The sequence below is a fragment of the Gadus morhua genome, chromosome 13 (genome assembly GCF_902167405.1).
Source record: "Gadus morhua chromosome 13, gadMor3.0, whole genome shotgun sequence".
Classification (NCBI taxonomy): Eukaryota; Metazoa; Chordata; class Actinopteri; order Gadiformes; family Gadidae; genus Gadus; species Gadus morhua.
This window is the reverse complement of record NC_044060.1, coordinates 16,909,968-16,982,056: the sequence shown is the minus strand read 5'-3', so window position 1 is coordinate 16,982,056 and position 72,089 is coordinate 16,909,968. Positions and strand designations below refer to the sequence as shown.

General features: G+C 44.2%; 2 protein-coding genes and 1 long non-coding RNA gene across 5 annotated transcripts; 2 read left to right on the top strand and 1 right to left on the bottom strand.

Annotated features, from left to right (window-relative positions):
* The first annotated feature begins 19,272 nt into the window (after positions 1-19,272).
* On the top strand, positions 19,273-29,847 carry hrh1 (histamine receptor H1). 2 transcript variants are annotated; one of them, XM_030375680.1, is made up of 3 exons: positions 19,281-19,413; positions 26,015-26,116; positions 26,989-29,847. In XM_030375680.1, the coding sequence occupies exon 3, from the start codon at positions 27,230-27,232 to the stop codon at positions 28,838-28,840; it is 1,611 nt and encodes a 536-aa protein (XP_030231540.1). In that variant the 5' UTR covers positions 19,281-19,413; positions 26,015-26,116; positions 26,989-27,229; the 3' UTR covers positions 28,841-29,847. The 2 variants fall into 2 exon arrangements, with proteins under 2 accessions (XP_030231539.1, XP_030231540.1); XM_030375679.1 differs by lacking the exon at positions 26,015-26,116 and having other exon boundaries at positions 19,273-19,413.
* Positions 29,848-30,450: 603 nt separating this feature from the next.
* Positions 30,451-31,109, bottom strand: LOC115557686 (uncharacterized). Its single transcript, XR_003979221.1, has 2 exons — positions 30,976-31,109; positions 30,451-30,571 (listed from the first exon to the last, which is right to left on the bottom strand). It is a non-coding gene; the product is annotated as an uncharacterized LOC115557686 (long non-coding RNA).
* atg7 (ATG7 autophagy related 7 homolog (S. cerevisiae)) lies at positions 31,077-71,262 on the top strand. Of its 2 annotated transcripts, none has more exons than XM_030375677.1 (19): positions 31,077-31,535; positions 32,169-32,372; positions 32,550-32,604; positions 33,074-33,191; positions 33,441-33,518; positions 33,657-33,773; positions 35,407-35,553; positions 35,804-35,892; positions 37,914-38,035; positions 39,056-39,146; positions 39,620-39,764; positions 40,481-40,639; positions 43,641-43,835; positions 46,180-46,425; positions 47,493-47,608; positions 48,753-48,828; positions 50,679-50,759; positions 55,178-55,300; positions 71,195-71,262. In XM_030375677.1, the coding sequence occupies exons 2-19, from the start codon at positions 32,201-32,203 to the stop codon at positions 71,225-71,227; spliced, it is 2,163 nt and encodes a 720-aa protein (XP_030231537.1). In that variant the 5' UTR covers positions 31,077-31,535; positions 32,169-32,200; the 3' UTR covers positions 71,228-71,262. The 2 variants fall into 2 exon arrangements, with proteins under 2 accessions (XP_030231537.1, XP_030231536.1); XM_030375676.1 differs by lacking the exon at positions 31,077-31,535 and adding an exon at positions 31,543-31,643.
* Positions 71,263-72,089: the final 827 nt, after the last annotated feature.

Here is a 72,089-nt window from a genome sequence, read left to right as displayed (position 1 = left end):
CGTCTCCCGGTTCCCCTCTGGGAAAAACAAACGGCTTTTTAAAGGGTGCCTCACCCTCTGTCGCAGGTGTCCTCCATTTCGTTGATTGGAGTTATGCAATGGATGCTCTTTGGCTCCGGCTGGTGGATATCGGCGGTATACGCCCTCCACCACCTCTCCCTCGGGCCGCCTGGCCTGAAGGTTTGGGGCCGGGTTGCCACAACACACACACACACACACACACACACACACACACACACACACACACACACACACACACACACACACACACACACACACACACACACACACACACACACACACACACACACACACACACACACACACACACACACACACACACACAAATAGTTTTTGTAGGTCATTGTTGCGGTTGTGTTAATATTGGAATTCACAGCACATCTGCTTCAGAAGAACTATACCCTTCAGTATGGAGATTCTCCAACAAAGTGGAGCACTACCACTTCCTGAGATGTGTTATGTCATGCTGTGGAAGATAACAGTATATCAGTCAGAATTAACTTCCAAAGACTGCAATGAGAGTAGACTGTTTGTACTCGACTACATCATTATTTTGCATTAACTTTAGCCATTTCATTTTTGTATATTTTCCTTTATATATATTTGTATGTATCTAGTATACCATTTCAAATTTCGTTGAGATAAACAAGTTGCATGTGATTATAACTATTATTTTAAGTGTCTGCTATCGTGGATAAATACGTTAGCTTAAGGCAGTGGCGTCCCTATGCTGTTTTATTCGGGGCTATAGCCTCGGATGTTATTTAATTAGCCCCGAATATGATCTTTGAAAAAATAAATAAAGAATATTCACCAACATTCATAAGTAGCCTAGTCTAGACATACATATTCCTTCTGGCAAGAGAATAAACAATAACCAGTTTACCACCCCAAGTGTATTAACCTATCCTATCCCCAGTCAGATCTGTGTGTGTGTGTGTGTGTGTGTGTGTGTGTGTGTGTGTGTGTGTGTGTGTGTGTGTGTGTGTGTGTGTGTGTGTGTGTGTGTGTGTGTGTGTGTGTGTGTGTGTGTGTGTGTGTGTGTGTATGTGTATATGTGTAAGGTCTGCCTCACTTGTATTCATTTGCAATAACTTGAATGGAACTTTAGTCATTTGGGGATAAGCAGCATAGCAGTCAGGTAGCTATTTAAAGCTATATTAAACTGCGTATTTCCTTTATTTAGATAAAGCATTATGAAAAAGTTTGCATGCGCAATAAAGCATACACATAAATTTGGCGCGCAGCATTTTCACATTCACTCTGGGCTAAGCCCCGGATGTTAATGAAACCTAGAAATCCCCACCCAAATCTATTCTCTTGAGTAGAGGCAATAAAAATGCGATATGCGTGGAAGAGAGACGGAAGGAGAGGCGAAAACGATTAGAGGGGAGAAGGAGAAGAGAGAAGGAGGAGTAGTATTTAGTGACCTGGGGCCTCATGTACTAAGGTTGCGTACGCACAAAAACGTGGCGTACGTCCTTTTCCACGCTCACGTTCAGATGTACAAAACGTGAAATGACCGTAAAAATGTGCGGTCCCCACGCCAGCTCCAGAGCTGTCGTACGCACGTTTCTACAGCTATTGTTCCTTTGGCGACACTTAGAGGTGACGCTGGGAAACTGGGAAAAAAGGTGAAAACAATGACTCAGAGTGATTTGCACATCAGAGACACACTAATGAACAATTAACACGCCTTGCAATTATATGGGTGGCTATAAAAGCATGCGCAATGGATGAAGAAAATTGTTTTAAAAATGGCTGCGTTAGCGTTGTTAGAGGACATCGCAAATGGTCAAATCCGAATCCGTGCCCTCTCCTTGCTTGTCTATTCAAAAATAAAAAATTTAAGTTAATAAACACGAGTCAAAGTCTTTAATATCCTGGCATCTTTACGCGCGACTTATGTGTATTGCAAGCAGCCAATTGTATGACCACGTATAATTACAGCATTTATGACTTCAGCATATTTACCTTGGGGATGATCGGCGTCCCCTTCATGGGCTCCCACCACTCCGGTGAGAGCTGTGTCACCGATCAAAGCGGCCACTCTCAAATCGAAGGGGGAGAGTTCCCCCACTCCCGTCCCCCCACCTGTTGCGGTCACGCTTCGGCTGTGGGCAGAAACCCTCCGCTTCACCTCCACCTTGAGGTCTGACCACTTTTTTTTAATTTCAGAGTGTGTGCGCTGCTGAGACCCCACTGCATTGATGGCCTCGCAAACACACTCCCACTCACTTCTCTTTTGTTTTGCATTTATCCCTGTTGACAGGGTTCCAATAGCATATGCTTGCGCATTTCTACCTCGTGGAGCAAAATCTCGAGCTCAGACTCCGTGAAGTTTCGTTTTTTGCCTCTGTTCATGGTGCCAGGTGATCGGATTAAGAGGTGAATCTCAGGTCCAGAGGCCTATTTAAATGAAATTGCATATTTAAATGAGGGCGTGGACAGGGAGGAGTTTGGCACCTCGGCATGTGCGCTCAATTCCACGTTGATCGAGATGTACGAAAGAAACGTGCTTGGATCCATGCGTTCGCACACTTTGATACATCTGAATTTATTTGTGCGTAAGACAGTTTCTGGGTTTTGGCGTACGCCAAGTTTCAGTATGAAATCCACGCAAGTCTTAGTACATGAGGCCCCTGGGGTCTCATTTATAACCGTTGCGTACGCACAAAACGGGGCTGAAAGTTGCGTACGTGACTTTTCACGCCAAGGTTGTGATCTATAAAAAACCAACTTGACGGGAAAATGTGCGCAGCCCTAAGCAAACTCTGACCCATGCGTACGCATGGTTTGGAGGAAAAGGAGAATTGGCGACACAGACGGTGTGGTGGTGAACTGAAGTCAGACCGAAGAATTGCAGAGTGAGAAGAACGATTATGTTTTATCATCGCCCTTCATCAATTTAATTTCAACCCGTATCATGCGTTAAATCCTAATCAGAATAATTTAAGTCCACTGCGTTATTTCTCAGTTATAACTCCAGAAATATCTCCTTAGAATAGAAATAAAAAGAAATTCTCTATATTTAATCCCGTCACTCCATACTGTCCACTGACGGCGCGACTGCATGGAATAAAGCATCTGTCCAACATGTGTCAATATCATAATATTTTTATGTGACACTGTAAACACATGATCAAATGTCAATTAAATCCCAAGTGTGAAAAACCAAGCCACACTCATCACAATCGTTGTCCGTTACTCTTGATGCTTTTCATGACAAATCAGGCATTAAAAAGGGGTTATGTTCAAGAACATTTTACGTGGGTAATTACAAACTGATTATCCAAGGCGTTCTCGTCAGTCTTATTACCGTAACCCTATAAATACAGAGGTGAGCGCTGTGGTAATGCTGCACCATATGGCACTTCTGGCGGACCATGCAGGGTTCGGAGGGAGAGGGTATTTAGGGACCATAACGATTTATTGGTAGGCTACATAAAAATATGTAACTCTATGTCAGACCACTTCTTTTTTAATTCTGGGACTGTGCGCTCCGTGCTACTGACAGAGTTCACTGCTGCAGCAACATGTTGCCACTCACTCTGCTTTTTGTTGTTGGCGATTCCAATCCCGTGACCGCCGAACAAAACTACCTTTCAGGCCTCCATCTCACCCACAAGTGTCTCCACTTCAACCTCCGTGAAATTTCGCTTTTTTGATTTTCTCAGTACTTCTGCCATTGTTTCCAACAAGACATAATACCGGCATCTGAGTCTGTTTTATATGCAGATCGCATTCAAGAGGTCATTTGCATTGACCATTTATGGTTAAAAAGGGGCGTGTAGAGGGCGGAACGTGAAGCTGATTCAGCTGCGCACAATTGTAGTCAGTATGTGATTTATAAAGCAAAGATTGCGTACAGGTGTGCGTACGCAGTGTTTTATAAATCTGAATATTTTTTGGCGCACGCAAAACTTGGCTTCTGGGCGTACGCACATTTTTAGTAACGATCCTACGCACAGTTTTATAAATGAGACCCCAGAACTGTATGGAGTGTATCTTTTGTGTGTGTGTGTGTGTGTGTGTGTGTGTGTGTGTGTGTGTGTGTGTGTGTGTGTGTGTGTGTGTGTGTGTGTGTGTGTGTATGTGTGTGGGGGGGGGGGGGGGGGGGGGGTATCTATATAGTGTTATCTATATTAAGTTAATCTTTGGTGTGTGTCTATTTGGTGTGTTTATCTTTACGGTGTGTATACATGGTGTGTATCTAGGGCAGGGATCGTGCCACACCTCCCGGTTCCGCTCCTGGGGTCTCATTTATAAAACTGTGCGTGGGATCGTTACTAAAAATGTGCGTACGCCCAGAAGCCAAGTTTTGCGTGCGCCAAAAAATATTCGGATTTATAAAACACTGCGTACGCACACCTGTACGCAATCTTTGCTTTATAAATCACATACTGACTACAATTGTGCGCAGCTGAATCAGCTTCACGTTCCGCCCTCTACACGCCCCTTTTTAACCATAAATGGTCAATGCAAATGACCTCATGAATGCGATCTGCATATAAAACAGACTCGGATGCCGGTATTATGTCTTGTTGGAAACAATGGCAGAAGTACTGAGAAAATCCAAAAAGCGAAATTTCACGGAGGTTGAAGTGGAGACACTTGTGGGTGAGATGGAGGCCCGAAAGGTAGTTTTGTTCGGCGGTCACGGGATTGGAATCGCCAACAACAAAAAGCAGAGTGAGTGGCAACATTGCTGCAGCAGTGAACTCTGTCAGTAGCACGGAGCGCACAGTCCCAGAATTAAAAAAGAAGTGGTCTGACATAGAGTTACATATTTTTATGTAGCCTACCAATAAATCCTTATGGTCCCTAAATACCCTCTCCCTCCGAATCCTGCATGGTCCGCCAGAAGTGCCATATGGTGCAGCATTACCACGGCGCTCACCTCTGTATTTATAGGGTTACGGTAATAAGACTGACGAGAACGCCTTGGATAATCAGTTTGTAATCACCCACGTAAAATGTTCTTGAACATAACCCCTTTTTAATGCCTGATTTGTCATGAAAAGCATCAAGAGTAACGGACAACGATTGTGATGAGTGTGGCTTGGTTTTTCACGCTTGGGATTTAATTGACATTCGATCATGTGTTTACAGTGTCACATAAAAATATTATGTTATTGACACATGTTGGACAGATGCTTTATTCCATGCAGTCGCGCCGTCAGTGGACAGTATGGAGTGACGGGATTAAATATAGAGAATTTCTTTTTATTTCTATTCTAAGGAGATATTTCTGGAGTTATAACTGAGAAATAACGCAGTGGACTTAAATTATTCTGATTAGGATTTAACGCATGATACGGGTTGAAATTAAATTGATGAAGGGCGATGATAAAACATAATCGTTCTTCTCACTCTGCAATTCTTCGGTCTGACTTCAGTTCACCACCACACCGTCTGTGTCGCCAATTCTCCTTTTCCTCCAAACCATGCGTACGCATGGGTCAGAGTTTGCTTAGGGCTGCGCACATTTTCCCGTCAAGTTGTTTTTTTATAGATCACAACCTTGGCGTGAAAAGTCACGTACGCCAATTTCAGCCCCGTTTTGTGCGTACGCAACGGTTATAAATGAGACCCCTGATCCGGAGGGGTTGTCCGATAGCCCACCAGAAGCAGATCAGGCCTCACAGGGAGGCCCACCAGAAGCAGGCCGACGCTGATGCCTGCCTGGGCGGGCTCCCCTACTACCAGGGGCCTGATCCAACGGTGGAGGAGTGTGGCGTCCCGCCCCTTAAACCTCGTACCGGACGGACCCGAGGTTTCATCCTGGACGGACTATACTACCGTCATCCACCAGCCGGCGACGGAGAGCACCCGTTGAACCCCAATCAGCGAGATGGGAGACACCTGGCTGGACAGCCAGGAAGACATTTTAAAAGGAGCACGAGGACTGGCATTTGGGAGGAACGGGAGCGAGAGAGAAGGAAGTGCGCTGGTCTGCGAGCGACTAGAGGCTCACGGAGGCCCTAGAGACCGTGAGTATAATGTGTACGTCTACACCAGGAGCGACCGCTCACAAAGTTTCGCTGCGAATATTTCTGTTCGCTTTGGTCGCTTAAGTCGCTCATGACGTACAATTCAATTATGCAGACGCATTTAAAGGAGCTGTCTGCTTATAGTACAGACAGCCATATCGAAGAGTGAACTCCCATACACTTTGGCCATATTGCCGGGACGGTTTTGCTTGTTGGATAAAGTGCTTCGACAACAAGTAGGACAGTGATTCCCCCCAATATAAAAAAACTCCTAAAATGTAGGCTAATTGCAACCGAGAACAAAAAACCCTGCGTGCTGTAGCCTAGTAGGCTAGTTAAAATATGTTTCACTGATCTGCATCTGCAAATCATGATCTGCACTCAAAACAAATAGACATTGGCGCACATGGCTAATTTGCATACGCACACAGGACTGGTTGGCTCCGCAAGGCAAATAATGGAACATATCTATCTGTCTATATATCAACGCGTGTCTAGTTTTAATGTGATGTATTGTTTGTATGTCCAGTCAGACTTGTTCTGTGTGGTCTTGTAGGCTACTGTCCTGTGTGGGCCGAACCACCTAAATGGATTCCCGACGATTTGTGTCGTTTGGTATTAATAAAGACTTGACTAGGCTATCTATCTAGACTATTTAATTAAGAATTATTCACCTCAGGCTCCGTGAATAGTGGGGAATAGAGGGATAAAAGACAAGAGATATATCCCTTGTCATTTATCCCTCGTCTTGTCGATTAGTTTATGTGACGATTTCAAAAACTTTTTGGGTTTTGTTTAAAGCATGCTACACGCGATTGGTTGGTTAGATTGGTGGCATGGAAAGTTAAAAAGTTTTCAACTTTTTTTTTTGACGCTCTGGTCGCTCAACTTTGGCCGCTGGTAGCGTTGGTCGCTTTGGTCGCTCTTGCCCATAGAAAGTGAATGACTTCCGGCGATTTGGTCGCTCAATTCGCTTCTGGTGTGGACGTTGTATGCAATAAATGCCGAGTGCGGCTTAAAGGGACTCTTACCTTTTTTGCATTTGAGAATTACAGCACATTCAAATCATCCCGCCTTCCTCCAATGCCCCACCCCCTAAGCGTTATTTACAAAACTAAGCGTTATTTTTTAGAGTACTGTAACGACCTCGCCGGTGACATAATGATGTCGAGTCATTAGTAGTTGAAGGTAGTTTTAATGAACCAAAACCAGGTCACTGAAGCCCGTAACATTGTAACCAACGGCAGAAAACCGACACAAAACAAACCCCGGTTACCCCGGCAACCCCCAACACGGTCTCACTCGCGTGCAGGCCCCCACCCTCCTGTTCTTCCAAGGCCCTCCCCAGCTGACCTAATGATTCGCCCCCACGCTGATTGACAAGAAGAACATTACAATACATGCACATAGAACAACTGGCATAGCGGACAACGAAATATAATGTAACACAACACACAAACTATTTAACTGTCTCAGGGTCGCTACAGTACAAAAGTTCTAGACTCCCATGGGTTATCGGTTATGTTTAGACTCCCAGGGGTCATAATATCTACCAGGGGTCTAGTAAACAAGAAATTTAGCAGGTGGCTCACTGTAATTTTATGGGCTTCGTGTGATACCGTTTTGAGGCCCCATGTTGAAGGACAGTGGTCCCACTGAGTATAAGAAAGGTGTATGAGCATTACAAACAGAGTAGCGGGACAACGTAGCGTCTGAGGCCGAAATGGGTCCCCTAATCGGACTGAATGGTGCGGTTGGGTGCCAACGGTCTGGAGGTCTTCCTGTAGCTCCAGAGTAGCGGGACAACGTCGCGTCTGAGTCCGAAATGGGTCCCGTAATCGGACTGAGTGGTGCGGTTGGGTGCCAACGGTCTGGAGGTCTTCCTGTAGCTCCAGAGTAGCGGGACAACGTCGCGTCTGAGTCCGAAATGGGTCCCGTAATCGGGCTGAGTGGTGCGGTTGGGTGCCAACGGTCTGGAGGTCTTCCTGTAGCTCCAGAGTAGCGGGACAACGTCGCGTCTGAGTCCGAAATGGGTCCCGTAATCGGACTGAGTGGTGCGGTTGGGTGCCAACGGTCTGGAGGTCTTCCCGGAGCTCCAGAGTAGCGGGACAACTTCGCGTCTGAGTCCGAAACGGGTCCCCTAATCGGACTAAGTGGTGCGGTTGGTTGCCAACGGTCTGGAGGTCCTGAGAATCATCCAGGGGAGCGGGACCACTTGGCTTCTGAGGCCGAATCGGGTCCCCTTGTCGGACTGAATGGTGCAGTTGGTGGCCAACAGTCTGGAGGTCTTCCTGAGGCTCCAGAGGAGGGTAACTCTGTGAGTCTGAGTCCGAGATGAGTCCCCTAATCGGACTGAATGGTGCAGTTTCAGTACGCCGTGGACCACTTTGGTCTGCCATCGTCAGTCGCTACGGTCGCTACTCGCTACTCTCTGCCGTGGAATCAAAATAAACCCTCTGGTTGAGGACGCGCCTTGATGACGCGGGCCCGAATGCGCCACAAGAAGCAGACGGAAAACCTTATATATCCATGCAGCAAACAGACAGGTCTGTCGGCCAATAAGGTCATTCGGTCCGAAGAATTTTATTGGTTGAAGTTTTCACTAAATATTATGAGAGTAAAATAATTGTTTGTTTTTACTCCTGGTGGGTCTGTCTTGCATATTGGAGTGTTATTACCTTATTAATACCAATTTAACCTTATCCAAAAAAAGTGTAAAAATGCAACAAAGGTAAGAGTCCCTTTTAACCCTCGCTTAACGTGTGATTTGATACCTGGAACCCGGCACATTGGGGGAGCGGGGTGCCACAGTGTATCTATCGTGTGTGTGTGCATATGGTTTGTGTCTATATGTTGTGTGTGAATCTATATGTGTGTATATGTGGTGTGTGAATCTATATGGTGTGTGTCTGTATGGTGTGTGTGTGTTATAAAGTGTGTGGTGGTGGTGGTAGGCGATGACTCCAGTTTAACCAGTGAATGAGTCTCTCGGGTCTCTTTGATGAAAGCTACACACACACTCACACTCACTCGTGCACATAGTAAGGTGAATTGAATGAAGACTTTCGTTTTGAAGTATAAATCTAAATCAGACTCATCCCTTTAATTAAAATGAGGGAGGTCATTTGAGATCAAACACAGCTGAAATAGCTTCTCACTGTTACCAAGGCGTTTTACTAATTAGCTCACCTGCCGCAGCTCGCCTGCCAAGTGGTTTTCTTAATTAGTTCATTGGTTGCATCTGGTGCGTTTTACTTAAGAGGGAACCGGACCGTACGTTGGTGTCCTCCACTGTTTGGCAGTGTGAAGGAAATGGGGATTGTGGTGGTTTGACTCATTTGAAATTTGGACCATGAGTAAACTGTTCCTTCCTTCAAAGGTCTATCATGGATATTTAACTGCAGTTCTGTGAGTATCCCAACTTGACCATGAAGATGAGCTGCAAGCTGTAAGTCAATAATTTCTCATTACTCTTGGGCATATTGATGTATTTTGGCTTCCTGGTGAGTGAACCTGTTACCTGAAGGTTGATCTGATTAGCAAGGATGTTTTATTGGTTCATGGGTTACTTAGGTGTTTGGTTTATGTTGGTTTTAATGATTGGTTAAAATGGTTACAGGTTCCAAGTTATTGTCGTAAGCTGGAGTAATGGGTTGGGTTCTGATATCTTCAGTCTTCTTACATTCTACTCTCCTGAGCTCTGCATCTTCATCACATGAGTGTTGCTTTACTGATGAGGGTGTGGTCTGAGTGAGCAGAGGTGCATACTGGGATACAGAGCTGTCTGAAGTCTACAGGTCTGCAAGACACGCCCCCTCAGGGGAAACCGAGTGTTTGAGAAACTGTCGTGACGTGAGTTACATGGACTGGAATGTTCTTAAAGATGGAGACAGGGATTCAGAAGGAGAAACACCAGGGGGAGATGAGGGGGCTCCTCATCTCAATGACTAAAACACAACTTCAGTCTGACACAGAGAACCATGGAACACATTCAACAGTCCCCTCCAGGCATCGTGACTCCCCAGGAACAGTTTCATTTCCAAGAAGGTCTTATTTGGGGCCATCCCCATATGGATCCTGCTCCTCAAGAGCCACCCCCAGCCACTGGGTGGTCTTCTGAACAGATGACCTCCTTCCTGTCCTCAGGCTGACTAAAGCTGCACCGTTTGCATCTGTGAAGGCCCCTCATTCAGAAACCACTGGACTACAAAGACATGACTTGATGTTGAATCGACCTGGGACACATTTTGGAGATGCCAAGCATAATCCATCACCAATGTGGGACGCCACTGAAGAATGTTGTACATAATTGACGTCTCTGGAGACATTGGTTGTTCTGTTATGGGTGCCCTGGCAGGAGAGCTGGGGGGGGGGGGGGGGGGGGGGATGATGGAATGTTATTTGGCATGAGGTTTTTACCCTGCATGATTGTTTGGCCTTTTATGGCTCAGTGGTGTGTGTTTTGGGTTTGACATGAGATGGACGATTTTTGAGCATCGCTAGCGTTCTTGTGTGTGTGTGTGTGTGTGTGTGTGTCTCCCACTCACACCTGGCATGGGGTTCTACGTGCCTGTCCTGGGTTCTGTGTGTGTGTGTGTGTCCGGCTTGCTTTGACAATGAGTGTTCATACGGGGGTCTGTGTGATTGGCATGGGATATTGGAATGGTCAACTAAATCATACCTGATGGACTGCCACACGTTTACTTAAGGGCCTCCAGTAGACATGAAGAGCCCTGAGCGACGCTCCGGAGCGATATTCAACACACTGGGCAGGAAGGAGAGTATCCAACTCAAGTGTAAAAGGATGCAAGCGGCGTGTTCAGATCAGTGACTTCAAACTAGGACTACACCAATCAGGATCAATGGAGGATGGACACCAATAGGAATTCCACAAGGAGAGGCTGACGTTGGAAAGGGACCTAAATGGATATTCAAGATGACCTTCAGACCTGTAATGAGACGGCTCTTCCTACCTGGCTGGATTGATGGAGATCCCTGTGGATCTTGTCTTGCTCTCAGTTGCACGTCTTCTCAGGCTGAACTGTATTTGTTTTGGACAGGACTAGCTGAAAGATTAGTTCCCTTAAATCAGAACCAATCCGGGAACTCCAGCTAGTGCGCTCTTCGAGCTGAAGTTGTGCGCTTCAGCTGAGGAGGTAAGGAAACCTTCACTGGGGCTTCATGGTGTAAAGAGGAGAATGTTTCAAAGTGTTCCATGGTACTCTGATGAAGACCGTTGTGGTGTTCCACTGGCTGAGAGGAAGAACCCACACATCTTCCTCTTGGCCTTTCTCCTCTGAGAATCCTGGCGCCATCTTGAAGGATATTCCAGCTCATGTAACTGATGTCACGACAGATTCTCAAACACTTGGTTTCTCCTGAGGGGCGTGTCTATGGAACTGAAGACATCAGACAGCACTGTATCCCAGCATGCATCTCTGCTCACTCAGACCACACCCCCATGAGTAGGATGCAACACTCTAGTGATGGAGATGTAGTTTTATAAGTAACGAGGGAGCAGACTAAGGTGATTAGAACTCAATGGAATGTCAAGTCTGTAAATCTTTAAACCATGAAGATGGTTGGATAGTTCAGGAATTGGGCTTCTTTTTACTATGGGCAGTCCTTTAACTCAGATTCCCACTTCTCACTGGAGCTGTACATGTGTTGGCTCGCTGGCATGATTTGCTGTTGGTGATGAGCTAAACGTTTAGATTTGCTCTGTATGGTTTGTACCCTGAATAATCTAGATAATTGTAAAATGTAGACACGGTTTTGTATTGAATGATTCCAGGATTTTAGGTTTAAAGTTGTTGTGGGACGTGCTTGGTAGTTTGGTTCTTCGTATGGTTTTGAGTGATATCACTTGTACACACTGGGTGCATAATAATGTAAAGGTACACTGAATAGTAGAAATGACCAACAGCAACAAACGGAACTCCTCAAGGTAAGTCTGTTGGCTGTGTTTTAATGTAGACCATCGCTGGACTTCATGATCTTCCTCCGTTCAGCTCAAGGTGAGGCGCTGGTTCTGTTTTTTCTTTGGTTGGTTCCGGCCGGAATGTTCGGATTCCAGTCGGACGGTTTGTGCTTCCCGCCGTGGAAAGTGCGGTCACTTGATTTAGTCCCAATGGTTAGCATAGAACATTGTAGTCTTGACAATCATTAGAAACCACCTGGCAGTTAGTTGGACGGGAGTCCCCTGAGGGAATCTGGCGGAACGTTCTGGATTCTATTTGCGTAACCTGGAGCCGTTGCCAACGGAAACTATTTTTCAGTCGGTTTCCATGGAGAATTGTTGCCCCCTATCTTAAACGACTTAAGTTTGATATTCAATACATACTGACACGTACGTCGTACAATATGTTGATAATTTCCGATGGTTGCGCCGTACTTTTAACCACGATGACGTTGCGGGACTCTCACTGCGTGCAAAACAGCGTTCTACTTGCGGGCCCATTTTTGACATCAGGGAAGGCTGAAAATCATTTCAAGGTGGAAGATAATTTGACATTTCTTCAACGGAACCCAGCACCTGAATATGGCTGAGTATATTTGATTTAATATCGATACTGCTTAGTGTTCTGTGTTACTTCAGCTTTTGTACGTTCTAAATATCTGCTGTCATTAATTGCCACAGAAGTTAAACCCTACCCAATAGAATGACGTTAAACAACGACCTTGGTGCAGAGTTACCAACTGGATAATATCAAAGCTAAAATAATGGCCGTCATTCCCACATGTTACAGTAGAAGATACTCTAGAACTGTACAAGGTTCAAAGTAACATGCAGTTTGTCCCAAGGTGTCTGCCTCCTCACCCAGAGCAAGACCTCCACCTCCTCACCCAGAGCCAGACCTCCACCTCCTGTCAGAAGTCCTCCAGAACAGGTCAGTGCTCTGTGTGAGTAGTCTTCTCGGGTCAGTTTCAATGCATGGCCTGTACAACTTCTTTAAACTTGTGGACTGCTCTGTCTTCATTCCCAAAACCGGGATGCTCATGTCTGGTCTCAAGTCTTTTCTAGCCTTGAGTTATAAAATAATAGTTCAATTAATTGTAACTCGGTTTCGGATCAGTCAATTAAGTTTATTGTTGGGCAGATGCTGATATAAACCTGCTGCTGTAGCTGAAATGCAAGGCTGAGAGGCTGGGGTCCGGAGGCTTGTGGTGCCATGGTGGACCGGAGACTGTGGCTGGAGACCAGGGGCCCACAGCACCGGACCAGAGGGTAACCATCACCAAGCTCATCTGAAACACTAAAATCCACGGTAGTTTAGGTCTGGTTTTGATCATCTTATGTTAAATCTGTGCCAAGCTGTGATTTAAGTTAATTCATACGGGGGTTATGTAGGAGTCATATGAGCCATTATTGTTACTAGTGCTGCTACGTCCGTAGTGGATGAATTGCTGAACACGACAATCTCCAGACGTTGTCTAATTTAAGTGTTTAAATTTGTCTTCCATTTTACAAGTGAACCTCAGATGCAGGAGGTGGGCTGTGTTGCGTCCCCAGGTGACTGAGAACAACTGGGTTTGTAACCAGACCAGGAATCCATGTCTGGAGGAGCAGTGCTGAAGGAGCTGATGGAGATGCCGTGCTGAAGGAGCTGATGGAGGAGCCGTGCTGATGGAGGAGCCGTGCTGAAGGAGCTGTTGGAGGAGTCGTGCTGAAGGCCCTGCCTGGTGAAGGACGTCTGTCGTGGGTTAGATGGAGCTTGACTCTGAAGTGATCATCACTCACTGCCACTTCTCGTAGAATACTGCTACCACAAACTACCGGCGTTTGTTACCATATGTACCAGACGACTACATCTGTTTTACCACATGTTGAAGCAAGACTTCTGCTTATTGTTCCAGACCAGGACTCTGTCTGAGGAGAGCTGCTGGAGGAGCTGAGACGCTGGAGGACGACTAGGAATCGACCAACTAGGATTCCTCGTAAGTTTGTATTTACTTAACATGGTTGACTTAAAGGGCAAAATACAGCTGTAACTTTGACATGCGTTAACCAACTACCGCTGTGTTTTCTTACTAGAACGTGTTTCTGGAGCGGAGGCGAGTTGGTAGGGGAGCCGTGAATCTGGAGGATGACCATCACTCTACCAACGAGGATTGTAAGTTTGTATTAACCAAACAAACTGGAAATAAAGTGCTTAAAAAAAAAGACAAACTACGTGTTTGTTGCCAGACTTTATGGCCAGACTCACGCTATTTGTTCCAGACCAGGAGTCTGGCTGTGGAGAGCTGATGGAGGAGCCAAGACTCTGGAGGACGACATCACTCCACCAACCAGGATCCTCGTAAGTTTGCCTAAAATAAACAGAGTGGACTTGTTATAACGGAGGATTAGTTTGTCCAGTCCAAGTTACGGCATACTACTGTGGTTGGTTACCAGACAAACTTCAGCTGCTACTTTGTTACCTGATATTAGAGACAAACTACTCCTGTGTTTGTTACCTTACATTAGAGACAAACTACTACTGTGTTTGTTACCTTACATTAGAGCCCAACTACTACGGTGTTTGTTACCTGAGATTAGAGACAAACTACTACTGTGTTTGTTACCTTTCATTAGAGACAAATTACTACTGTGTTTCTTACATTACATTAGAGACAAATTACGTTTGTAACCAGACCAGGAATCTGAAGGACTGATGGAGAAGCCGTACATCTGGAAGGCAAATCCTGAGGACCACCAGGACTCACTCTACCATCAAGGAATCCTCATATGGAATCCATTATCTGGACAGAGTGGACTAGGTAGGGGGTTGGGGGTTAAACTCTCAAACCAATGGTGACAGGTTCAAGTCCTCAGAATACAGTGATGCGTCCTTGAGCAAGGCGCCCTAAAGCCTGCCTGCTCCTTAAGGACTTATCTTTGGTTCAGATAATGTTGCATCTTTTGAATATTGAACCTAATCAATGTCCTTGTTTGGTCCGAGCAGACACACCTGAGCTGAACCTCACCTGATCCTGTTTGGTCGGGGTAGACACACCTGAGCTAAACCTGCCCTGATTCCGACATCCTGCTGGTCCCGTCTCCTCAGTTCATCTGAGCCTCGTCCTCCAGAAGACCTGCTGAGCTCAGCAGTCTGAGGCTGATGGTCCAATGACCTCCAGTGGGAGTGATCTTCTTGACCCCGCATGTAACCGTGTGCTTCCACACGCCTTTCCCTCACGTCTGTCACTAACCTCACTACTTCGCTACTCTCTACTGCTTCCTCTTTTCTTCCTTCTCTGTGGTTCAAACCTTTACACTGAAGACGCGTCTCCCTGCCCTCAGAGGGTTTAGCGTTAGGGTTGAGAGTCAGGGTTTAGAGTCAGGGACATAGCTGGTCAGGGAGGACTGCTTTTACACAAACCTCTTCACTTGCTTTCGGAATGGTGGTGACATTTTGAAAAGATTCATTTGGGAAAATGTTTTCCTCTGCTTTCCTTTACAAAATTGTATTAAACTTCTGTCAAGTGTTTTTGTTTACATATTAAAATTCCACATTGACTTCCACATGTTTGGTGCGGTTCACTTAATTGTCCTTTAACTTGGTTAATGTCAAGCTAAACTCCTGCAATACATTTAATATACATGATTGTTATTCAGCAATGTTCAAATAATCAATTTTGTAAAAATATGAAACCTCATTATTGCTACTTAATTCAAGCCTATTCATGTATTTAACAATGTACATACTGCCCCGCAGGCCATTCTCTGCTACAACACGTTCAATCCATGAACATTGCATTCGGGCGTATTCCACACGCGTAGATATTAACTGCGAGCGCGCAAATGATCTCTGCGCGCGCGCAAATGACCTCTGCGCGCGCCAAACAGCCTCTCGCGCGCGCAAATTACCACAGCCTCTCGCGCAAGATGTTTTTACGCTCGCTCGAATTTAATTTTGGCACTATGGGGGAGGGAACCAAGGCAGGGCGGGCTTTCCTATGATTGGCCGTTTCTGAAGCGCGATATTTGATTGACAGCCCTCCTCTCATTCAATTCTGAATTGTTCAGTAAATGGCTGAAACGATAGTTACGTATTGTAACTCCAGATTCTATGAGTATAGGCGCAGCCTTTTAAGTGTCGGCCTCATTGTCCTTTAAATAGCTGAAGAAAAGCTGTTTATTGGGAGCAGAACGTCCGCCGGCGCCCGACTATATCTGCGAAATGCGGACGTCGTTGAGGCACGCCGCACGCGGACGTAACTGAGGCCCATGCTGTTGGTGGTCGGGGATTACACATTTTTCAGTGCTACGGCTCACGCCTAGGGATAACCCAATAGCAATAGCCTTAAAAGGCTGTGCCTATATACTCATAGAATCTAGAGTTACAATACGTAACTATCGTTTCAGCCATTTACTGTACAATTCAGAATTGAATGAGAGGAAGGCTGAGGAGGGCTGTCAATCAAATATCGCGCTTCAGAAACGGCCAATCATAGGAAAGCCCGCCCTGCCTTGGTTCCCTCCCCCATAGTGCCAAAATTAAATTCGAGCGAGCGTAAAAACATCTTTCGCGAGAGGCTGTTTTGCGCGCGCTGAGGTAATTTGCGCGCGCGAGAGGCTGTTTTGCGCGCACAGAGGTCATTTGCGCGCGCGCAGAGATCATTTGCGCGCTCGCAGTTAATATCTACGCGTGTGGAATAATATAATACGCCCGAATGCATCTTTTATCACATTAGTGAATTATGGCACTAATGTGTCGCCATAATCCTATCCCCAGTCAGATGTGTGTGTGTGTGTGTGTGTCTGTCTCTCACTTGTATTAATTATACTCTGAAATAACTTCAATGGAACTTAAGACATTTGGGGATAAGCAGCACAGCAGTCAGGTAGCTATTTTAAGCTATAATAAACTGCGCATTTTGTTTATTTAGGTGAAGCATTATGAAAAATAATTCATGCAAAATAAAGCATAGAAATAATTGTCATTTTCCGTCTAGGCTAAGCCCCGGATGTTTATGAAAACTATAGAAACACCCCTGGCTTAAAGGGGACCTATTATGCTTTTTCGACTTTATGACCTATAAACGTTGTTATAATGATTGATAGTCATGTTTAACCATACACAAAAAACGATGTAGATTTTCGGGAAACTCTTCCTCTCATCTGGGCGCTTTCAGCATTCTCTGTCAATGCTTTTCCTCCTTCTCCGCCCTCTCCCCCCCCTCCTGCCAACCCAACTCCGTCATGATTGATTGGTTACCTTCCTTGGAGCGCGCGCGCGCAGATTTGACCAGGCATATCGGGGCGCGGCAGGAGTGCCTCTACGAAGATGATTTCCCGGAAATGTGAACAAGTGAATCGCAAACGTTGTCCAGAGTGTTAAGCGCTCAGCACAGCCACCCCAGACTGTCAGCAAGGAATACGTCGAAATGCATGTACGTCATTATTTGACACTTTAGTATGGTTAAACATGACTATCAATCATTATAACAACGTTTATAGGTCATAAAAGTTAAAGGTCCCCTTAAGGAGTGGACCCATCAAAGACTCATTTCACAAACGCATGTTTTTGCAATCACAATTAGGTTGTTTCAGACAGTCATTAGCCAGTGACGTCAGTGGGGGTGGCAAGTGGAATCACGTGACAGCACTTGGACGTTGGATGTCCATGTCCTACAAGCCGCAGCGAGACATAGGAGTATAGGGACTTGGAGGGGAATTTGCTTGGGAATACCAGGTGCTGTAAGGGACAACAGATGAAAAAAAAAATAACCTTCTGGCTAACTGGTGCATTTACAGGAATGTTAATTAATGAACACTCCCTGTTAAAATAAACCAAAAAAAGGGATAAGGGAACGTATTACGCTTAACAAAAAATGGACAGATCTCTTCTAATCGTCACTTTATACCAGGACATCGACGTTGCACTAACATTTATGTAGCACTGCTTTGCCTGTAATTCCCTGGTGTAGTATAACTTACTATTCAATATCTCCAATACACGAGAGTGCCTCCTAGTGGTGTGCACTCTCATAGGCAGGGGCGTAACACCAAATTCTGGGCCCTGTATACAAGAGGTACTGATGCCCCCCCCCCCCCCCCGAATTCCCCCTACCAGCCCCCTGCGCAGAATTCTTGGGGGGGGGGGGGGGTCAACGACGACACGACGAGACGTGACCTAGCGGCAAATGGCCACTGAGCGCAGTGTGGGGCTCCTACAACTAGGGGGAGGTAGAGAAATAAAAATATTTTTTCTTTTTCTTTTACATTCCCACGGCCCCCCTCTGCCTTTGACCCCCCCAAGCCTGTACAGTACCTTACACCCCCAGTCCAGCGGCCCCGCTCTCACTCACTCACTCACTCACTCACTCACTCACTCACTCACTCACACACACACACACTCACACTCACAAATGTACGGTTTTTTTTAAAAATAAAGGGGAAGTTGAAGAAATCCTAAAAGACTGATACGCAATTGTCACTCTACCAACTTATATGTCATTTAGAGCATCATGCTGCACAGGGAAGCACAACGCAATGAATTCAAAAAATATTAAATAATAGTATTATTTATATAAAATATTGATATATTTGATTTATTTGTAATTGTATATGAATTTATTGGAAGTTACATTCTGGCTTACTTATAGTGACAATATTTGCCTCAGTGCCATCTCAGATCTCAGTCACGACCACATTTTGTATTAAGACTATGATATTTTTAAAAATGTAATTGTTGGATGAGTCTATGTATAGCCGAACGATCATATATATATTCTCTTCACTGCTGACTCACAAACCACTCACCACATCAGTAAGAACGACCTTAGCAGCCTCTCAAACAATTATGGAAAGAAATCAGTTCAAAACATTGAATAGAAGAATATCATTACAAATGTCAGTTGATAAAAACACACAGACACACACACACACACACGCAATCACACAAAACACACACTAAAACACACACACACACACACACACACACTCAAAACATGCACACAAACTCGCACACAAACACACGCACACGTGCACACACACACACACACAAACACACACACACACACACACACACACACACACACACACACACACACACACACACACACACACACACACACACACACACACACACACAAACGTGTATGATATATGATATCATTGCATTTGCGAGGAACAGTACCTTGTGTTTAGTCTACTTTGTGTGTGTCATGGAATGCAGACTTTTCCCAGATGCCGCCAAAGCGCAGGAAAGGAGGATGAGTTAGGAACAGGGGGTGGGTGGGTGGGGGGGGGGGAGGGCATTAGAGATCGAGAGAGGAGGAGTGATGGTTGTTTCGTGTGTGGTGCAAAGATCGCGCCGAAGGATTTCAGATTTTCCAAATTGCCCAGAATCGATAGGCTATACTGCGGCAAAACGGTGTTCCTCTACTTATGGCATTATCGCGTCTTTCGTGGGTAAGTTTGCTTTGGCAACCTGTGTTTTTCTTAGATTATAGCTGCGATGTGATGAAACCAAAAGCTCCGTTGTCCGATGTCTTTTAAAGTTGTTTTATGAAATATGACATAGCCCTGCCTCTGTCTTTTATGAAGGTAAACTTACAGAGGGGACCAGCGACATGGATTTAGCATTTGAAAAAGCAGTTTTTAGACCAAAATAAGGGAAAGTTTGTAATCGGAGATTGTAGTGAACAGGTGGATTTTGTTCTGAAGGAAAGATCTACTATTTGACATGTTTCTTATAAGCTATAAATAGAGCCCACAACATAATTAACGCTGTGTATCCGCCCTTTCATAATCACACCAATGACATTAGCCCAATGGTAATTACAGTCATGTTGGTTAATTAGTTTATTGTATAGTTCTGGCAATAAAGAGCCAAATATGTACATGCATGATAACCGTTTCAGTTTTGGCTGACGACACGAGGTGAATCCATTCCAAGCAGAATGAGACAATGAGACTTTCAAGTCTTATCTAAAATAGCTATGAACAAAGGGTGAGATCGTAATTATGCACACCAGATACGCAACAGAGCGGGTTTGGGGCAGTTTAAGAATGGTTCTTTAGATTACGCTACCATCACATAATTTGAAATTTTGTACAGCTACAAATCTATCAAAACATGTCCTTGCCTTAAATGAATATTTAAGAATTATTCCATATTGACATGTATTCGATTCAATGGTATATATACCATTGAATCGAATGTAATACCATTAATGGTATTACAACTAACCCTAACCCTATAATATTGGGACATACAAGAGAACTCCGCAGAGCATTCTCGACAGTGTCATTAAATCAATTGCTAGGCAGCATTACAATTAGATCGATGGGGATCCGTGAAGTAGTGCAGGGCAGAGGGCATAACGATCCAATGAAGATAAGAAGTTGGATGACAGCCAGGGAAAATGTGTTATGTGTTAAATTATGTTGACAAGCAGTGCATGGCTTCTATGTGTACACAACCTTTGATCTGCCAGCTCTCTGTGAGTGTAGTTTGGAGGCTTTAAGTGTGTTCTATACCTTTCTCATTCCAAAGCTCAGGGTGAAGAGGAGGGAGCATAAATGAGTAGGAGGAGGAGGAGGATTGGGAGGAGGAGAAGGAGGGGGGGGGAAGCCAAATAGAGGATATGGGCTATATGGAAGGGGGCAGGATTGATTTGGAAATGTTTAACTGGACTCACAAATACAATTATGGTTGGCGCCCCCATGGTGGAAAAAGTGTTGCTAAAGGGATGTCTAGATAGGCAGAAATAAGAGCAGGTGTCCTATCGGCTGCCCTTAACACAGACCACAATTATTGAGTGCTCCCTAGGGTGGCCCTTCATGCAATAAATGATGACGATGCGACCACTAGAGCGGAGAAAATTGATAAATTGTCCTAATGAGGGCCATCCTAGAAGGGAACATGTGGTCCCTGTGGGTGCTCTTCCAATGGAGAAGGGGGCCCCCTCCATGCCACCCCTGCATGACGTCGTCGGCGTTGTAGTAGAGAACATGGGATGCAGGGTATTGCTACAGGGGACAAAACATGACGTGCCCAATCAGGTGCCTGAGTGTGTGGGGACGTCTCCTAATGGTGGCCCCTACAGTGGAGAACATTTGATATGGTGTCATACAGGTACCCCTACAATGTGATAAACATTAGGTTCCCCCCAGTTGCATCTCTGACGAAACATACTCATGAAGTGCCATCTTAGATGCCCCTCCAAGAATATATGATGAAGCCCTTGTATGTAATTGCAATGGAGTGAAAAACAAATTGACAAAGAAAAAAATCAAAGAGGAGTGTTAGTATTCTTTATCTGGATCTAGCCTAATAACATAATGTTAATCTTAATCATGCATGAATACCATTTCCTCAAACTTGATGCATCATAGCTTTCTGCGCCCTGATTGTGCCAAATGTCATGTAGTAGGCGCACTTCAAATTGTTTTGCTAAAACGCCAAATACACTCCCTATTTGTCTCTCGCTCGCTCTCTCTCTCGCTCTCTCTGGTAAATGGACTGCATTTATATGCTTTTACCTAAAGCGCTTTACAATATTGCCTAACATTCACCCATTCATGCACACATTCACACACCGATGGCGGTGTCACCTCGCTCTCCCTACTACTAATGGTTTGATTTGTTAACGATATGTTAACTAATTGATTAATCCATGCTTTTTTATTGTGGTTAATCATTCAATTGAATGCAGGTTTATTGTTTGAGTATAAGTTGTTTATAATGAGTTCATCCACATGGTCGCACATCTTTTGTTGATTCATATACTTTGTATTTTCCCATATTTTTTCCCTATCTTTTCTCGAGTTTGTTGTGTCACATGGCTAAACCGTGGGATAATAATTTAGTTTGCAGATCATTTTATATCATCAGTACATTTGTGTTATCATAACGCCTGATTTATGTAATTTAAATTTAATCTAAAAGATTAACGTGTCAATAGATTTTTTATCAAATATGCCAATTTCCTGATAATGTTTAATATCACAGACATAATAATACAGAAAATTCCCTATTATCTGGGGATAAATTCTCTACAGTATAGAGAGCTCTCTAAAAGTTTTTTCGGTTTGGGGTAATTTCCATTGAAGACCCCAAGTTACACCACTGGAGAGGCCGAACTGAAAGTGGATCGAAACCTTTCAGATAAAAGTTAAATGGGGAGAACTCAACTGTCAAAATAATTTGCAAAATTAATTGGTTGCCTGTAGTTTAAGATTAAGCTAAAGATAACTAGTCAGTGTGATAAAAATATATTATTGTAGTTAGGCGGCAAAACTTAAAGGTCCCAATGCATGCTAATTTATGGATGCTTATATGTAGATGTTAGTGGGCCCTTAATACAGTATTTGAAGACGTTCAAGAGATTCAGCCTTGGTGCAGAAATACAGCCAGTATGAGCCAGTCGCACATTGAGCTTTCTCCAAAAGCGCCGTTTTTTAGAGGCGGGTCAAGGTGGAGGGTGGGGGTGTGGTCCTGAGCAGCTTGCGACCACGGTACCATGCGCTCGTGTTTACAGTGGATGTATCGCAATGGCGAGGCGCAGACAGCTTTTGCCCATGTTCTGTTAATATTTTAGAACACTCTGGGTGCTCTGGCGGGAGTCCAGGAGCTCTAAATCTCAATAATATCATATTATACATAGATAACTATATAATTTAATATATATTATCACGGCGATATTAGACGATATTAGGAATTTCAAACGACCACGTCGGGTTCTTCGACGTCTCTGGTTTTTCCACTTCCACATCAATCTGAAGTAGACTGAACCACGACATGGAGGAGAAAGGGATTGTTGCCCGCGATTGTTGACCGTGATTGTCTCATGGGACGGTGGTGCCTCGGCAGCTGGCAGCGGGGCTGTGGCGGGAGAAAATCGCGGGCAATCCCTTCCTCCTCTATTCCGCGTTTCATGTATTTCAGTGAGTCAAAGCCAAAGTTCCTTTCCCCCAAATCCTTCTCAACCATGGCTGAGATAACCCCCACTACGAGTCTCGTTGTGGAACTACCAGAGACGTGTTGTGCGCCATAACACCAACAGGTGTTATGGCGCCTCCAGACGATATTATGAATCTCAACAGAGACTGAACAGAGCCATGGAGGAGAAAGGGATTGTTGCCCGTGATTGTTGATGGTCTCGGAAGCGGGCAGCGCCGAGGCACCACCGACCTTTGGCGGTAGTGCCTCGCGATGGTGGTGCCTCACGGCAGGGGGGCTCCAGCGGGAGACAATCGTGGGCAACAATCCCTTTCTCCTCCATGTCGCTGTTAATTTACTTCAGCGAGTCAAAGCCAAAGTTCCTTTCCCCAAATTCCTTCTCAACCATGGCTATGATAGCCCCTATTACGAGTCTCGTCAGAGAACCCGACGTGTTATGCGCCATAACACCAACAGCAGAACGGTAATCTAATTAATAAAGAAGTGTACAACAGTCGTAGCTCATTGTCTCATTGGCGGGCCAAATCTCTGGGCGGGCAAAGCAGAGAAGGGGAGGTAACATGGCATAGTTGCGGTAACATGGGGAGGTAACATGGGATAGTTGCGGCCAAAAATCCTTGATTATGCGGCATATTTTCTTAAAAAATGCGACGAAATATGCGGCATATTTATGCAATTTCATGCGATGAAATTGCGGGAACTTGCAGAAAAATGCGGGAACTTGCAGAAAAATGCGGGAACTTCGATTACGTTTACGTCGCGTAATTACATCACTTCATAACGGTCCCATGGCAACAGGGGGTAATGGCTGCTCGTGTGTGAAGTAAACGCAACATTTTTCAACTTTCTGCTAAGATATATGTGACTTTTTTGCAACGAATATGCAGGGATTATGAAATCATGCAAGCGCCGCATATTTTGCGTGGAAATCTGCAATTTATGCGGTGAAAGTGCGGCATATTTGAAAAAATGCAGCCCCCGCATGAATATGCAGACTTTGGCTGATTATGCGTTGAATTATGCGACTGACTAATTAGTTTACTTCAGCTTCATCTGAAGCTACAGGCAAACAATTTGTTTACAAAATGCCTCAATGCCAATACCAATGACTACTGAAAATGGGCCAGTTTTCTCGCCTTTGTTTTTTGGTCTAAAACAGGTCTTAATGGCCCTGTTTTATCATCCATAGTTTTTTTTTATATTGATGGGAAAACCGATTATACTTGAGACCCTGAGCAGAGATCCAACCTGACCATTGAACCATTGAACAACAGTCCAAAATCTCCAGAGCGCATGAACGAGCCAAAAGAGTGACCATGTAGGTCTAAACGCTATGCGTCTCTTATGCTGGTTGACTCTGAAGACTCTGAAAGTTACTCAATCAAGGTTTAATAGTTATATGGTTTGGGTTTATTGTGCTCAATAGAGTAAGGGTTTAATGCGTTCAAAAGTTAATGTTTAATGGAGTTGGCAGAAGTGGAATATAATATTCATTTGAATTAGAGCATAATTCCATCATGATTCCAGTTTTCCTTACCATAGAACGAGCCCTTTATATGGGGTGGGTGCTCTTCTGGGGCCGCCATGTTGCACTACCATCTTCATACATAGCCCAGATCACACTTTGGTATCCAAGTGTAGAATAGTGCAGCTAATGGCAGTTAATGGACGACGGGGATAATGAAAACTTTTTGTGCATTCTTTAATGCATCAATGTTTCGTAGACATACCTTATTGCAGTTTCCTCCCTGTTCAATAACTTAAAGTAGGCTATTCTTTTTTTGGGGAGACTTTTTATCCAAAACAAAACTGTTGCAATACAAGTGCACACAGGTTATCAAAAGCAACCTATATTGACGTACCGTAGTGCAGGTAAACATTGGCTTGTAGCGCCGATTGCTATCGAGATGAACGATCAATGCAAACGATGGCAATAATTATTAGTCTATGGATGTAGCTTATCATTATGGATTCAGTAAGAGGATTGTGTGTGGATAAATGTAAAGGCTGTTACTGCAGCAATGACCTATAATATGTGTACGGTGACCATGGTGTCTATACCAAAGATACCGTTTTGTTTTGGGTTAAACTGGTTTACCTACTGGCACCGTACCCAATCCAGGCTATTCCAGGCCACCATTGTCGGTGGAAAAGGATAGGGGGATCATTCAGGTGGTTGCAATCTGCAACCTCCTGAATAGTTGCAACTCGCAATAGTTCACAATCAATTATATTCATTAGGCCTAAAAAAAAAAAAGTTTGGTTCCTGTTGGTTGTCAGTTGAGGTCATGGGTAGGTAGGGAATTTTTTTTTTTTTTTTTTTTTCCAGCGGCAGCGAATGATAGGTAGGTTGTTTTCATTTAAAAACGAGAAAATTCGCTCATCCTTGTACAGAATGAAGAGGTGCTGTACCAAAACGTAATTATAGAGGTGCTGTACCAAAACGTAATTACATAAAATAATTTGGGTCGCACATAAATTGACAGGGTCGGTCGGAAAGCGGAACCAAACAAAATTTTTTTTTAGGCCTTATTATATTATTATTATATTAATAGTTGTGAATAGTTGGACCTTTCATAAGGTAAATTCTCCTGTCCAGATGTCCCATATGCTGTTAAATGTTTCTTTTTAGATTTAGGTTTTTGTTAGTGTTCTATGTTAGTTTACCTCACCATCATTTATCCAAGTGAAATGCATATCTGTAACTGTGTAAATAAATTGCATCATAATCTAAGGAGGAAGTACTGTCATAGAATGACAGTGTGAAGCAATGGTCATAGCATGACCATAAGCATTCACAGGAATCTCTGATTTGGGACAAGAACATCAACTTCAAATTTTTTTGTAACTTTACCAATTTACAAAAATTTTAAATTGGTAAAGTTAATTCATCTTCATAGAATAAAATAAAAGTATAAAAAAGGTAATTTATAATCTGATATTAGTCATACTCTTCCTAACAGATGTGGTGCACGATACAAAAGTAAAATAAGATATGTATGAGCCACTTTATGACATAAGCATAAATACTGTGATAAAAGTACTATAGCACGCTGACACATATTAGCGAAGATAATGAGCATATTCTCATTGTTGCATGTGAAGACTCCACTAGGCTGACTGTGCTGCTCAATGGGACGCACTTTGTTGCTGTTGGAGAAACAACACTCGACAGCATGGTGTCCCTTTCCACACTCCTACTTCTGCGTAAGGATCATCAGACATGTCGGCCAGTGTGGTCATGATGCATTGTGGAAGAGAGTGTGAGAGCGAGAGAGAGAGGGGGAGAGAGATAGATAAGGGGGGGAGGGAGAGATTGAGCTAGAGTGACAGAGAGATAGAAGAAGAAGGCAAGAGAGAGAGAAGGGGAAGATGGTAGATACATAGCAATATGGCAAGATAGAAAGAGGCAGACAGACAGACGGACAGAAACACAGACATCTTAACGGAGATAAGAGAATAATGCCATATGACCAAGCATAATCATTGTTCTAGGGGAATAACTATGTATAGCCATGTAGAAAGATGAATAAATTAATTTTCAATGAGTTAGAAAATAAAACCTTTTTAAATGTGAAGGGAATTAAACATATAATGGTATTGTAAAGGCGTCTGCTCTGGATAGATTTCACACAGCATCACTATAGTAACCTTTTTTAGCTTGCATTTTCTCTTTGTAACTAGTTAGCAGAACAGTGTATTATTAGTAAAAAGTGTATTATTATCAGGATGAAGAGTGTTGATGTGTCACATGATAACACTTGATTTGCGGTTAATCTGCAATCTGTTTGCGAGGCGAAAGTAAACACAAAGCACATTTATACTGCTACTATCGAGCTGTTATTCAAGCTGGTCGGTCTGCTTCCAAAATATGATGACAATAAAGATTACACCCACAGCAACTCTCCATTTCTACCCCCTGTTTTTTGAGCACTTCTTTCCTAGACACATAGTCATAGCTCTTTACACTACACAACCTATGGATATTTCACTCCAGTCTCCAGTGGTACAGTCATTGATATGTTACTTGTACTTACTGTGTGTTCCTGTCTGTTTTTTTTCCCCTTCTATTTTCCTAGGCTGTAACTGTTTGGAATGTGAAGACACATTTCCTCGATTAAGCATAAGGGAGTCATTTCCAATTGCAACACGGCTGTCTGATTCCAAACAAGCTGGATTCACAGGGCCTAATGTAAGCAGCGCTGCTCCTGACTATTACTCAGGCTGACTGAACCCTCTGGCGCAGAGGGATGCGTGAAGAGACTAACCCCAGGTGTTGATGTGACGTGAGGGGGCAGTCTCGCCCACCCCCGGACTACCATGATGGAACCTGGTTTTGCAGCTTCTCTGGATCGCCTCCACCTCAACAGTGGTATCTTCGACGCCGTCCACAACTGGAGCGTTCTCCACAATGACACCAGGAGCAATGAGACGTTGTCCCTGCAGGACTTTGTGTACAGCACAGCGCTTGGAGTGTTCTTGGGGCTAGTGTCTCTGTTGACGGTCCTCATGAACCTTCTGGTCCTCTACGCCGTCAGGAGGGAGAAGAGCCTGCACACTGTAGGGAACCTGTACATCGCCAGCCTCTCGGTGGCCGACCTGATAGTGGGCGCCACGGTGATGCCCCTGAACCTGGTGTACCTGCTGAGGGACGAGTGGTTGCTGGGCCGTGCAGTCTGCCAGTTTTGGCTCATCATGGATTATGTGGCCAGCACAGCCTCCATTTTCAACCTCTTCATATTATGTTTGGATCGCTATCGGTCGGTCAGGCAACCTTTGAAGTACCTAAAGTATAGAACGAGGGGACGGGCGTGTCTGATGATCTCTGGGGCCTGGCTGCTGTCAATGATGTGGATTGTTCCTATTTTAGGTTGGAGATGGTTCACCCCCGTGGACCTCAAACCAGAGGATGAGAATAAATGTGATACGGATTTTCGCTTCGTAACCTGGTTCAAAGTGATTACTGCTATATTCAACTTCTATGTGCCCTCTATTTTAATGCTGTGGTTCTACACGCACATCTACTTGGCAGTCAGGCAACATCTGAGAGAGAGAGAGAGGATTGTCCATCCAACCGATTCATTTGGCGATAATGAGATTGAACATAGCGCTCTTAACCCAGAGGTAAGTGCTTGCAAATCACCAGTGAGAAACAAAGACCCTTTGGGTAGATATACTAAGAATGACCACTTGATGGATCATAACACCCTCGATCAAAGATATTCTCTCGAAGAAATGGCAATTCTGAAATCTCAAAAGGAAAGTGCTCAGAGGTCAATGCTCATGATGACAACGGAACAAATATCAAGAAAGAACAACAGGAGTTCTCCGGAACTCCTGTTGCAGAAGCAGACCAACACGACGACTATTCCAAGTCTGCCGGGGGGGTCAGCTTGTATAGCATGTTTAGATGAGCATAATGACATCAAACACTACGTATCCATAAACGAGTGTCGTGTTACAGTGCCAAACTCAGTAAGTGGCGAATTTGACTTAGGCCATCTATCAAAGGTAAAGCAGTACACTACTGTCATGTACAACAAAGACGTTAGTCAGTCAACCCACTCGGTGGAGGAAACCAGTCAGGAGACCGCATCAAATCAAGCCAACGGTGTGACAATGAAACAGACCTGGCAACGTTTTGTTGACCAATCACGTCTCCGGATCCAGTCACTTAGAATCCGCAAAGAGCATAAGGCAGCTAAGCAGCTGGGCTTCATAATAGCGGCATTCTTGTTGTGTTGGATTCCTTATTTTATAGCTTTCATGGTCATGGCATTCTGTCAGAGGTGTGTGCACCATGATCTGCATATGTTCACCATATGGCTTGGGTACATTAACTCAACTCTTAACCCCTTTATATACCCTCTCTGTAACGGCAACTTTAAAAAAGTTTTTAAAAGTATTCTACATATACCTGAGCATTTATAAATGCTTATCGTGCCTGCAACAAAATGCTTACTTGTGCCTATACATAATGACTGGATGAAGTCTCGATACACAAAGTGGCTTTGAATTGTAAAAAGTGTAAATAGCAAAAATAATAATATATTGAATGTACTTTTTCCATTACAGCCTGAGAATAGTAAAATACAAATACAAACAAATGTCATATATATAGATATATATGTTTTTTTGCGCTATGGTGCCATATAATATTGCAGTGGAAGATGGAAGACAAAAGCAAGATAAATACAAAACCAAAATGATAGGCGTATTGAGTGATTCAGTCTGGCTTCAGTCTAAGAGACACTGTGATTGACACCTTTTTTTTGTTACTTTTGAGTCGTCAGTTCAATTATAAGCCTCCAGACAATGTATTGTACTTACTTGTAAAAGGCAAAGGGACTTAAATGTGCGAAACAAGTTTCACAGCGTCCTAACAGGGTATTGAAGTGAATGAAAAACATTTGTATAGTATTTTCCAAGGTTCACACGTTTTATTTGGTGTCAATAAATACTATTTATTCTCAATATTTTTGTATTAACGTATACATACTTTTCCTCAGTATGTCAACTAATGACATGTCATGGACCTGGTGTGCATCCTTCATTTGCTTTTACCTTTTCAATGAGGGAACGCCTCACAAAAGGTTGCTCAAATTGTAATTAGAACTCTGTGTTTAACAAAATGTTTAATAAACCTGGTGTTTCAAGGGTGAGGACGTTTTTGAAAGATGTCTCTAGGTGTTGTCCAAACTTTTTAAGACTATTGTTTATTTTTGATGTGTGGACTGCTCAATGCAAAGAACACTAAATGTTTGTTTGAAATGATCTGTGGACTTGGACTCTAGAAAGCACACCCTCACCACCTGGATAGGATACGGAGGGATTTACTATCCCAATCAATCATTCACAAGTAATACATATTAGGTATTTTATTACCATGCTGGAAAGAAAACATGATCATTTAAAATCAATAAACACCATTGTTTTAATGTTATTGTCAATTAGCGGTCCATTGATGCAAAATATAACATTTTGCTAGAAGAAAACAAAAAAATATATACGAATACTGTCGCCTCCTGTAAATCTGCAAGCCTGGCCCAATATTTCTATTGATACTGTAACTGGTATGACTTTACATTGAGGCAAAAAAACTGTGTGTATGTGTGTGTGAGCGTGCGTGAATATTTGTGTGTGAGTGAGTGTTTATGGGTGTCTGTTTGACTGCAATTTCTATGTGCTCATGTGTTAACACGTTTTGTTAGTATCATGATAGTCCTCTGGGGGAAAAAAGGGTTTGGGAAATAGACCTATGCAAATGACATACATGTACCTTTTAGTTAGTTTTGATACAAGTTGGAGGATGTAATTTCCTTGATAGTTTTCCAAGTTATCTCGGCATCATTCAATATATGTGGGAATTATCTATGGGAATTATGAGGGATCACATTCAATATAGCAGAAGGATTTGTTCTGAGAGATTCCAGGAGACTAAAATAAAGCCACAGCTTTTTGAAAAAAACAAAACAGTTTTCTAATGCATGGACGTGGCTGAGATGGAAAGTACATGAATATTTGAGTACTACAAACACATGTAGTAAGCACAGAGCATTTGCTCTTTATTTAAGCAACATCACGGTTCAGCAGTTTTCAACATGAACTCTTCGGATGAGGTCGGTAATCATTCTGTGTTATGCGGGTACCAGCAGAGGATGACTGGAAAACAAAATAGGAGCAGATAATCTGATGACTTTCCAAGACCTTCATATACGTCACCTATGCATACGACGATGTATTCTGTGTGCTCTGCATTCCGTAGAGGACAGACAAGCATGCAGCCAAATAAAAACAGCCGGTTAACTTAACCATCAAACCTGCCAATTCATTGAAATTCGACGGATAGAAGGATTGGCTTGGGACACATTATAGATTTGGCAGGATATTATTGAGGCTTCTATTTTCTTACCAGATTGATAAGTGCAATACATAATTATTATATACATTGGTTTGACATTATATTACATTATTATTACATAATATTATACATTAGTACAAAATATCGGCCAAATCTAAGCTCAACGGTTTAGACAGCAAAAAAAAAGAAGTTTCAAGTAAACCACCTCGTAGTCCACATTTCCGATCAGCCAATGACATCGCAGGAGAAACTGACCTAACTTGAATGGAAGAAATGTTGTCAGATATGCTGAAACTGCTCCGCGCCTGCACTTGCTAAACTGAAGCTATACGGTTTACTTCTATTGGGAATAGCACATTACTAAATGTTAATCCATTCGTAAGATTGAAACACTTCAATTAGTGGTTTCGCATTTTCTCATTCTTTTTGAGGTTGTGAGAGATCATGTCAAGGTAGAGGTAACGTTAGACTGCATTCCGTAGGTTGGTTAACACCAAGAGCACCCCCCCACTAGTCCAAATGAAAAGAAGCGGCGCGTACAGGTTCTTGTCGGTATTCTCTTGCTTTTTTGTTTTCGCCTTCTTGTTTTTGTTTTGGTATTTTGTGGTTTATTCAATGGTGCACGCTCCTTGAAATGCATACTACACGTCAGATAAGCTAATGTTGTTAGCCACAACTTGGCTGTCATCCAGACTTCCCAGACTGCACTGCTTTATTTATACGACGCTCCGGTCACATGTTCTCAACAAGGAAGTGATACTTTTGGTAAGTGTACATTTTATGGGATAGTTGCGTCTATAGGTCTCAAGATATGAACGGATACTTCGGGAAAACTGCTTTTCCTGCTGTTTTTGTTCATTACTGAGTTTTGATGTAGGAATCTTAATCCATTTAACTTGCTGTTGATGTGAAACAAACGTGACATTAGCTGTCAGCATGATACTGCTTTTTGTCACAACAATTTTCCCTCACCCATTAATCACTTACCACACGTATCCAGCAGCTAGTCAGTACCTAATCATTATGTTACTGAACCAGCCCACCACATTGCATGTTTTGTAGGACAGTTTAGTAGAAAGATATAGGCTACAAAAAGCCAGACTTATTACTTCATGAAAAATAATACAAAGCTAACTATTTTTAGGGGTATTTATTAATCACGTAGAACTTATGATAAGGTGCCATCTCGCTTTTGGTTGTGGTCTGTTGAGCTAAGGGGCATAACAATATATATCTTTGACATATTTTCATAATTTTGATTAAATCCCTTCAGCTGACTCGATAAGAGGAAGTAACAGTTCTGTGTGATACAACCACAACTTTTTTCCTTAAATTCATGATTAAGCTATGTCAAGTGTCAATATTGTATGGTAACCAGTAAAATGTTTTCCTTTCCAGTTTGGTTAAATTAGCCTATTAGTACATTTTCAATGGCGTCCAGCTCTGGTGAAGCCGGGTCTTCTCCAGTGGATGCAAAGTTGCAGTTTGCTCCCTTCTGCAGCGCTTTGGAGGCAGGCTTCTGGCACCAACTCACTCAGAAAAAACTAAATGACTACCGGCTGGATGAAAGCCCGAAATGTATCAAAGGCTACTACTATAATGGTGAGCTGAGGCGCAGCAGTTAAGCTAGTATGCATTGTATGAATTGGCTTTATTTTTAGAATATTTTGTCTTTCATAATTTGAGGATTGGAAACTAGAAATGATTCTATAGCTGGAATATGAGGAAATGTCCTGTCTTGTGAAATGTCCTTTTTTTTTAATTTTCTGCTTTTTACAGGTGACCCAATCAGCCTGCCTACACGTCTCACTTTAGAGTTCAGTGCATTTGATGTGTAAGTGTTATATTATTTTTCAATGTAACTTTCTTAAAATGTTGATATTTATTTCATGAAGAATGTAGAATGCACAGAGAAATTGTTTCACAATACAGTTTATTTTCCTTCATGATGACCAAGTATGTAACTAGGTACTGTGCCCAATTATGCAGTATATTATAGTGACCATTTATACAGTATTACAAATTTGAACACATCAACTACACTGCATGTGTCAACCAATTTGCGTAATATTTAATTTATTAACTTGATCAGATAGGTTTGATCATTGCAATTCATTGCTAAAAAATGGGCTATCGCTTTAATCTACAATCTGTGAATCTGAAACCATCCTTTAATATATTCTTGTTTCCCCCAAAAATCGCTGTAGTATAAATACATATAATAGTTTAAATTCCTGCTGTTATTCTGATGTTTGTACGTGATGTAGCGCGTCGTAAACATGAGTTATTGCCTCGTCACTCAGGGATGGAAAAACCCCAGCGCGCTGCTGTCCAGCTGTAGGAACTCTGTACAACACCAACACCCTGGATGCCTTCAAGACCACTGATAAGAAAGGTCTGCTGGAGAAACAGGCTCAAGAGGTAAGGAATCACCCCAGTGTATACACTGGTCACAAATGCACGCACACTCTGAAGTTCACTGAAATGAATGTCAATTGAACTCCTATCCACCGGGTTTAGGTTGTAATCTCAATTTCATGGGATCTATTTCCTTTATATTCATTTGATTAAATAAGAACACAAGAAAATGTTATGTCGCTTTATTGAAGCTAAATTATCATTTCGACGTTACATGTCTGCTAAGCTTGTTTTTCTTTGAATCTTTTCCAGATATGGGATGCGATTCAGTCTGGGGCTGCGATGAAGGACCCTTCAGTTCTCTGCAAATTCCTTCTGCTCACCTTTGCTGTGCGTATATCTTTTAGATATTGGTTTTGTTGATTAGTTTGGTCTTTCTTTCTCATTGTTTATTTTCCTGCCCATGCTCTTTCTTACTTTTTTTTAATATTATCTTTCTTTTTTTCTGTCTACCGTTCCCCTCCATAGGATTTGAAGAAATACCATTTCTACTATTGGTTCTGCTTCCCTGCACTCTGTTTCCCCGAGGGGATAAAGATTCTGCAGCAGCCCTCTCTTCTGCAAGACGTTTTCTCTGCTAAACAGGTGGGGCTGTCGTCAATGGATCCACTCATAAAGGATATTTTATCCTTATTTGTCATGAAGGCAGATTTATACCTGCCTTAATGACAAATAATTATCTACGTCCTCACTATTAAGTGTACTAAATCTATCTTAAGGGCTGGCATTGCCCAGTGGGTTGATAGCTAGGTTGTTCTATTTGTCTGTGCTTTCAGAGGTTGATCGGTTTCAAAGTAGCTGCTATGTAATTGTTGTTGGCTGTACTGATGGCGGTGTAAAGCCTAGACAGTTAACATGCAGTTTCTTTGCTTTGGCCTGTGATCCTATTTTTCAGTCTGAAAATTATTGCGACAATCCAACCTCTTTGGATCTGAAATTGCATTTTTGTGCCCTTTCCTCCCCACACAGTGTTTTCACTGTATACAATGCTGCTGTTAAAGGTCCAGTGTGTAAAATGTAGTAGCAACTAGTGGTGAGGAGCCATATGTTGTTAAATCAATACTCGGATGTATTTATTCAAATTAATATTTGAATCAAACATTATAGATAATTTTATTTATATCTCATGAAGCCAAGTTGACGGGATGAATGAATTAGGATCTGCCAGTTGATGTGGATGTCCGCATCTGAAACGGGTTAAGCTTCTAGAATACATAGTGTAACGCCATAGTGTGTGGCTTATTACATATAAATGATATTTTACTACTTTATTGGCATCTGTTATACTAGAGGCCACTAAATTCACCACTCTTCACCCTAATATGCACCCTAATATCGATAGACAACAGCCTAATGAATTGTGGCAGCGCAGACAGAACCTACCCAACTATGAATCATTAGGGCAGTCGCCTGATGTATTGGTCGTTAACACAGCCATTTCAAAATCGTATAAATCTCTATTTTTATCAAAGATTAAGCTTTTCAGAAATGTGATTCTTGAAATAAGGCATTCTGCACTAATACTGCTACTTAAGAAGACATTCAACCAAAAATATGCTTTTCAAAGCATTTTCTTTCCGGCTTAAGAGAATTGCTTGGAAAACAAAGTGGGCAATATTCTGGAAGGCTTCTGAACACAGCGCCCACCTTGCTGCTCATGCTTTATTCATCTCGGCAACTTTGCTTTTGGAGATATAAATAGATAGCGCATTGAAAGGATCAATAAAATATTCCTGTGACCAATCAAAAAGATGTTGAAGTCTGAATGAGAACTCGGGTCGAGGTCCTTGAGGCATTCGTTCCTCCCAGCGGGGCACTGAAGGGACATGGAGAGGACAGGGCTGGAGCCACTCCTCAATCGGTGTGAGGCCACCAGAGTATTTCCCTATGCCTCACCAGGGAACGCGGAAATAATTGATGAGGGTTTTATAACCTGGGCTGGCCAAGTGTGTCTCGAGAAAACCAAGGCAACATATTGCTAAATGTTTTTCCACTTTAATATATTAATGAGACCTTGGATGTATTGATTTAAATTATTATTTGAATCGAACATTAAAGATAATTGAACACTTATCTATTTATATCTCCTGAAGATATGAATAAAGCAGGACCTGCCAGGTCAACCCTGTGTTCAGAAGCATTCCGGAATATCGCCCTCCTTGTTTTCCAAGCTATTTTCTTATTGAATTGATGACAATGTATCTATTCACTTGTTTAGATCGAAGCCCTGCAGGGGGCCTACGACGGTCTGTGCAGTCAGAGTGGGACCACCGCGGTGCCCTACTTCCTGGTCAGGTACACAGACGAAGGCGTGCAGGTTGCTCCCCTGGCCGAGTGGGAAACCTTCCTGACCGATAAGAAGAAGGTACGTCCGTGTTCCTAGATCTTCCCAATCTTTTATTCTACTCTCACTCACAGGATATGGTAACCTTTGCTATAAATTGTTGTATTTTGCTTCGCAATCCAGGCACACCACCTACACACAGTTAAAACACACCGCTATTTGCATCTCCATGTCATGGGTTTTAAATCTCTCTTCAGATTTTAAACACAGGCGTTTTGGATGACAGTTTGCATCATTGCCTGTGTAAACAGAATATGTTTGGCTTTTCTAGGTTACAGTGGGCGTCTATGATCCATGCACTCTGTCCCAACATCCGGGGTGGCCTCTGAGGAACCTCTTGATCCTACTGGCTTACCAATGGTATAAAGCTGTGTGTGTGGCTTTAAATGTACTCATACGTGTATGTGTTTATATGCTGTGGGTTTTTTCAAAGTTCTTTGCAGCAGAGTGTGTTATTGCGGCGTTGCTAGTTCACAGGGATATATTTATATGACGGAGATAAGCCTGAAGCATGAGCCATTCATACCTCATACCTTTGCAAAGTGCAATTGAGGCTGTAAATTCTCAGATACAGTTGGCAGTAAACCTTCTAGATACTTTATCTTTGTCGTTGGCTGTTTAATCTGGGTCTATTGTTAGTGTAAAGAAAATGGATGGAGGCAGGTTACAGTTAACTGGACGAAGGGCCATAAAATATAGGCCTCGTTGTTCAGCAAACACGCACGCACACTCTTTCTGGATTTATTTTTGTATAGATGGGTGTGTTTCAGGAGTGATGTCAGAAACATGTGAGATCAGTAGATCTTCTGAAATATCTTGCGATTTTATAAAATCTCTGTGGTCGCCAGTTCAGAACACCCCACATACCTCCATCATCATCAATGCCTACTGTTTATCTTGGCTTGGCTGAAAAAGCTCTGCATGCAGTGTAGCCTCTTAGCGTCTTGTTGGTTCACTGCTTGTATGTTGACCTAAGTCACTTTGTACCATATGAGGCTAACTGTGTTTAGTGTTTGTCATCACATTCTCTAGCCACAAAAAGGAGGGTGAGAAAGAGACGAGTCATATAGCGGATACTTTTATTCTAAGCGACCAAATCAAACCATAGAGCCAATATTGGAACAAATACAAAAAAAAAATGCTGCAAAAGCAACATTATAAAAACACAACCGAGTGCTGTTGCTAAGATAATAATATGAATCGGGTTCAGTAGATTAAGAAATGCCTATTCAGGGTTTTTACATCGCAAAAAATAACGATCACTTTAAATGTTCAGTGCTATAGTAACAAAGTGCACAGGTCAGTTGATCTGACTGATCCTGATGTTCTCGGCTGACATTTATTCTGTGTAGATCATTGAGGGGTTGTTAAAACATTGCAGATCCTATAGAGATCAGTCGCTCCATCCACCAAGCAGGCACCACTCATGAGAGTAGTCCAGACACTCTTGAAGGTGTCTGAGCTGGAGATGAGTTGCAGTTTGATGTCATACACCAGACCTCATTCCTTGGTCACAGTGGACCTCACAGCGCGTGTAGGGACACGAGGAAACAGAGGAGAGATGTGATGTGCATGGATGCAGCTACAGTGTCCAAGGCTGATCTCCCCCTCACTGACTGCATGGGTTGTGGGCTGCTAGGGAGCCAGTGGAGTGATCTGTAGCACGACGTGCTAGGGAGTTGAGTCTTTTGGAACGAAGAGGGAAAAGGGACAACTGGGTCTGTCGTTTTCAAGCTATAAACTTGATCATATTCCGCCATAGAATTTGCAATGCAACAAAAAGGTTGATCAAGTTTAGACCACCATATTTAAATTGAAGCTGAATTGTAATTGAATAAATTACTTTTAATAAGTCAATGTATTAAGGAACGCCGCCATTTTAAGGGGACAAGAAGTTACTCAGTGATTTACTGGGTTACTAGGCTACTTCCTTGTCATGTGTTTTTTTGTTGCGTCATTTGTCCATGCCCAGTTGAGCTAAGACACATTCTGGATTGGATTCTGTGTGAGGTGCATTTGAAGGCGGCAGTTGTTCTCTTTTAGCACGAGACACTTAATACATGCCCATTATAATCCGGTCAAATCAAATGTATGTGGGTTCTGTCTATGTATGTAAAGATTCTTATTCTATTAATGGATTCATATTCGCATGAATTAATTACTTAATTGGACCTCAAATGTGCATTCCTCATTAAAAGCAGATTAATATTATGTATACATTTAATATAATGCACAATTGTCATAGTGAACTATGTCAATTTCATATAATATTAAACATCAAGTATGGAAACTAAAAGATGAAATGCTTCCCTGTTGACCCTCTCCGGTATGAATTAGGGTGAGTACCTATTTGTTGTGACTCATGCCTGTGTTTCCTGCAGGGCTTCTAAGGTGGACAAGGTGGAGGTGCTGTGCTTCAGGGACAGAACACTTCAGGGCAGCCGATCCATTCAGCATAGCATCATCTTCCAAGTCCAACTTCCTGAGGTGCCCCACAACTCAGGTGACCTTGGGTGTGCATGTGTGTGTGCGTGAGTGTCCACTTTTCTAACAGTGAACCGCTGCAATATATGCTAGCGCTATCCATATGGTGGTGCTGATGACATTATAGCAGCTCTCTCGATGACGGCAATAACGTTGTTAACCAGACTGTGTTTGGTTGCTGGTAATGAGCTCTGACCTCTTCGTCACCACAATGAGTGCTGTAGTTTTGTTTAGCAAAGATATATTGATTGCCTTTACTGCTACTGTCCTTATAGGAGGTTCCGTTACTCTATTTGACAGACACTTTTCGTTTGGCTATTTTGTAAGCAGTATCGATTGAATTCTGACCACTGCAGGTCAGGAAGAAAGGGCATCTTCTGAACGAACTGCTCGCTCATTTGCTCTGGCATCCTTCATTATCCTGTTAACATAATACTAATGACGGTAGTCTGCAAACCTGGTTCCATCATTTTGAATCGACATTCAAATGAATATGAACGGCACCAGAACACATACCAGTTGGGATGAAGGGGACAAAGCCAATTTTACAAAAACAAAAGGTTAATTTGTTTGGTAGAAAGGCAGCAGCTTTGGCTAGAGCCTCAGGGAAATGGATGGTTGCGTCAGAGAAGTTGTTCAAAACTGTTTTGCAGAACTGAATAATGTTTTTTTTATTATAGTGCAGTTTTAAATGCACTTACCCAGTGTTTGAATGGAATGAGATCAAACTCCAGCCATGAACGGAACAAGTGGCAGTTGAAAAGAAGATGAAAGGATTGTTGTTGGGATGGGTGGATGTTAGAAGCCACCTACTGGCCCTCATAGCCTGTAGATGCTCCCTTCAGATCAGGTCTGGTAAAAAGTTTCAGATTGATTTCCTGAAGTACACCGGATGCTGGCCAGGGTTTCTTCAGGTGGTCAGTAACGTTCAATCCCCATGAGTATGTTCTGGGTCTAGTGAGAGACCAGCTGGAATGTTGGTCTTGTATTGGCGTGTTATTTCCATTGTATAATTTGACCCAACATTTCGATATTGCAGTGTGTCCCAAGAGCGTGGGTTGGGAAAAGAACGCAAAGAACGCCATGAGTCCCAGGATGGTGAACCTCAGCGAATGTATGGACCCCAAAAGGTAAGCTTGATGAATACCATTGATTAACCCATCCATAACAAGGAAGGTGTGTGGAAAACCTTAGGACTTAAATATATAAATGACTGCAGTAATCTCCAGATTTGGGTCTCAACAAAATCACTTACTAGCTGAATACATTTCCTTGTAATAAATGACAGGTTATTAGTTACACATACATTTAAACAATGGTAATCGGAATGGAATTGATTGCTGCCACATATCTACACACATTAGATCACCTTAGAACTCATTTTGAGACTCAGGTTGCATATTCTTTCAAGCGAGATAACATGATACGACATATTATGGTAACGGTATCGACTACAGTATTAAGACTTGGATAGTTAGAAATTAGGTGATTGAGTCGATTATAGTCCCTGCACACTGTGACTCATATAATTACCACTCATCATCGTATTTCAACCGGGTCTGTGCGAGTGTTTCTCCATGCACGTCATACTGTCTACCTCCAGGCTTGCGGAGTCCTCGGTGGACCTCAACTTGAAGCTCATGCGATGGAGGCTGGTTCCTTCCCTGGATCTAGACAAGGTGGTCAGCACCAAGTGTCTGCTGCTCGGGGCTGGGACTCTGGGCTGCAACGTAGCCAGGACTCTCATGGTACAGATGGATGGATGGATGGATGACGAATGAATGAACACTTTTGGACATTTTACTTTTGACCCTCTGTTTATTTCCCTCTGAACATGGCGACGCGGGCGGACATAACGGTCTAAACAAGAGCATGTTTAGCTGTGGGGCGTTAAAGTGGCTCCGTCAAATCCTCAACCCTGTAGGATTAACACTGTCTCTCATCTCAGAGTCCCTGAGCACAGGATTAGTCATGTTTCTGTTGCTGTCCGAACTCTCATGCTGCCATGAAATATTTCAACAGCTGTTAATCCTTAAAGATTTCAAAGCTGTTTTTGAAAGACGCTTTTATCCTTATTTGGTATTTTGTCCCAATAATGAAAATGATCTGAAAAAGCTCAGTTTCATGTTATTCATCCCCAAGGAATTGTGTCCCCCAGATACTTTTCCCAAAGGGATTGTGTATTTTTGTTTGGTCCCCATTGTCCTCACACAGCCCATTATTTATTAAGTGCTGTTGAAAAATTACTGAAAAGGAAAACACAGGGGAAGAAAGAAAACAAAATAAGAATATCGCTCGTATGAAATGATCAGACCTATTATTACCATATAATGAAAACATTACCAAAGGGTTAAAAAAAAAGATTCTTTACATATACTACCAGTCTTTCAGTATTAAATCAAAAATAACCACAAAAACATATATTGTACTGTGTTGGCAATACCTGTTCATCCTTCCTCTCTAGGGATGGGGTGTACGTCACATCACATTTGTCGACAACGCAAAGATCTCCTACTCCAACCCGGTCAGGCAGCCTTTGTACGAGTTTGAGGACTGCCTTGGAGGGGGCAAATCCAAAGCAACGGCAGCGGCCGATCGACTCACCAAAATCTTCCCAGGAGTGGTGAGTAGTTGATGGTGGTTAATCAGAAAGTTTGTTATTAACAGTAGTCTACATGTCTTCAGTCAGACTAATAGGTGAAATAACTCTCTTTCAACTTGTTAATTGTTGGTCTGATTCCCTGGTTTGGCTTACTATAATAAATAGGAATTACTGATAATGGCTGACAATGATGGATGTTTTCTTGTTTTGCTCATTGTGTCAGTTTTTGTTTAATCTCGGTGGATAAACATATTCCCTTTTTGATTGGTCGTGTCTGCGCTGTGATGTGAGCCGACCTTGCAGAAAATGAAATGCTCTCATTATTGCGTGATTATGCTGGCTTTATTATTTGGTTAATTAAGGAGCAGGATAGGGTCTACACTAAGCCCCCTGCATGGGAGGGAAATTTCAGTCCATCCCTAAGGAAACGCACAATAAGCAAGACCCATGAGGGCCATGTGTCGATGTGGAAGAAATCCCCCATCCTCCAACACTTTCACAACGCATGCGTCGGACAACGCATTCTTATTCATGCTGTGTGTCTTGTTGGTGATAATGAAAATCAACATCCTGCTTAGCCCAAAGGGGGAATTTCAATGCGCACATTCTTGTATGTGCGTATCATATTGTTTATCTGAAGTGCTTATATATGAAATAGGTTTTCTGACAATAACAATTACGTTTTGATCAGTGAAATTGCAGTGCCCTTTCTCACTTTGATTCGGACGCTGTATCAGCAGTTACCCCCACGACCCCTGCACCCTTCTAGTTAGCCAGAAGTCCCAGTTTGTCTCACTCTGTGAGACTCATAGGTTGTGATGTAATTGGCCCTGAGCTTGGCGATGGGGTCCCTCAATACAAAGCACTGACCTTGACTGACTTGCAATCAGGGGCTTTGTAATCGCTGGTTGCTAATCTTGGTGCAGACATTGTGTGTTACGATTTTAAAAAGATGAATTACCACCAATCCCCGATTGGGTTTCAATCTCTCTCATACTCTCTCTTTGTCTCGCTCTCCCTCCCCTTTTCTCTTTCTCTTTGCGTCACTTTAAGCCTCCTGCCAACAAACCACAATGGTCTGGCATTTGCCAAAAAAGTTTTGCCACGGCTTATCTGTGCTCTCACTCCCAGCATGACTTTCTATATGTAAGCCCTCCACTTGTCTCTCGTGGACTTGGCTTGGAGCCCTCACTATGTGAGGCATGAAAAGGACTCATCCAAGACTTGCAAAGGCTCCCAAAACGGTTGTGGCAGGTCGTGAAAACATTCAAACTGCACGCATTGTCTGCTTACAAAGGCACTGAGTTACGCTATATGCGTCACTTTTTCTAGGTAAGGTTCTATTTATGTTTTGTCGACACACTGGCCACGCCTTTTTGAAGGTTTATGATATCAACACTGACATTTAAAAAAAGATAGTGAAATCTGTTTATTTAACCTTCCGGGAAAGGTTAGGGAGCCTTTCTATACAAATATAATACCCTAGAAGTGTAGTGTGTCTCTTCTCCGCTTAAATGCTTAACATGACTCTTCAGAACATGACCCTGAAAGAACCCATGATGCTAGACTCACTTCCAGACTTTGTATTTGAAGGATTCGTCTTTTTCTCTACTCATTTCTTATAGCTTGTCAAGTTGTGGTACGATTTTAGAAGACATTATCCTCAGGAGAGCCAGGTTGTCATTAAAAACGCAATGGTCTATCTATCTCGCAATATTTGTGTCCCTCTCTGCCTTCATGTGGTTCCAATTATAGCTGAGACACAATAGCTCTAACTAAATTGTTTTCACGCCAATGGTGATGCAGATTTGATTATACATTTGGCCGAGTTAAATGCTGCTGTTCTGCACGGAGAGTCACAGCCAATGTCGGAGTGGAGGATAATGAGCCCTTATTTTCTGATATTATGTTACATTGTTTTCAACACTACAGCAAACTGAAGATGATTATACTTTGCATTTACAATGTGCACATATTCCAAATTGATGCAAAGGAACTAACATAAGCTGTGGCTGTCTCCAGACAGAGCCCATTTCAACCTAAATAAGTGTTTGTTCTCGGATTTGTTTGCCCTCATCACCAACAGGTCAACGTCCTCATCGAGCAGCGGATATTTATCCCTCCGTTTCTTTGCTCATCTTTCTCTAGTTTTAAATCTCCCTCACGCAGCTCGCTTCGATTGAGTTGGTCAAGATCTGGGTCATTATTAATTCAGCTCCCAGTCTGGGCGACTTGACCCTCTGTAAGGAGTGTATGCTTCAACCTGCCGGCTTTGATGACGGAGCTCTCAGCACACGGCCACACGGTTCCTCTGCCGGGTCTCCTTATGCACACCGTTTATTAGGGCTTTGACTTTTGCCCAAAAATCATATTCGAAGTTTGTTTGTTTATTAATATTAATATTGGAATATATTCGAATATCTATTAATAATATTTTGACCATTAAATGCCTTCAGTAAGACCTGGACTGGGCTTCACGAGATTTGTTTACCGCGTTGCTATGGTCACCGGTCTTGCGTATTCCAACGGTTTATTAGGTTTCTAATAAATCGCTGTCTAATCAATACTTCATTCACTGCCTCTTCCGTGGTCATTACAATAGTATGAATAGACGTCCCTCCCTCTTGGCCTGCCTATAACAGGTTTGAATATTAATGACTGCCTAATATTCGTTCGAATTTTTGATTTATTTTTTGATATTCAAATTTTATTCGAATAACGAAGTTCGGAGTCAAAGCCCTACCCTTGATTGGAGGGCTAGGAGCCTTGCTTTGGGATCATTTGCTGTTCATGTTGAGCCCAAACCACCACAAACCGGCCGTCTTGCGAAGCCTTGCATGAATTTTCCAAAGGCAACATTGACTTGGAGTGGCGCGTGGATCTTTTTTTTTTTATACAAAATTGATGTGGACTTATAGAAAATAATGACCAAAATACATATAATTGAAGGCAATGCAGATCGAATGTCAATTGTTTCAAAGCATTCATTGAAATAACCCCTTCACCCTCCCCTCACCTGCAGAACACCCAGGGCTACAACATGAGCATCCCCATGCCGGGCCACCCGGTGGACTTCTCTGCCGAGACGCTAGCACAGGCCCAGAAGGACGTGGAGCAGCTGGAGAAGCTGGTTTCCCAGCACGACGTGGTCTTCCTGCTCATGGACACTAGGGAGAGCCGCTGGCTACCCACCGTGGTGGCCGCCAGCCAGAGGAAGGTACCGTACTTCCAGTGGAAGGGACTGGTCTGTTTGGGAAGCCAAGGAAGAAGGGACTAGCGTGTAGTTCCTCAAACGGCCATTGGGTGTTGCATAGTAGTAGGTGGGGGGCAAATTACCCCGCCAACGCCCGATATTCTATGCCACAAGGGTTAGGATCTCAGTGGCTAGTTCACCTCCAAAATGTTTTTCCTGAAAGTTCCTTGAAGGTTGAAGAAGTTGGAGGAGTTTTGGCCACAGACTAGTGCAAGGCAGCCATTCATCCAAGAAACTCCAACGAGGGCGACACACTGTAGGAAACCAATTGATGTTCACAAAACGTGTGTAGGTAAATGGGTGATGTCCAGGAAGCTACGTAGTACGTACACATGTCCACCTCACAGACTGAACAGGTTTGGAGTTGCACGAGAAGCAGCAAATTCGTTTGACGTTCACACACAGTTTGGAATACTGTAAGAGGGACATGTTTTTTGGGCAGTTAAGATTCCTTTCAAGCTCTAATTCATCATAACACAACAGTGACGGCTTAATCTGGCTCAATATTAAATTCAGAATATAGAAGGTCATAAACCTGGCGACCGCCCAGCACCAAACAAATACTTTTGAAAGTTAGTGCGCAACCAATGTCCTAACCGAGTTAAGGGTGTCAGTTTACATAGGGAACGTATTCGATGCCTTTTAATATGAGTAGAAAGCACAGCACATAATAGTGGTTTTCTCTTTGGAGCAGAACATTTGCTGAATGGAATTCAGTTAGTGGCCAAGCAGTTGTAAACAGCTTTGACCTTCGATGGCCCAACTCAAAAATTATTGTTTCCTGTTAAGTGTTTTGCGTCTGCTGTAGAATTGTCCTCATCGCTGCAGCTTTTTTAATGGTCACGGTAGCTTGCAGTGAGCCCAATGAGCGCACATAGCGAACACAGCCAAGACATTAATAGTTGACGTGCTGTCGGTAGACCCGTTACTGTGGCAACATGGCTAAGCACTAAACGTTCAGTGAAAGGTTCAACGTCCTTAAGGACAGGAACTTTTACTTGAATACAAATTTAGATTTTACACAATAACACAGAAAAGGGTTTGTTGCTTATTGAACCTGTGAGTACTTCAGTAGAACTAAGTATTTTTATTCCTCCTTTTATTTTTTCATTTGAAGAGTTGCTTTACGCTTCCAGCTCTGTTCAAAAACATCCGTTTTGAAGGGGTGTGTAATTATGTCATTGTGAGTTTAAGCACCAAGGGGGCTCAAGCATCAAGTGCATGACGCATGACTTGAACAGAGGCCATTCACCCAATGAACGAAAAAGGCAATTTTTGCTGCCATCTGAAATTCTAGCTGCAACCCCATTGTGCAGATAAGGTAACATGATTATTTTAAGATGTGAAGTGATTTTTTGTTTTTAATTGTCTTCAAAGCTAATGGTGACTACCATTAGCACACACACACACACACACACACACACACACACACACACACACACACACACACACACACACACACACACACACACACACACACACACACACACACACACACACACACACACACACACACACACACACACACACACACCTGCAAGGCTGCCTAGTGCCTATCACTGCTGATAGAGAGATAAGCGTTGCTAGTTGTTTTGAATTTCTGCTGGAGAGCCCTGCCAACCTTAATCCACTGAAAGCAAGGATGTGGAAATACCAAAAATCTATCCCACTAGCTTGCATTGATAGCCTAGGTCGCTTCGTTTTGCCAGAATGGGCTGGTACTTCATGATTTTATCGTTAAAGGCAATGTCCATGTAGAGATCATACACACAGCCTATTTCATGTAACAGCACTTCCCTTCCGTCTCTGTTGAAAAGCACCACTTCAGGCCAGGGGTGTTGTGGATATTACAAAGCACATCAATAGAGCTGCTAAACAACCTTGGCAGAGTTGTTTAGGATGGAAAATGCTTCCTTAACAGTGCTAGCAATAAGAAGGACCATTCGGTCATGGCGTGCAATATAAAGTCCTTTGTACGTAGTACAGCCATTTACAATATGGGTAACTGATTCGAGTTGATGGCCAGAGTCTGAGTGCATTATACGGTCTGGATAGTGGTGAGCAGGGTACCATAATACCAGATTATATTTGGTAGGTAGCACCTGCAGTCTAGCTTTGACACTGAAAAAGAGGATGTGAAACAGAGTGGTCGGCAAAGTCGATTGGGCGGGCTAGCTTTCCCTGCCGTCTGAGTCAAGTCCAGTGTTGTTTGGTCTCTTTTTGTTTTATGTCAAGATGGACCGGCAGACATATGATGATTGTACTGTATTAAGGTTTCAGTTTGTTTCTGTTTTCTGTCGATCTATAGCTGGTGATGAACGCAGCTCTGGGCTTCGACACCTTTGTTGTCATGAGACACGGCTTGAAGAACCCCCCAGCCAATCAGGATGCGGGAACAGGCGTAGACTCCTCCCCTTCCGCCTCTTCTACTTCCTCTTCCCAGTCCACTCCGGCCGGCGCTGCCCCTGCGGCACAGGGGTCCTCTCTGTTCTCCAACATTCCCGGACACAGGCTGGGCTGTTACTTTTGCAATGACGTCGTCGCACCCGGAGATGTGAGTACCCTTGCAAACTTGCGTCTGTGTGTGTGTGTGTGTGTGTGTGTGTGTTTTCTATCTCTGTGTGTGTGTGTGTGTGTGTGTGTGTGTGTGTGTGTGTGTGTGTGTGTGTGTGTGTGTGTGTGTGTGTGTGTGTGTGTGTTTTCTATCTCTCTGTGTGTGTGTGTGTGTGTGTGTGTGCGGCGTTGAGGGATGTTTTAAGTGGTAATCGAAGAATACGCTGATGAAGGGCGGCAGATCGCGGCATCCCTCGAAGGCACACAGGAGACCAGAAGAGCACTGAACAGATTTTAGAGCAGGCATGCTTTGTGACACTTTTTTTTTTTTTTTGTCCCACGACCTTCTGTGTCCGTCACAATTATGCATTGCTTATTTTCTCACACCCTCTCTTTCCCTCCCTCGTTATATTCTCTCCATCTAACTTTCCCTCTGATGAGCGCTCTGTCCCTCTTTCTTTACTCAATGTTTGCCTTTGTTATTTTGATATTTCTTGTTATTTCTTGTTGTGTTTCTTTTTCTTACCTCCCACTCTTCCCTTCTTTCCTTATCTCCCCCGTCTGTCCCCCTTCACCACTCGTCCTTTTTACTTTCTCCTTTAGTTGACCTTTTGATGCGAGTTGTCTCTGGCAGTTTCTTATCGCCCGGGCGTCCATTGCATATCCCTGGCTGTAATTAAGCCCTACTGTTTGGTTAAATGTCATGCCCGGTAGACTCCAATATTAACTATTCATTATAAAAGCTGCTGAATGTAGGATTGAAGAGGGGAGCAGAGGCCAATATTTTGAAAAATAAACAACCAAAAGGAATCCCATCCAACCCTTCATCTTCACATTGACCAATCAGGCAAGGGATACCCTGATTGGTCAGCAATGAGCAATTTACAATCTGAATAGGGTCATACAGAGGCCGGCACAGTACAGTACCACAGATTTCACTCACTAATAGCTGGTGGAAAACTATGTCATTTTCTATCAAATTGAACTGAAATAATGCCTCCTTTAATCTTCCCTACATCACCTTTAACTCTGCATTAAATGCCGTCATTGGTTCTGTTTGTTCACCAGTCAACAAGGGACCGGACACTGGACCAGCAGTGCACCGTGAGCCGCCCGGGCCTGGCCATGATCGCAGGAGCGCTGGCTGTAGAGATGATGGTGTCCATTCTGCAGCACAGTGAAGGGTAACATGGACTATATGTGTATTATAAGGGTCTCTCTCATGGCACCCGTACTACTGAATGTTGTGGTACTGTACAACACGGTAAACAGAAAAACTGCATTCTAGGCAATGTGTGTAGATTTTTTCAATGCTTTTACACCTTATGAGTAGCCGGTACTTCTCTTCAATATGAGTAGTTTTCATATTAACATTTTCCTTGTAAATTTAAAGTAACCTAAAATAGAAAGAATATATTTACACACCCAATCTTCATTAGAGTTTTCCCTTCAATATGCTCCTAAGACTTCTTAGCCACTTACCTCCATCAGGAAGCATTATGTTCTGTGTGTGTGTGTGTGTGTGTGTGGGGGGGGGGGGGGGGGGGGGGGGGGCGGGGGGGCTTGCTGGTATGGTGAACTGACCGCCAAATTGGCCAGCCGTGCAGGCCTGATAAGGTGGCCATTTTCCTTTTTTGAGCCTCTCTAAGACATTATAGAGTGCAGATAAAAGGCTCAGGAAGACTCAACTTCAGGGAGGAGAGGGAAGGTCGTCAGACCCCAGTGTTCTTTCCCCAAGTAGACCATGTTTTACCCTACCGCTCGCACCCATTCATATCATTTTGTCCTCCTCATTGCCTCATTTTCCCCGCTCTTCGTTTTCTCCTTCCAATACCATATGAAGCAACGCATCAGATGTCACGTTGTCATGAATGCTATTGTGGTGCCAGTCTCTTCTACTATGACGCGTGGAATGATAATCTGTTTTTAGGAAATAATTGGGCTGTCCCATGCTCCCACTCAAATGCGTTAACGCACCGGTGCGGAATAAACGTCACACCCAACGGGCCAACAGCTGCCGACAGCGCCGATTCAGCCCAGCCTTCTACACAGTGTCAACGCTTGGCCCGGCTATGGAACCCAGGCTCAACGGGGGGTCTGGGGGCTTCAATTTGCAAGCTTGTCTAATGAGGGCCATGAAGCCGTGTTAAAAAAGCCAAACACTTGCAGTATGATCCTTATAACCAATGATGACATCGACCTCATCATGTGCCGACACTTATCCTTGCCCCTACAACTGTTTTTCTCTTTTTCGCCTGGCTTTGTCCTCTCTTCCACACTTTCCTTGTCTTTATTTTTCACTGCACTTGTTTATTTTTTGTTTTTCAGAGGCTATGCGATAGCAAGCAGCAGTGACGACCGGATGAATGAACCTCCTACCTCTTTAGGCCTTGTGCCACATCAGGTAAACACACACACACAGACACACACACACACGCGTGCACACACACACACACACACACACAAACACACACACACACACACACACACACACACACACACACACACACACACACACACACACACACACACACACACACACACACACACACACACACACACACACAATAACAACATTACCTGTGTGATGAACTACACCGACCTGTGTTGGTTTTCTCCAAACCCACTGTTCTTTAATCACGACTCAAACTAAGCCGTTTCATTAGGCAGTGTTTTCTCTTTTTTGTTTTCAACTAGTCGCTTCAAATTATGAAGTGCCACTTATCCTCATCTGCCAGCTATTCTCTATTAAAATGTTGATTCACCAAAGAAAGGGCAGTGTTTTGTTTTGCGAACCATTACGTTAAAGTGGTTACATCAAATCATCCAGAGGTATATCAATGCTTTTACGAATTACTCCTGACTTTTAATCAAGCAAAGATTTTCTGGCAAGGCCAAAGCTATGCACACAGCCACTCATAAGGCACCAGCTGTCAAACAGGATGCTAATTGCTTTTATTTAGCGAGTTTCTCCCTATGACAATGTCAAGTCGCTGATATCGATGACCCCAAAACACACACACTGATATTAATCACTCACGCACGCACACATTCACTCACTCTCACTCTCTCTCACACACACACACACACACACACACACACACACACACACACACACACACACACACACACACACACACACACACACACACTCGCCTGCCCATCTCCCTCTCCATACGTGTTCTCCTCCGAGGCCATAACACAGGGTTCCATCATGCAGTAGTACCATTCAATCGATTGCCATCTATAGCTCCACTCTGACTGGGCCCCGACTTTGATTTCAAGTTGTTCATATTCGTTGTTTATCTGAAACTGTCCATAAATTCGAATGCAAATAAAAATAACATCTATACCGGCAGCCGGCCAATGCTCTGAATGGCTGTTCCAGACGCAGATATGCAAGCTGTGCCTGCTTGCTCAGTCACAGTGGATGGACCATCTAACACCTAACAGTTCTCATTTGCATTCTCATGAGTATTAATGGCACCGTGAGTCAAAGCCGTCAGCGGATGGCCTTTCAGATAAAGTTCCTTGCATGTGTTCGATAAAGAGGTTAATCAAGGTGAAGGGGTAGTCTGGGTAGTATACTAGCCTGATGAGGTATGTGAGTTGACATGACTGTCGCCTGCAGTTCATCACCATTATTAGGTTAAGTGTTCTGACGCCACAGCCATTGTCTGTGTTGAACTGGCGCCACAGTGCCACCCTGTGGTCTTTTCAGGCACCGGATCACCATGTGTGTAAGTAAGAATTTCATAGCCTACTAGCTGGAAACTAAACTTGTGCATGTATAACTATATTTTTGATATGTGTGTGTAAAGTGTAATGAAAAACACTGAACATCTAACCACAAAAACAGCTGTTTTTACAATATTTTCATATTTGAGGTGAGTTGAGCCAATCGGAAGCAGTGTTTCAAACAAGTGTTGTACTGTAGATGGCGCTATCCCCTTGCTTTGATTTCAGTCCTCAGTCTTTCATGGAGCTTGCTATATAGCTTTCTAACACCAGAGGGGGTTCAAGACACATGTTCAAACTAAACAGCAAACATAACATTTTACCCTAGTATAAAATCTCTAATTTCTCACAACTTGAAAGATTCAATTGAATCCTATTTTTACATTCCTATTTACCAGTTTATTCTAAAATGTGTTATATCACTTACAGAAATAATACACATTTTATGTTTAAAATATATGACTTATAATTATGCCATGAGCTCTTCATTGTCCTGATTTTGTCTTGAATGTACAGATTCGAGGCTTCCTGTCCAGGTTTGACAACGTCCTGCCTGCCAGCCTGGCATTTGACAAATGCACTGCCTGTTCACCTATCGTAAGTCACCAGAATACATATTAATAGGCTTAATATGATTGTTGTCAAGATATTGTTGAAATAATAAGGCGAGACCCACGCCATAAAACTTTTGGTGTTTGAGACGGAAAATGCATCTCAAGCAGAATTAATCAGGGGGTTCCCATAGACGCTGTGTTGCTAACTCACTGTACTAGCTGTGTTGAAATGTAGTCCCTGGAGAGAGAGACACACACACACACACACACACACACACACACACACACACACACACACACACACACACACACACACACACACACACACACACACACACACACACACACACACACACACACGGGCTCAACCCAGATGGTAATAATCAGGCAGCAGTTTTTCATTGATGTCACTGAGCGTCGTATGAGAGGCATTATCTCCCACTCGTGCGGTCTGTGCGCATGTGTGCGGTTTTGTGTGTGTGTGTACGTGCGTGTGTAGATGAGGGTTATTCAATGGTTCAAGTGTCCTAAATCAGCCAACCGAGGTGGGCGGCCCTGGACTCGTATTTTTGTCCCTGGTTGTCATTGGTCCAAAGACAACTTGCCAATGACGGGCCTAGTTATACTCTGAGGCTGGGCGGGAAGAAGGATCCTATTGGCTGTGGCGGTTTTGCGTAAGACTCGGGTGAGGGTAGGTGTTGAAGGGTAGGGAGGGTAGGGGGAATTGAGGAAGGAGAGAGGGAGAGATGTTGGGGGGGGGGAAAAAGGAGGTAAAGTGGAGGTGGGCGGGGAGAGATACGCAAAACAGGGTGTTGTGTAAAGTGTAAGAATGCTTCACTTTCTCCTCTCCCCCACACTCACGCTCACACAAACACGCACGGCCCTTCCTTCAATGCCCTCTTTGTGTCTGTGAGGAGGTCATAAAGTCCATGATCTATCTCTTTCCTGCGGAGGCAGTCTCTCTTTCTCTCCTTCTCTCTCTTTTTCTTTCTTCTGAGGGCCCATGCTGACAGGAACTGAGGGAAGCCCACGCATAAACATAATCATGCGACATCACTTCCAGCGCATCCCAATTCGTAAACACACTTGAGTACGCAGGCAGGCCCAGATGTCGCATCTCCAGAATGGGAGATTGGTCTAAATCCCACAGTTTGTCCCGCTTTAAAACCCTTTTCTTTCTACATTCTCTCTGGTCGGCGTCCAACTTCCTCCTGGCTCTATCGATTATTTTTTTTGTTCTCCTCTCTCCTGTCTGCACTTCATCTGCCCACCCCTCCTTCTCTCTCCTCCTCCTTCCGCCCTTTCTCTTAGCCACCCCCACCCCCCAAGTCTCTGTGTGTGTGTGTGTGTGTGTGTGTGCATGTGCGTGTGCGTGCGTGCGTGCGTATGTGTGTTCGTTCCTGCCCCAGTCAGCTGTGTGCTGCCAGGTCACTATGGAAACAAAACAATTCAACCCCTGTCTGGGCTGGAGTAGTTCCTGTAGCGAGCTGGGGCTTTTATTGTGTGTGCACTCCTACATGTGTGTATTTCTTAACTCGTACTGGTTCTGAAAGCCAATAAAACAACAAGGCCAGGGAGTAAATCTCAGCCTGTGACGTGGCTTGGTCTTAAACCATGCCAGGCAATGTTCTATGATTACATTAACAATGACTGCCAAAAAAGCCACAACACTATATACGTATTTATAGCAAAAGTGTTATCAAGCTGAACATGTATAATACAAATCGTTTTTTAAAATTATATTTGGTAATTGAAAAGCAGCATAATTTGATTTCCATCCACTAGAGGGCACAAAACTGCTCTCGTTAAAAATAATGATATTCTAACTAAATTCATCACATTGCTCCCATAATCCAGTTCCAGCAGTCCTTCTTCGTTTTTAAAGATTAACTCTGACAAACCTATACCAGTTTGTATTGAGCATCTCTTTTGATAGCACAGATTTAGATGGTCAAAATATTTGACATGAACTTTATATTGGTTGGTCAGATTCAATGGTTTACCAATATGAGTAGAATGTAAAAAGTCTCGAATTCTTTGACCCAGTGGCTTTTTTGTTTTTCACAAAGTTAAAAAAAGAATCTATCAATCGAGAGATCAGACTCCATCACTTCCCCAGAACGAACAGTACACAATGGCTGTTTGATTGACTTTTAGCATGATTGCATGATTGCATGATTTTAGCAAACGCGCAGGCCCAATCAGGCCTAAGTAATATACACTGCTATACTGTATACAGTCGGTGCTTAATAAGATGGAGCCACAGACTGTGCTTCAAAAAGACACCAGCATCCTAGTCCAATCAGCCGCCCGGAAGGCTAACGCACTGTCCTAGCTTCTGTCTCTGTGTGTGTGGGTGTCTGTATGTGAACTTAACGACGTCATGTGTTCCAGATGTTAAGAGCTTAAAACATGATTGTTCCCTTGGCTTAATTAGCTCTATCTGTCAACTGTCTGGAATCACGAGCAAAGCCTCAAACAAAAGGGAATCTTGTAAAGCAGATTCCAATCTTTCCCTTCTGGGTTGTGTGCCACTTTAGCTGCCTCTTCCATGTTTATGGCACCGCGAGAGCCGCATCTATCTGGGCAGAAGTAAACCATTGGATCCACTGGTTGCATTTGTGTGTGGCATGTTGCTAGTGTGTGTGGGTGTGTGTGTGTTTGTGTGTAGTATTGATACAATACAATTGCATTGTGTGTGTGTGTGTTGGTCTTTGTGTTTACACTTTGTAGTATGTTTTTGGTGTGATTTTCTGTGTGTTGTTGAGTGGCCTCAGAGGACTTGTAGTGAATCAGTTGGAGCTTCATCAAAAGACGGTGGCACATGTCCATGAAGCAGGGTTGGTAGGACAGGACAGTCCGTTCTCGTCTTTGTCCTGTTGAAGGGATCTGAGACATGGAAGTTTAGCATCCGGGAGAGGGAAGATGAACGTTGGAAAGGTAAAAAGAGGGAGATATCAGAGTGTATTGTGTTGGGGATAGGTCTGGTTTCAAGACTAGACGCCAGGCTGGTCTGGGAACACAGATGGGCACACACACACACACACACACACACACACACACACACACACACACACACACACACACACACACACACACACACACACACACACACACACACACACACACACACACACACACACACACACACACAGTTGGTACAAATGCAATCGCACTAGGCAGCCGACAGACACATTGAAGCACGCACACACACAATTGGCTCTACACAGACACACACATTTCTACACAGAATTAGTTGTGAGGCAGGGGGCACTCGGAGATCACACACACACACACACACACACACACACACACACACACACACACACACACACACACACACACACACACACACACACACACACACACACAGCGTACAAGACAGTAAAACACACAGGCCTATTGATGTCTGAGGTAGAGGTAATCCTACACCTGCAGAGGAGGGTCGAGTCTGTGGGCGGGCATGAAAGGCTTGGCCTGGCTTGTAAGGCAGAGCATATGTGTGTGTGGGGCTGTGTGTTGGAAGACCATAGTGTGTGGTGCGGGGATGAATGGGGGCGTAGGGGTTAGGCTTTCAAAAGACCAAAATGCATTTCATTCAAGTTGCAAGTTCATGCTCATAATCCAGGTTTTTACATTGATTATGAGTGCATGTTCAGTGACTAGAGTGAGATTAGAAAATATAAGACAGTCAATAGACTGTCTTCAATAGAATTTGGGCATCAGAGTAGAGGTACAAGGTATAACAAATTCATATTAGATCTATTGATCCCAAAAAACTACATTGGGGCAGCACTATACTACTACAGGGCTCAAGGGGCACATTTGAGCCGAGGCACATTTGAGCCGAGGAAGTCAAGAAAGGGGAGATAAAGGAAGTGCAGGTTTGTTGTTTCAATCACAATTGGAGAATTTGTATCCATCTTCATGACAAAAGTTGCATTTCAACCCCTTTTGTTTGGTTGAAGACACAATGTGTACCCTAGATGGTTTACACCATCATTAAAATGGGATCATGATGTCTACACAAAAGCTTATGTTTCTTCAAATAATGGCCCATGCTCGCTGCAATGTTTGCCCACACATGGTAAACATGTGATAATCTGAATCTGGGATAAGCCCAGGCTTGTAGATTGCGAAATCTATTCAAATGAAAAAATGAAATCACCTTTCTAAGGCGCTCAACAATGAAGAGCGTTTGTGACGCTGTTGTCTAATTGACACGTTGGATGTGTCAATCTGTTTCCAGTCGTCACGGAATGAGTTTCACAACAGCTTGTAAAATATACACTACATAGAATTCACACATTTCACTTCAGGCATGTTTTATCATCCGAGTTGAAGGTTGAGGGGGATATGAGGAGGGGAGGGTTCACTTGTTTACATCCACTGTTGTTTCTCCTCGTCCCCGATAGTCGCTGCTCATAATAAGAACCCTTGGCCTGTCTGCTGTTTGTATAGGTGCTGGACCAGTACGAGAGGGACGGCTTTCACTTCCTGTCCAAAGTGTTCAACTCCTCCCACTCCTTCCTTGAAGACCTCACGGGACTGACCCTGCTGCACCAGGAGACCCAGGCCGCAGAGGTACACACACACACACACACACACACACACACACACACACACACACACACACACACACACACACACACACACACACACACACACACACACACACACACACACACACACACACACAGGTGTTAAGTAGGTCATGGTAAACCCTTCACTGGAATGCTTCAGTTGTGTAGTTCAGAGGTTGGTGCCATTGACCTCCAATTATTGGTTGGCCACTCAAAGCCAACTCCACATTCACACTGAGAAATAACTGGACACATTGTGATTTCTCCATCTATGTATCTATCAATCTTTGTATCTATCTATCCCCTTGTGTCCCTGTTTCTCCCGCACTCGTGACGTCTGAGAAGAGAAATACGCAGGTCTCTATGGCACCAAACTTTTCTGGCCGTCCAACTTTCCCTTATTGTCTCCGTCGCCACGGCAACCGCGAGTTGTTGAATCAGTGGCACATATTTATTGCAAACATCCTGAGCCATTGCTGTGGGAGTGAGTGAGGGTGGTGGTTTCCCTCAAGACTCCCTTCGGACGAGAGGGAGACAAGCATTTCTTGTGGTTACGTGTGTGTGTGGGTGGGTGTGTGTCTGTGTGTGTTTGTGTGTATGTGCTTTGTTTTGTGTTTTTGTCAGATGGGGCGGGTGCCTGTGTGGGAGGGGAGATGTGTGGGGCCGGGGGCTGGTTGTTGGTCGGGTCTTGTCTGGTCCCGTTGAGCTGTGGGAAAACCCCACATACTCTCTTCCTTCAACTCCTCCTCATAACACACAGACTGACAAGGAGAGAGTCATACAGAAAGAGGTGAGGGAGAGAAGGAATGAAAAGGGAGAAATATTGTATCTCTTTGTTGTCCCTCTTTCTCTTTTTCTCTCTCTCTCTGTCTGTCTATTTCTGCAATATATATATAGGCCTCTTTGCTAGGCTAACCCTCCATTAAGTCGAAGGGCCAGGCTAGTCTGTTTGGAGGTATCAGGACCTGGCTAGTCTGCCTGTAGGTTTCAGGACCCGGCTAGTCTGCCTGTAGGTATCAGGACCTGGCTGGTCTGCCTGTAGGTTTCAAGGCCTGGCTAGTCTGCCTGTAGGTATCAGGGCCTCGCTAGTCTGCCTGTAGGTTACAGCGTGTGGGAGGGCCCTCTCTTTTAAAGAGCCCTCTTTCTTTCCCTTCTTCTGCTTCCAGGATCGGGGAAAAGATCTAGTCTTCATTAGGAAAACATGTTATTACTTATATCTGCGGGGACCCACTTGTAATAGAACTCAAGTGTATGTGTGTTTTTGGACTGGATGGTCTCATGCTGTACAAATATGAAGATCAAGTTGACTTGTGTTTAAAAAAATAAAAGGAGAGGTTGAAAAGGTCAGCCAATTAGTTTTATTTAATAGAGAAGAAGTGAACACGGTGTTCGCACTGCCTCGAGGCAATCCAGCGACAAGATTTGTGAGTTTGTTTTACACCTTTGACTTAAGACCATGGAAGAACATTGAGTACTCCTGCTGCTCCACCGGCCCCATCTTGCTATGGGCAATATTTCATGTCATGCGTTTTGCTGATACCTCCCTATGTCATCAGAATCAGTCAAACAACGTTTTTACATGCGCTTATTTCTTTCCTCAGCCCAGAATCCTGTCCTCAATGTATTGTGTAGTGCATGTGCACAGGATTTTGCATGCGTGTACCACTACTATGATTTCAGGGACGATATTTAAAATATTCAAGTAACCGTGTCGAACTATAATCTACATCACTCCATTGCTGTAATATGTACTTTGGGCCTATTTTGAGCCAGCATGAAACCGGAGAAGTAGTTTTTATGTGGCTGTGATGGGGCTTTGGTTGAGTTCACGTTTGGTAAAAGTTTAGACTAACCTTTCTCTCTCTCTCTCTCTCTCTCTCGCTGTGTGTGTGTGTGTGTGTGTGTGTGTGTGTGTGTGTGTGTGTGTGTGTGTGTGTGTGTGTGTGTGTGTGTGTGGAGCCGTCCGTATGAATGGCTTCTTTGTGAGGTCAGCTTGTAGTGACTTAGGGGAAACTCGGATGGCAGGCGTGGGTTAACAGGGCCAGAAACTTTACCACATGTATCTGAGAATAGGCTCCATAAATAAATGCATACAATGTTTAGCTACTTGATGTGTTTTCTTTGTCTTTGATTAGATTTGATTTAATGTCTGTGGTAGCAAATAAATGAAAGTGCATTACGTCATAGCTGCCAGGAGGTTTTAAACTCGCATGATGTGCAGTGACTAATCATGGTGTTTTACTGCTTCTTGACATGAGCAATCAACTTGAAATCCTTTTTTTTAAATACACTGTCTATACTCATACATGTTCTTCTCTTGTAAACCTTGTTCAGAACCAGCTTTGTGATGTTGAGGGCTGCCTTTTTTCTCAATATTGGGTGTTTAAATTAGCTTAACACTTTGATACATGGATATTGTGGTACAATTTTCCATCTCTCTAACTACTGGAAAGAGAACAGGCGATGACAGAAAGAATATAAAGGAATAACTTAATTCCTAGTCGAAATGGGTAATGTATAGATAACGGTGTAGTCTTTGAACTTGGATTAACCTCTCTGAAATTTGTGTATGTGTGTGCCAGCCAGACAATTTGGGGGAGTCAAGCTGGAGATGGTAGGGGCAAAAAAAACAATTTAACATTTTCATCTCACACAGGCACGCCAACACTGACGGACACACACTCAAGCTCACAATGTGGACAGACAGACGCACACATACACACAAAGACATGGTTGGGGCCTGGAAGGAAATTAGTGTCTGCACAGGATGCTGTGGCTCTCTGGTGCTCTACCTCCCTGCCTGCATGTTTGAATTTGCAGCCAGCCGGAGAACCACAGAGGCAGGCAATACTAGGGGTCAGATCAGCCCATCCAATAAGACACAGGCCACTGACAAAACCAGTGAACCAGCTCAAACCGGGCGGTCTAGTACAAGTATGACGGCCATGGGGGATTACGTCATCACACATAATATTAGTAGAAGTGTTGTTTTAGGTTTGTTTGTGTGTGTCTGTTTGGTTGGTTCTTAGGGCCACAAATGATAAGCAAGCAAAGGATTGCCATTACTGCCTTTGTGGTTATGGTATTTATAAGCCAGAGTTTACTTTTTAAAGCATTTGTTGGATTACCTAAGGCCTTTTTTCTAAGCAAACACCCACTGAAAGCAAACACGCACACACACATTTCTCCCCCGAGTTGTGTGTTGAGCTGTGAGATAACATAGGGGATGACATCATGGGGTGTTTATCAACCATTCTATGACTCACTCTCGCGTCTCCGGGGCTCGGCTCTGGCCCAACCAGCCGGCCTCCACTCCTCTCCGGCTCAGCCTGGCCCATGCAAGCACTGCCGCAGTGACAGCAGGCGCACACTGCCGCACAAATGCATGCACACTGACGCACACATTGCATGCACACTGATGCACACATTGCATTCACACTGCCGCACACATGCATGCACACTGCCGCACACATGCATGCACACTGTCTCTCAGTCACTCACTCACTCACTCACACATGCAATGGCACACACTTGCACTCACACATACGAGGACACGCACATACAATGACACACACACATACAATGACACACACACTTACAATGACACACACATGCACACATACAATGATACACACGCGCATACAATGACACAAACACACACACACGCATACAATGACACACACACACCACGCACACAATGACACACACATGACTTACATGACTTACTTAATTATTACATTTCAAAAATGTGATATGTGTGTGTGTATGCACGTGTGTGTGTTAATAATACACAATTTTGTGTCTTGGCTTCATAGGGCTTCATGTATGTCAGAGGAGCTCAGAGCTGTATCCAAACACAGCTACGGTTGCTACATGCTGCAATTATTACCAGATGGGTCGGGCCTCCGCTGGGAAAAACAATATTGGGCTTGCTTTTTCATTAGCAGACAATGCACACCCGTGTGTGTGTGTGTGTGTGTGTGTGTGTGTGTGTGTGTGTGTGTGTGTGTGTGTGTGTGTGTGTGTGTGTGTGTGTGTGTGTGTGTGTGTGTGTGTGTGTGTGTGTGTGTGTGTGTGACCTGTGTCTATGCATTGCCAGTCCTATGCATGTATTCTTTGAATGTATGCTTGCTATGCCTGCTTCGGTATAGCTCGGCTAATTATATCTTAGTGCTCAACCTGAAGTGATGCACGCCAGCTATGCACAGAACGGATCACACCTCCCATCTTTCCTAACATAGTTAGCATCTCTGGCGTTCTGTCCTTCCGTCCCTCGCTTGCCCACGCACACATTTACTATACATAGCTTGGTTTCTAAATCCTGGGTATTCTGGGATGTCCGAGGCCGACTTGGGCAGCCTCAGCTCCTTTCATGTTTGAAGGTCAATCCCTTATCTTGTTGGGTTTGGGTGATGGTGTAAGTACGGACACGAGTTGAAGCATATGCTGTGGAGCCAAAATGTTGTTCTTTTTTGGTTTGGGTCGAATTACCATACATTCTTACATTGCAACCCTATATAGCAGAACAAAGATAAACCACAGTCACCAGGCAAACATTTCAACCCAAACCTTTAAATACGGGGAAAAGAGCATGCTATATTTCAGTGACGATACAGAAGCAACTATTATAAATAGCAGTATAAATGGGAACAGTGTGTTTATTAAAGGCACACTTTTAACCAATGCATTCAGTTGGTCGTCTGCTGGAAGCTATTTAGCTCTTGTGTTATCGGTGACAGCCAATATATCTATATATGCTATAGATATAGATTAAATTAGACCTAAGATCTGAATAAGGAAATTCAACCCTTTGAGCTATAAAATAAATAAGATGCAGCCCGGGCTTTTTTATTTTTACCTTTTTTTTTGCAACCCAACAATGTGCAGCACCATAGCAACCAAGGCTGTTTAGAAACAATGCAACATGATATTCCATAGCTGGCCTGCCGGGGGCATGCAACTATGTTTAAAATACTGCCCACGAGGGGGGGGGGTGTGTGTGTGTGTGTGTGTGTGTGTGTGTGTGTGTGTGTGACGTCTGATATAAAGTCTCCAAAAACCAAACCATTTCTGGCTGCCATTTCCCTCATGTAAGCCATAAACCGTACTTTACAACCTCCTAAACACGTTCGCTTAATTCCCTCAGCATCAAAGATGTTTTTCAACATTATTTTCCGATGACACGGAGACGTCCCACCGTAAATAGAGGAGGCAAACGCGTGTTCATAGCCGAGCCATGAGACATCAACATGCCCTGGCAAGTGCCTTCGCCTCCCCTCTCCTGCGGTCTGGCAGGTGGGGTACTATAAGTAATACATGCAGGGGTACCATCGGCTAGGGTCGTCCTCCAGTACAGAATGATCAAGCACTCCTAAATAAAGCCCCTTAAAGCAAACTCTCTTGCCTCACAACATGGGGAAACCTCTAGGCATGCACGGTTCTATAGATGGCCTCCGTCTGCTGGCGCCTGCCAGTCCGGGGCGATGGCCTCTGTAACCCCCCCCCCCCCCCCCACCCTCAAGGCAGCTGGCCAGCTTGAATACAGACAGACGGATGGACGGAAGACAGGTGATCGGGTTGCCACTGCCCAGACTACAGTCTAGTCGTCAATGCAGGAACCTCTGCCAGCAGCAGGTATTTCTGAATCTGGGCTACTACTGCGCTTTTAGAACAAACGTAACCCCCCCCCCCCCCCATCGCTTCCTAGCGTTGAGCTGCAGGCTAGTGTGTGTCTGTGTGTGTCTCGCATCCACACATATACGTGCCCACTTCTGCAGGGTCCTGCTGTTTGCGTCTGGCATCATAAGGTTTTGGCAGGCTTAATAACAGGTCATCTGCCTCGGAGCTCTGGCATCTTAAAGCTAGTATCTGTTCTGCCCAGCATATGGTGTAGAGTGATAACGTGTGATTATATCAGGCCTGAAGTCCAGATTTTGCACACAAACACGCAACACAAACGTTTGTAATCTGGGGACAACCAAGAATTTTTCAGAAGCTCTAAAAAAGGGGAAGCTGACACCTTAATTTTAAAGCGAGATGAGGTAATTTTATCCTTTCAGTCCGTTTACACTTGTTCATGTACTGCCACTTTTAGGTCAGGGATCAGGTGTAAATGCCATACTTCCTTTTGGTGACACGGCCTGTTACAGCATGTGTTCCCAATTGCCCTTTTCCATGTACGTGTGCTGGATTGACTCTGTTTGATTACTGGGCTTCCCGCTCGAAGGTGTGTCTCTAACTGGTGACGAGCTTGCCTTGGGTCGATGACACAGAATACACACTTATTGTTATTACTGCCTCTTGTGAGATGTGAATGATTTGTTCCAGAGACATTTCATATATGTGGTTCGCTTCACATGGAACACACAATTATTTTGTTGTGATTCATTCAGTTAATGTTCAAAATTCCCAATATATTGACCCATATCCCCTCCTAATCTCAATAGCTCAGTGTGAGTTTATTTATTTCAGAGTTGTATCCTCACTGGACAATGATTTACACATAATTGTCCAAGTGCCACATAATGTCCTTGATGTAAGAAATAAAACGCATATCAGCAATCTAATAGTGTAAAATATTATTGAATGTCAAGTCTTTAGCATGGAGGTGTGTGTGTGTGTGTGTGTGTGTGTGTGTGTGGGTGTGTGTGTGTGTGTGTGTGTGTGTGTGTGTGTGTGTGTGTGTTTTTGTGGGTGTGTCTGTGTATGCCAGTGAGGTTCCACGGGGTCTGATTGCTCCCTGTGACCACACGTTGCTTGGCTTTGACTCACAGTTGTAATTAAACATGGGGCAGGACTCTACTGGCACCACACACACACACGCACGCGCACCATCATCATGTGGATGACATTTATTTTGTGCTCCGTGGTTATCGTGAGGGTTGGGGGGGGGGGTTTGTGGTTTGTTTATTCTACAATAATAAATAATTGGATAGCTACCGTGCTACAACATATCCTTTACTGGCACAGTCGTTTGCATCATTGGTCTTATGCCAGCACACCTCGGTTGTCCTTTAACAAGGGTGAGAAAGCAGCCACCAGTGAAGTGTGTGAATCAGGCCTGAGCCGATAACCTACAGGAAATGTGTCAGGAACGGAAATGTGACCCAGAGGGAGCGGCAGAGAGAGAGAGGGAGAGAGCGGGGGAGAGAGAGAGGAAAGGTGGAAAAATAAGCAATAGAGGATATGATAGAACGGGGGATTTCTGCTGGCTGGGTTTTGATTGTTTGATGGTCTGAGGATGGAGTGGATAAGCCACACGAGTTGACTTGAGAGGATGACAAAGTGAACGAGCTACGAGTTTGTTGTACGGTATTAACCCAGTTTACGTATGAGTGTTGGCTCAAGCCAACGCACACAGAGGGCAAATGTGGGTTCATATTTGTAGCATGACCCAAAAAATAATGCAAATCATAAAGCAGGGCTGTATTATGGATGTCAACATTGTCTAATAATGTTCTGTTTCGGTTGCAACTCTATATACTATGTGTGATAGGCTTTAGATAAAGTTAGTAAGCAAGCTTGAAAGGTAGACTAAAGTTGGCTGGTTGGACACGTGGTCTATAAAGTTAGGCAGCTGGACACTTAGGCTAAAGTGAAACAGTGAGACTAAAGTTAGCTCGTTGAAAACAAGACTGAAGTCACTTTGAAAGTTGGAGCAAAGTTACTAGGGCATTTAGGTTTGGACTATAGTTGATTGGACAGCAGTTTGCCATGGGAGCAGGGAGAGGTGTGTCGTGTGACATACGGACAGACAGAGAAAGAGAGAGAGGTCCCTTTTTCCCAAGAGAATGAACAGGAACCAGCTGCTGCCCTGTGGGCCGCCACACCCAGCCGAGAGACCACCAAATGTGTTTTTCTAGCTGTTTTTCAGCGCTCTGCTAGAGACGGAGCGAGTGGACTGGAGGGGGGGAGGTGGAGCAGAGGCCAGGGACATTTTGGAAAGAGTGGACGGGAATGGCTATCGTACAGAAGTGACTTGTTTTTAATTAACCTTTTGCGTGCAGTTGTGCATTATCCCGCCGACTATTAAGACATCACAGTAGACTCATGAGGAGCACAGACCCACCCACCCATCCATCCATGCTCTGTAGGACAGAACTAGAGTTTGTCAGAGAGAGATTGTAAGAGAGATGGAGTTTCCATAGCCACCCTGACACACCTGAGGAAAGAGTGTGTGTGTGTGTGTAGGGGGGGGGGGGGGCAAGACAACAATCAATTCTTCTGTGTTTTCTCTTCCCTAAGTAGTGTTTTTTTTTTTGTTGTTGTTATCTGGAGCGACTTGTTTGATTACCCTGAGACTGAGGAGTTTATGAAAACACAAACCAGGGACAAGATCTCAGCCAGGACATAAACACTTACTCTGTTCCCAGAGTAGTTCACACACATACACACTTATTTTGATGTCCTCCTCTTTTCTGCTGTTTCTGACGTCTCTCTCTTTCTCTCGTGTGTGTGTGTGTGTGTGTGTGTGTGAGACTAGGACAAACCTTATACCAAGCAAAACCATGTTGAGGATTATGTGTGTATACGTGTCAATTCATGTTCTGCTTTGTTTCTATAAGCCCTTGGGTAGCTTAGTGTGTCTCTTTATTGATTGTAGTTGACAGGTCGGTATTGTCTCATACTTAAGTCAATGTTACCATTGCACCTTCTCCCACTGCACAGCATGATGATGCTTTTGGACCGGCTTCAGTCAGGGTATGTATACATACCTTTTGGCTGTATTTTTACTGATTTGTTTTATACTACACTACCACCAGCATAGCTACATATACAATTATGTGGCTCCAGCAGTTAAGTGTGCGCCACCTCCACCTCCACACACACCCACACAAACACACCTTTATGCACGCACGCGCGTCTATTCCGAGGTTGTTAAAGCCCTGGCGTTCCCCTCTGAGATGTGGAGCCGGGAACGATGACGCCACTGTGGAGAACACTGTGTCCTCCTGGGGGAGATCAAGACAAGCATTAGGACCAATCACGGCTCAGAAAGCACAGGGGACGCGGGCTGTGACCTCAGCTAACATCTCAGCCTGGTGTGCGTATGTGCGTGCGTGCGTGCGTGCGCGTGCGTGCGTGCGTTACAATCACTTACCCTTAAAGTCACCGTGAGATGAAAATGGGCCTCTTAAACCTTGTCTTATGTCCAAATCTAAAAATAACGACTGGCACTTCAACTACAGCAGACTTTTCTTTTCTCGGTGAACACAAATGGTTAAAAGAGGCCCCAACTTTCTTTCAAGCAGTACTTTGAATAGTGTCTGCACTCCCTTGAGAGGGAAGCTGCGATGGGCAGACTCTGAATGACGTTTGGTATGGTGTTATTGTGTTTTGGGGTTAATGGTGTTGTGGTGTTATGCTACGCCCACTGTTGCACCAGCCTGATCCTGAAGAAGTGAATAACATCCTGGCTACATCTTCCCCTTCCTTATGGAGGATTTACTAGTAAACACCTCAGTATGTAAATAAAAATAAATTCTTATCTTGGATGATTTACCTGTAAGATTCTTCAGTATGGAAATAAGATTGTAGATATTCTTATCTTAGATTTGATCATTTATGTATATTATATTGCCTACTTTCCCTTTGTGTAGTCTGTTTCATATTCTCTTTATGAATACAATATTAAGACTTCATGACTCCTATATTTATGTGCACTGGAGGCACAGCTGATGACAAGAACAATCAAAGCTCTGAACTCAAAACTTCACCCAGTTTGAGGAGCAGATATTCTAGTGTTCTTGGATCAGAGGAGTGACCTGCTATTCTCATGGGTCGGGGTGGACATCCAATCCCAACGTGTGAATGTAGCTGCAGAGAGACTCGTAAGCCTCTAGGCCCAGATGTGGGACTGAAAATCGGTCCTAAGTTTTTACCAACCTTACAATTTCTTCCTGCATTCCGTCTTGTCCATATTCCTGTCTCACTTGGCTCCTCTTTATCTCGGGCCCGGTGCCCTGCCATCACACCAGCATTTAGAACAACCTAATCCAACTCCCATGGGATGAGAAGACGGGTCACAGCTTCTCATCATCTTCTCTCTCACGGCTTGTACTGAGAGACGCTACTCAATCATGGGAAAAAGGTGTGTGTGTGTGTGTGTGTGTGTGTGTGTGTGTGTGTGTGTGTGTGTGTGTGTGTGTGTGTGTGTGTGTGTGTGTGTGTGTGTGTGTGTGTGTGTGTGTGTGTGTGTGTGTGTGTGTGTGGTGTGATGCTGTAGCATACCAGGGCACATTCCATTGTGGATCAGGAGGTCTTCTACCACTTCGGGTGGGGGACATGTAGGAGCTGGTGGTTTGAGCCCCATGCTGTCCCTTCAGCAAATTACAAGTTCACCTGAGCCCTGGACTTGGGTTTGTTTTCATTTTAAAACCTCAATATTATGTACAAATGAGAACCAGATGTTCTTTTATCACATTAACTTTGCATGGGGTTGTAAGATAAGATGGATAAGTGCTGTTGAAATGAAGCCATTAAGTTACTATTTTCCGAAGAAAAGAAAAACCATGATTGTGAGCTAAGTATAAATTGGCTCATATTGAGGCCGTAGCTGATAGATGGCTATGGCATTTATAACAAATTACACTCAAATTATTGCTCTTACCTCCAGCGCCTTTGAATGGAAAGTACACTCAGCCCTCCCGTTGTTGACCTTGTGTCTTCAGATTGTTGGCTATTTCACAGCTGAGTAGCCTTTTATATGAACAACTGACTCCAGGAAACTCTACACGCAGCCTGCATTATTGATACACCTACAGGAGCTCCCATTAACCTGGGGTACACCCGTGTGTGTGTGTGTGTGTGTGTGTGTGTGTGTGTGTGTGTGTGTGTGTGTGTGTGTGTGTGTGTGTGTGTGTGTGTGTGTGTGTGTGTGTGTGTGTGTGTGTGTGTGTGTGTGTGTGTGTGTGTGTGTGTGTTCTAGACTATAAATGTCCCTATAATGTTTCTGATGTTAAGTTGTTTAGGAAAAGAAGCAGCATAGAAGCCAATATATGCCTGCACTAGTGCATGTGTGTCTCGTTTTTCATTGTTTTGCTAATTTGCTGCTTAGGTGGCCTGGTGCGCTGTGTTTTGTTTTCCATGATGGAGGCGGTAAGCCACCAGAGGGGAAACAATAGGGAGGGGAAAATGAGATGGTTCTTTGGACGAGGAGGCATGAGGCCAAGGAGCAGCTGGAGCTGGGTGTCCCTCTTTTCAGTTTCTATGAGGAGACTGGATGTCTTTAGTAGAGGCAGGGCGTGGCTGATGATAAGCTAGGATAAAGCTCCCTAGTACCTGGCTTATTTTCAGTATTTTGGTTTTGTACGTACCAATCAATTAAACTGACACACACACACACACACACACACACACACACACACACACACACACACACACACACACACAGCCAAATACGCAAACACACACACACACACACAGATCCGTCCTACACTGTCGCTCTTGGCTTCAGAGATGGCGGCGGGGTTCATGAAAGTGTAGCCCACCCTGCCTCCGTGCTGAACCCCTGGGGGGCCTCCTTTACGGGGTTGATGGCTCCATGATTAGCCCGGCTCATCAAACACTCGGCCCCAGGCAACCCCCTTCAGAGGAGCCTTTTGAAGCGCCCATGAACCCCCCCTGCCCATCGTCCTAGACAGATAAGGTGAACACATCACCCATCAGGGTCATCCCTCCCCTGATGTCCAACTACCGGCTGTAAAAGACCCCAAACTCGTCATCCCTACAGGCGGGGTGGGACCCCCGCTCTGACACATCTCTATGGGTGCTGCTAGGCACGCTCGCATCATTTTTTTACGGCAGGGTGACGGAGTCAGCCCCCGGTCTGGGGGGGGGGGGGGGGACACCTGGGCCGCCCTGTGGCTCGCCAGACCCACCAATCATCCATCGGCCAACATGTGTACAGAATACCACAAGACTCCTATTACAGACCTCCTATTGGCCCGTGATGGATGGCTGTGATGTGGGGCGTTTAATGTGGGGCCATTAAAGGAACAACTAGCTCGCCGTGAATGTTTATAGCCCACCGGAATACAAAGGCAACCCAGGGAATAACCCACAGTTACACAAACATTTGTTTTTGGAGCTGACGGAATAGCACAGTGATTGTTTGTAGCCGTCGGAAATCTCTCCTCGTCGGCCTCTTGGCTTCCCCCCCCCAGTGAAGCCGGTCCATCTGTGTGGTCTGCTAATGGTGCAGCGGGGATCGTGTGGCACGCCCCCCCCTGATGAAAGGCCCGCTCTGTTGCGGCGCCGCTGTCGGTTCTGGTGCTGATATGTAAAGCGGATGTGGGCTTTAAGAGCACAGCGGCCTTGTGATCCTCGTCCCGTTAATGGGCCGAGGGCGTGTTGTTAACACCGTCGAGAGGGGATGCTCCAGAGGGTAGGACGAGCCCACCCGGCCCACCCGTAGCCAGGACACCCTTACCCCAAAGGAACCCCAGTCCTGTGTTGAATCGGATTGAGTTGAAACGACGCGGCGTATTCAAGAATCCCGTCCTGCTGAAACAAACACGCTGGGTCTGAAATGGGCAGGTTCACTTTCACAACCATCCACATCTGAAAGGGTAAACCAAGGCCAAGAGTCTCCAGAGATATCGAAGAGGCAGAGTATGAAGTCCACCGCCCCAGCCGGCCGGCCTCCCACTCATGTTGCTACCCTCGGTTCATTCAGGAGTTAACCGTTTATCTTTGGCTGTATGGAGGATGTGCTGCTCTGTGGCTCGTGCCCCGACTGACATCCTCCCTCTCAATCAGACATGTGCACTGTTGTTGTCTCCCAAAGGTACGTTGTCCGGGGCAACTTGACATACGCGAGCATGGACATACTTCCGCACGCATGCAAGCACACGCACACACACACACGCATCTATAAAGACCAATAAAACCTAATTATAGCACTCTTGCAAATATGTTATGAATTAGAAAAAAAAACGAGTCGTTTCATTTGGCTGTCCATACATCGTCTGTCGAACAAGAGATAAGCAGCGACCGCCGAGACGGTTGGTGGTTGAAAACTCGGTCAGTGATTTGTGTGAGGAGGAAAAAAAAAAACACCTAACGGACGTCCCTGTGTGTTGAACATGTTCAAATAATCAGCACTAGCAGAAAGTTGGCAGTCGGAGTTCCTGGCGTGGAGCTACCTCCCAGAAGCCATCAGATCTGATCAGGTCCCAGCGCGGGTTCCAGCGCCAGCCAGCAGCACGCCACAGCCATGACGGGCTGAGACCTACTGACACACACACACACACACACACACACACACACACACACACACACACACACACACACACACACACACACACACACACACACACTCAGATAGTCGCTGTGATTCCATGCGGATTAACATTGGCTCTGATTCGAGGTTGTGGATTGATAAGGAGCTTCAAAGAGTACATGGGCACGGGCGGGCGGCACCGTCGATATACGTCCCAGCAGCCAATCGCATTGAGGCGTTGGCGTGGTCGTGTGTGACCGAAGCGTGTTGGATGTTCTTTTTTCCTTCTCCCGTTATTTTTTTTTTAATTGCCCCCCTGATTCGAACGGTTTCATGTGCACCCCTGCCTGCTGTGGAGCGCGGGGTGGAGGCGGCGGGGTGGAGGCGGCGGGGTGAAGGCGGCGGGGTGGGGCGGCCGGGCCGCTCCGGACCGCCTCACTGCGTCTCCTCTTCCAGGAATCCGCTCCCGTGTTGCTGCAACAGGGAGCTACGGGGACACAAGCATCCCAGCTATTCAGCCCCCTCTGAATGAGAGTAGTAAAGCTGTTGGCCGTGGTTAAGTCGGAGTGAGCCGGGTTACGTAAGGTGTGTGCACCCCCCCCATACAGCCCCCCCCCCCCCCCCCCCCCCCATCCTGGCCTTCCTGATTGCCTTATTTCAGAGCCTCTCTCTCTCGCTCTGCCTCCCTCTTTTCATTTTGAACAAAGGGTTTCATTTTGTACACACACACACACACACACACACACACACACACACACACACACACACACACACACACACACACACACACACACACACACACACACACACACACAGCATCAGCGGGACGATGGCGGCCTTCCAGAGCAGGGCTCCAGTGTTGGTCCATTTCAAAGGCCCATGGCCCCGCTGTCCCCCTCTGAAGCTGGCTGGCCGGCAGCGCTGGAACCACGGCGAGCTGTCCTCGTCCAGCTCCAATACCAGCACCTGTCCCTCGCTCTCCCTCCACAGCCCCGGGGCAAAGAAACCCATGCAGCTCCTATTGTTTTAGTTCAGGGCTGGTTGGTGCTGAGGCAAAACGTGTCACTCTCTGAACCGCGACTATAAAAGACTTCCTGGCGACGGACGGTAACTAACAAGCCCACCGACACTATGGGTCTTTACACACACACACACACACACACACACACACACACACACACACACACACACACACACACACACACACACACACACACACACACACACACACACACACACACACAGTCAAGCTGGGGGAGAGGGTGAGGGTTTTTTTTTTGCGGGCGTCACACGCCACTAACTACCAACACCTGCAGGTCATTTGAACAGAGATGCTACGCTTCTGGTTTGATGTTCTTCTAGTCTACTCAGATATTCTTGGTTTGCTAGGCGTGTCGGGCGCTCCGTCGTTCTCCTGCTCCCGGTGAAGTGTTGCCATGGCGTGGGCAAAAAGAAAATGCCCAAAAAGAAACAGAAAAGCCGGAGGGAGCGGCAGAAGGTCCGGCGATTCTCTTTACGTGGCGGTTGCCGTGATTGTTCCCTTTGTGATAAGTAGGTCACGTTGGCAATGAGTTATTGTGCAACTCTTAGTTTAGCTCCCTGTCGCCCCTTTCACTCCTGGCACGCTCTCCCGCCAGCCCCGGGCCGTACGCTGGTGCATGGGCCGCTCCCCGCGCCGGGCTCTCCGAGTGCTCTGCATTAGCAGAGAGTCGGGTTACACCCATCGCCACATCCATCCAACACTATCCGTTTGTTGGAGTAATAACGCACATGCAGTTTGTGTGTTTATTTATTTTTGTGTGTTCTGCGTATGCAGTTTTGTGAAGGACTCGTATAAATTGCAACGCTCTCATCCTTTGTAGTGCAATTCACATATCACTAGTAAAGTCACACAGTCACGGAATGTGACACGTCTTCGTCAAAATGGTGTGTGTGTGTGTGTGTGTGTGTGTGTGTGTGTGTGTGTGTGTGTGTGTGTGTGTGTGTGTGTGTGTGTGTGTGTGTGTGTGTGTGTGTGTGTGTGGCTCAGAGGTATGTGAATTGCGTCTTGCATCAAGGGGAATGTTACCAATGCGCGGTCCAGAGAATGACTCTGTTGTTTGCTCACACACTTCTGCAGAGGAGCACCCTACTGTGTGTGTGTGTGTGTGTGTGCACCCGCGCTGGTCTCACTATGCGTTTGTGTGTGTCTGGGTGGTGCAGTTGCAAGTCTGACTGTACAGTGTGTGTTGTGTATCGTGTGTGTGTCAGGTTCTGTATGTCCGCTCCATTATAACGTCACCTCTGGGTGAACTACGTCTGGAGCTAACCAAAGGGCCTCACACCTCGTGTAATGGATGGCAACCCAGTGTTGTGCAGCCTGTCCATAAGCCATCAGCTTATATATCAGATTGGCTGGATAAGCCGTGGTCCATCGTGTTCCTTCCTCCCCTTTTAACTCTCCCCGAGGATGCAGTGATGCCTGGAGGTCGCTTGGCCAGTGTTAGCGGCTGTTGTGTGAAGGTTGTATAATACATCTGATGTTTCAACACTTTCAACCGTTATTTTGAGCCGGCCTGATGCTCTTAGCTTGCTATGTGTGTTAGCACTACATACACACTGTAATTTGTTTTCATGCAGGATTTTTATATAAATGTGGTGTCTGAACACCTGTCTGGGCCTCTTATTTTTTAGATCTGGGATATGAGCGACGACGAGAGCATCTGAAAGGCGAAGCTGCTCAAAGAACCATCTTCCAGGAATACAAAGATCCTTTCACGTCAGTGTGTTGCCTGGAAACAAGACGGGATACTTTCATGTTTATACTTGTTTTTGTATCTATCTAAATATATATAAAGATATATATATATATATATATATATATATATATATATATATATATATATATATATATATATATATATATATATATATATATATATATATATATATATACCACCAAATCTCACTTCTAATATGGATGCCCTGAATTCATTGGTTTGGAAAATGATCTTAAAGAGGATGTTTGCTATTTAACGACGGGGGGAAACAAATGGCTGACGTCAAGCAGGTCGGTTGTTACTTTTGAGGGAAAGCAAAGTCCCTTATTGATGCAGACCCCCAGGGTGTTCCACCCAGTTCATCCCTGGGGCAAAGGAAAAAAAGACACAAAATATATGGATAGTCAAAAAAAAAAAAAAAAGAGGATAAGATCACCACATAACATGAGATGAGAAGAACCTTTTTTTTAAAGCAAACCACATTTAAAGCACCTAAAAATGTAAAAAAGAAAAACAGCCTCACACGTACAAATTAGCAAATGTTAACATAGAAGAACAGGCTTTGTCTCAGCATGCCTCAGTATGACCCATAATATTATCAGCTATAAAGCCGGTATTTCTGTCCTGGTCGTGATGCTGAGGACCATGTGATGGTAAAAGCATTTGGGCTTATGGGAAGCGATGCCCTCAGGGGACGTTTTGATGGATTGTGTTCAAGGGGAGAAGGTGTTCACGCAGTTAACACGCAGTTAACTCCTTCTGTCGCCACTTGCAGCCGTAAAAACGTGGATTAAATGCCCTTTCTATTA

What these genes read in the sequence shown, in the direction of transcription:
- hrh1 (XM_030375679.1), top strand. Translation starts at nt 27,230, where the DNA reads ATGATGGAACCTGGTTTTGCAGCTTCTCTGGATCGCCTCCACCTCAAC.
- atg7 (XM_030375677.1), top strand. Translation starts at nt 32,201, where the DNA reads ATGGCGTCCAGCTCTGGTGAAGCCGGGTCTTCTCCAGTGGATGCAAAG. An exon ending in TCCTGACCGATAAGAAGAAG is followed by an intron (nt 35,554 to 35,803) that starts GTACGTCCGTGT and finishes TGGCTTTTCTAG; the next exon opens with GTTACAGTGGGCGTCTATGA. An exon ending in TGGCCGCCAGCCAGAGGAAG is followed by an intron (nt 43,836 to 46,179) that starts GTACCGTACTTC and finishes GTCGATCTATAG; the next exon opens with CTGGTGATGAACGCAGCTCT.